General features: G+C 38.6%; 1 protein-coding gene and 1 pseudogene across 7 annotated transcripts; one reads left to right on the top strand and one right to left on the bottom strand.

Annotated features, from left to right (window-relative positions):
• The first annotated feature begins 25,527 nt into the window (after positions 1–25,527).
• On the top strand, positions 25,528–71,509 carry TMEM67 (transmembrane protein 67). 7 transcript variants are annotated; one of them, XM_059893154.1, is made up of 29 exons: positions 25,528–25,774; positions 27,400–27,488; positions 29,657–29,750; positions 30,460–30,559; positions 31,498–31,567; positions 31,662–31,736; positions 36,216–36,278; positions 37,805–37,959; positions 38,074–38,182; positions 39,311–39,397; positions 40,144–40,209; positions 42,023–42,179; positions 43,132–43,255; positions 44,968–45,073; positions 47,787–47,843; positions 49,401–49,499; positions 51,405–51,503; positions 51,736–51,822; positions 53,033–53,132; positions 53,226–53,365; positions 54,939–55,079; positions 57,434–57,487; positions 60,242–60,322; positions 60,810–60,926; positions 65,330–65,446; positions 65,552–65,656; positions 66,237–66,339; positions 69,252–69,394; positions 70,331–71,509. In XM_059893154.1, exons 1-29 carry the CDS (start codon positions 25,549–25,551, stop codon positions 70,409–70,411), a joined length of 3,045 nt encoding a protein of 1,014 aa, XP_059749137.1. In that variant the 5' UTR covers positions 25,528–25,548; the 3' UTR covers positions 70,412–71,509. The 7 variants fall into 7 exon arrangements, 6 of the variants coding, with proteins under 6 accessions (XP_059749137.1, XP_059749136.1, XP_059749138.1 ...); XM_059893153.1 differs by having other exon boundaries at positions 39,308–39,397; XM_059893155.1 differs by lacking the exon at positions 51,736–51,822 and having other exon boundaries at positions 39,308–39,397.
• LOC132342225 (signal peptidase complex subunit 1-like) lies at positions 58,366–59,547 on the bottom strand (annotated as a pseudogene).
• Positions 71,510–72,089: the final 580 nt, after the last annotated feature.

Raw genomic sequence — 72,089 nt, 5'->3', positions numbered from 1 at the left:
AATACAATATTGTAAAGTTTAAAAATAAAATAAAATTTAAAAACTAAATAAATTAATTTAAAAAAAAAACTGTGGAAAATTCTGAAAGAGATGGGAATACCAGACCAACTGATCTGCCTCTTGAGAAACCTGTATGCAGGTCAGGAAGCAACAGTTAGAACTGGACATGGAACAACAGACTGGTTCCAAATAGGAAAAGGAGTACGTCAAGGCTGTAAAACTGTGGAAAATTCTGAAAGAGATGGGAATACCAGACCAACTGATCTGCCTCTTGAGAAACCTGTATGCAGGTCAGGAAGCAACAGTTAGAACTGGACATGGAACAACAGACTGGTTCCAAATAGGAAAAGGAGTACGTCAAGGCTGTATATTGTCACCCTGCTTATTTAACTTGTATGCAGAGTACATCATGAGAAACGCTGGACTGGAGGAAACACAAGCTGGAATCAAGATTGCTGGGAGAAACATCAGTAACCTCAGATATGCAGACGACACCACCCTTATGGCAGAAAGTGAAGAGGAACTAAAAAGCCTCTTGATGAAGGTGAAAGAGGAGAGTAAACAAGTTGGCTTAAAGCTCAACATTCAGAAAATGAAGATCATGGCATCTGGTCCCATCACTTCATGGGAAATAGATGGGGAAACAGTGGAAACAGTGTCAGACTTAATTTTTCTGGCCTCCAAAATCACTACAGATGGTGACTGCAGCCATGAAATCAAAAGACGCTTACTCCTTGGAAGGAAAGTTATGACCAACCTAGATAGCATATTCAAAAGCAGATACATTACTTTGCCAACAAAGGTTTGTCTAGTCAAGGCTATGGTTTTTCCTGTGGTCATGTATGGATGTGAGAGTTGGACTGTGAAGAAGGCTGAGCGCTGAAGAATTGATGCTTTTGAACTGTGGTGTTGGAGAAGACTCTTGAGAGTCCCTTGGACTGCAAGGAGATCCAACCAGTCCATTCTGAAGGAGATCAGCCCTGGGATTTCTTTGGATGGAATGATGCTAAAGCTGAAACTCCAGTACTTTGGCCACCTCATGCGAAGAGTTGACTCATTGGAAAAGACTCTGATGCTGGGAGGGATTGGGGTCAGGAGGAGAAGGGGACGACAGAGGATGAGATGGCTGGATGGCATCACTGACTCAATGGACATGAGTCTGAGTGAACTCTGGGAGTTGGTGATGGACAGGGAGGCCTGGCCTGCGGGGGTTCATGGGGTCACAAAGAGTTGGACACGACTGAGCGACTGATCTGATCTGATCTGAAACTTAGGTACAACAGAATTAAACTTAACATAGATAACTCTAAGGACATGTCTATGTTAATCATACCAACAAGCTTCAGCCACCTTCAATAGCAGATATCAATTTAGTACTGAATATTTCCCAGAATATAGGTCCTAATATTTATCTTGGCCAATTTTCTATATATTTAGATTTAATTTCTCAGTGCTTGCTTTCAAGTATCAAAATTCAGAACTTAGAGATACCAAGGAAATATTTAATGAAAACATGAGCAAAATAAAGACAGAAATGGAAAAGACCTAACAGACTCAGTAGAGATTAAGAATGGTAAGAATACACAGAAGAGCAGTACAAAAAATGTCTTTGTGACCTGGATAGCCAGGATGGTGTAGTCACTCACCTGGAGCCAGACATCTTACGGTGTGAAGTTAAGTGGGCAAAAAAGTTAACAAAGTTAGTGGAGGTGATGAAATTCCAGCTGAACTATTTAAAAAGCTAAAAGATGATGCTGTTAAAGTGCTGCACTCAATATGCCAGCAAACTGGAAAACTTAGCAGTGGCAATGGGACTGGAAAAAGTCATTTTTTATTCCAATCTCAAAGAAGGCAATGCCAAAGAATATTCCAACTACTGCACAATTGCACTTATTTCACATGGTAGCAAGGTCATGCTCAAAATCCTCCAAGCTAGGCTTCAACAGTATGTAAACTAAGAACTTCCAGATGTACAAGCTAGATTTAGAAAAGTCAGAGGAGCCAGAAGAACCAATCCAATTACCAACATCCATTGGATCATAGAAAAAGCTAGAGAATTTCAGAAAAACCTGCTTCATTGACCACGCTAAAGCCTTTGACTCTGTGGATCAAAACAAACCGGAAAATGTTTAAGGAGATGGGTGACCACCTTATCTGCCTCCTGAGAAATCTGTATGAGGGTTAAGAAGCACCAGTTAGAAACACACATGGAACAACTGACTGGTTCAAAACTGGAAAAGGAGTATGACAAGGCTGTATATCATCACCTTGCTTATTTAACTTTGATGCAGAGTGCATTGTGCACAATGCCAGGCTGGATGAAGCACAAGCTGGAATCAAGATTGCTGGGAGAAATATTGACAACCTCAGATATGGAGATGATACCACTGTCAACTAAAAATATATATAACTTGAGATTTGTGAGTTAAGTTTTATTTGGGGTGAAATGAGGACCGCAGCCCAGGAGGCAACACCTCAGATAGCTCTGAGAGATTACTCCAAAGAGGGAGTCAGGGAAGGTCAATATATAAGATTTCAGTGAAGAGGAGCTGAGTGCAATCAAGGGCTTAGTTTACAAAAGTTTTGTCACAAGGAGCTGATCTGGAAGGGATTAAGTGATTTTCTAGATTTGAAGAGGTGCAAACATTGGGATCATGAAATCAGTTCCTAAAAATATCTAAAGACCTGTTCCACCAGATTCCCTGGAGCACAGAGGGCCTCACTCCACCCTGAACTCCTTCAGAGGGTGTTGAAGGTCAACAGCTGCAGCAACACAGGGTTCAGTCTCCACAGAGGCAGATGGCAAATGCCCTTGTTGTTGTCAGTCTTAAAGGAAATCAGCCCTGAATATTCGTTGGAAGGACTGATGCTGAAGTTCCAATACTTTGGCTACCTGAAGCAAAGAGCCAGCTCATTGGAAAAGAACCTGATGCTGGGAAAGATTGAAAGCAGGAGAAGTGGGCAACAGACGATGAGATGGTTAGATGGCATCCCCCAGTCAATGGACATGAGTTTGAGCAAACTTCAGGAGATAGTGAAGGACAGGGAAGTCTGGCATGCTGCAGTCCATGCGGTCGCAAAGAGTTGGACATGACTGAGCAACTGAACAATTTTCAAGTCAATTAGAATAGTTCATTTACAAAGTAAATTTTACATAAAGGCCAAACCAGAAATCTGTTTTTTATGCTTGAGTTCTAAACGCTTTTTCCTGCTTCCCACTTTTTCCCCAAAGGGCCTGGGCACAAGGGGAGAGGAACTTCAGTCCAATTTCACATCCTGTGCCAGTAAAGGTCTAATTGTTAGTTTTAGACCAATTTTTTGACTTTGAGTGAGTGTCTGACTCTTTGCGACCTCATGAATTCTAGCCTGCCAGGCTCCTCTGTCCATGGAATTCTCTAGGCCAGAATATTGGAATGGGTAGCCATTCCATTCTCCAGGGGATCTTCCCAACCCAGAGACCTCACTTCTTCAAGGAATCTTCCCAACCCAGGGATCGGACCCAGGTCTCCCACATTGCTGACAGATTTCTCTACTGTCTGAGCCACCAGGGAAGCCTACAGGTTGACCAGTCATTTAAAACTTTTCCAAAAGAGTTCCCAGGTAAGGGGGTGGGTAGAATCTTAGAGGAAGCGCTTCCTATTTTAGCTCAAGCAGTTTGTACCAGATGCCTGCACACTCAAACCAATCGGCAGGCTCAAACCAAAGCAACCAAACAAAAGTGAAACCTCACCAGCTGGAAGTCATACTCAAAATAAATGGCAAAGAGATACCCAGAAATCAAAAAGCCAAATGGTAAAAATGCCCCAAGAGGACAGCAAAGAGATGCTCAGAAGTCAAAGCCAAATGGCGTGAATGCCCCAAACATGATTTACCATTCCCTCTAGACCTGTGACCTTGTCCAAGGTGTGCCTTACAAAAGGAGTTCCCCTTCACAGGAAGAACTCCCCCAGTTGAAATCAAAGTTCTCCAGATTGCCACCAAAATTCCCCAGAAGAGGCAAGGTCAAAGAGGTCCTGGTGTACACTCCATGAGACTTACCAAATTGCTGGCAGGTGTGTTGCAATGTACCAAAGGCATGCTTTCTAATCCTCCAAAAGTTAATGTCTTCTCAGAGTAGAAGTCTTCAAAGAAAGGCAAAGAAAGCCTGGGCAGCTGCTAGGGCGACCTCTGCCCTGTTCTCTGCAGCAAACTTGGAGTTCTGTAGCCCAAAAGGAAGAGGGGATGTGATCCCAGCACAGCCCTACAGCAGGGGAACCCTGAGGGCCTAACCTCAGAGAAATCTTCCAACTCTCCTAGAGGAGAGAGGCTGGGGTGGGGAGAGATCCAAAAGTGTCCAATCAAGCTGAGTGGCCCTGCGGGGCCACCTGCCCACGATCAGATCCCGGACGAGTCCACAAATTTGTAGTCAGAATCTTAGCTCTCTGTGCACCAATGCCAAGCAGAAATACAGAGATAGAATTATGGAGGAGATAGAGTGGCTTTGTTACTTTGCCAGGCAAAGGAGGAACACAGTAGGTTAGCTAGTGCCTGGAGTCAGGAACTTCTCCATGGTGAGTAAGAGAAGTTTATATACTCAGGCAGGAGTATGGGATAAGGATCAAGGCAGTAACACTCTTATATTCTTTCCAGTTTCAAAAGGGTGGGGCTGTTGACAAGATTAGGGTGTGTGCAAGTTCCTAGGGGACCTCTCCTCTGTTCTCTGCAGCAAACTTGGAGTTCTATAGCCCAGACAGGGTGTGACCCTGGCACAGCCCGACAGCAGGGGAACCCTGAGGGCCTGACCTCACAGAAATCTTCCAACCTTCCAATTCATGTGTTTGAGTAAGCTCCGGGAGTTGGTGATGGACAGGGAGGCCTGGTGTGCTGCAGTCCATGGGGTCGCAAAGAGTCAGACATGACTGAGCGACTGAACTTAAGTGAACTGAGGGTCCTAGGGGGTCCATCTCCTAATCTTTTTGTTTTAGTTTATGTATTTGGCTATGTCAGGTCTTGTAGCATGTGGGATCTTCATTGCTTCATGTGGGATCTTTCATTGTTTGAACTCAAGTGGAAAAAAACTGAGATTTCTGGATTGGTCTTTATGTAAAAGTTAACTTGTAAATGAACTATTTTAACTGACTTGAAAGTAAGTGCTTATAAATTAAATCTATAGAGAACTGGCCAAGATAAGTTTTAGAACCCATGATCTGGGAAATATTCTGTACTGAACTGATATCTGCTATTGAAGGTGGCTTAGGCTTGTTGGTTTGATTAATATAGACATGTCATTAGAGTATTGAGTGTTAAGTATAGTGTTTCTGTTGAATTTAGATTTGCCAGAGGTTAAATAAGACCTTACTCCATCTGTTACATATTTGTTAACAATAAAGGCAACTCAATGTAAGAAACCAAATTTTTAGGAAAATAATATATGTGTTTTCAGTAGAAAATGCAAGGAATAAAAGATTGAATTATGCTTTATCAGAATTTGTAAGATTGGACTGTTTAGTTAGGTAAATGGATTTTACTAGAAATGGTCAAGAACAAGACTGGTTTTGGTTTCTTCCTCTAGTATTCTTGAGATGTTAACTACGTCTGTATGAGATGAGTTTCTTTGCCTTTAAGGAATTTGTATTAATATTTGCTTTTGAGATCCCTGGTTACTTTGGTTAAGGAATGGGTATTGTTACACAATGACTGATCTTGATCAAGTGTTTTAAAACTTTTTGACAAACTTCCCAAATATCAAATTTTAATTAAAGTTCTTTTGAGCTCCCTCTATCTTTGGGATACTTTAGAGGGCCCCCTAGAATTATTATAGAGCTAGCTCTTTGCATCAGATGGCCAAAGTATTGGAGTTTCAGCTTCAGCATCAGTCCTTCCAATAAATATTCAAGACTGATTTCTTTTAGGATTGACTGGTTCGATTTCCTTGCAGTCCAGGCGACTCTCAAGAGCCTTCTCCAACACCACAGTTTGAAAGCGTCTGTTATTCAGTGCTCAGCCTTCTTTATGGTCCAACTCTCACATCCATACTTAACTATTGGAAAAAACCATAGCTTGGACATTGTCAGCAAAGTGATGTACTTTTTAATATGCTGGCAAGGTTCATCATAGCTTTCCTTCCAAGGAGCAATCATCTTTTAATTTCATGACTACAGTTACCATTCTTAGTGATTTGGGAGCCCAAAAAAATAAAATCTGTCACTACTTCTTCTTTTTTCAGTTCAGTCGCTCCATCATGTCCAGCTCTTTGCGACCCCATGGACTGAAGCACACCAGGCTTCCCTGTCCATCACCAACTCCCAGAGCTTGCTCAAACTCATGTCCATCGAGTCGGTGTTGCCATCCAACCATCTCATCCTCTGTCGTCCCCTTCTCCTCTCGCCTTCAATCTTTCCCAGCATCAGGGTCTTCTCCAGGAGTCAGTTCTTTGCATCAGCTTTCTTTATGGTCCAACTCTCACATTCGTACATGACTATTGGAAAAACCATAGCTTTGACTAGACAGACCTTTGTCAGCAAAGTATTGTCTCTGCTTTTTAATATGCTGTCTAGGTTTGTCATTGCTTTTCTTCCAAGGAGCAAGAGTCTGTTAATTCCATGGCTGCAGTCACCATCTGCAGTGATTTTGGAGCCCAAGAATATAAAGTCTCTGTTCCCAGTGCTTCCTCATCTATTTGCTGGGAAGTGATGGGACCGGATGCCATGATCTTCAAGAGCTGTCTTGTGCCTCAGGCTCCTAAATCAGGTATCCAGAGATTTTTATTCCCTGACAGGCAGCATCGATGCCTCTACTCAGCCTTGCAACAGTTACAGAAGGTGGATATCACCCCTCTGCTTCCCATAGGAATATGGGGGTCAAATATCTTCAGAGGGAAATGAAGCAAGAGAGTGGGGGAGGGCACAAACTTTGAAGAAATGACATAGCCTAAGGACATGACATAGACTGATTAGAAGCAAGTAGGTCCAAAATAGTTTACTAGTCCTTGCTCTTTGTAACAGATCAGCAGATCAGCAAGCTAAGTAACCTGCTGCCAGTGAGTGGTGATGTAAAGAAACTTTTAAGGATAAAGTGAGTAATGTGAAGTCACCCAGTTGTGTCCAACTCTTTGTGACCCCATGGACGGTAGCCCACCAGGCTCCTCCGTCCATAGAATTTTCCAGGCAAGAGTACTGGAGTGAGTTGCCATTTCCTTCTCCGAGGGATCTTCCCGACCCAGGGATCAAACCTGGGTCTTCTGTGTTGCAGGCAGACACTTTACCATCTGAGCTACCAGGGAATCCCTAAATGCGATAAGAGCTTATAGATAAACTGTTAAGAATACTTATGTTTTGGAAATGTCTGTCTCTCCAGATATTAGTAACTTGAAATTTTAGAGTTGCAAATCAAGTGAAGGAAATTTATTGAAAAGCCAGGTCATTCTCAAAGAAAATAAGATACTGAAACATAAATGACTGTACATTGGCTTCCTCTTACAGAGAAACTATAGATTATTATTAAATAGAATTATTAATGTTTGGTGCCATTCTGAGATGTTCTCAGTCAGAAAGCAAGTTGTTGTGTTTTTGTTGTTGTTGTTGTTGTTGTTTAGAAATAATCACTGGTGTTTGCCTACCAATCTACAACATACTAATATAGACGATAGTTCATAATTGCTTACTTCTTAGTTTTCACAAGAATTTAAGGTTTTAAGAGATAAAGATTCTAATTTAAGCATATGATTAAAGCTAACAGAAATAGTAAAAAACATTCAGGATAAAGAAGAGAAACCTTTCTAACATGGGAGGTACAATTAAGCAGCGTATTCCAACAAATTGGACAATTGTTAACCACTATGCATGAGTTTGTGTTCCATGGGTCTCTCCTTTTCCTGGATGCTCCCTAACATCCCTTCAAAGCAGGAGACTGGGAACTGCAGAAATTATGGAAAAGAACAATGTGTAAGCAGCAACTTGAAGAAAAAGGGAAAAGATTCTATGCTCCTCAAGACTGAGGAGTATCAAACAGGTAGGTAGAATAGGGAAAAGGAGTCCAAAATGGCGGTGGCTAACTTTATTTTTCTGGGCTCCAAAATCACTACAGATGGTGACTGCAGCCATGAAATTAAAAGACGCTTACTCCTTGGAAGGAAAGTTATGACCAACCTAGATAGCATATTCAAAAGCAGAGACATTACTTTGCCAACAAAGGTTCGTCTAGTCAAGGCTATGGTTTTTCCTGTGGTCGTGTATGGATGTGAGAGTCAGACTGTGAAGAAGGCTGAGGGTCGAAGAATTGATGCCTTTGAACTGTGGTGTTGGAGAAGACTCTTGAGAGTCCCTTGGACTGCAAGGAGATCCAACCAGTCCATTCTGAAGGAGATCAGCCCTGGGATTTCTTTGGAAGGAATGATACTAAAGCTGAAACTCCAGTACTTTGGCCACCTCATGTGAAGAGTTGACTCATTGGAAAAGACTCTGATGCTGGGAGGGATTGGGGGCAGGAGGAGAAGGGGACGACAGAGGATGAGATGGCTGGATGGCTTCACTGACTCGATGGACGTGAGTCTCAGTGAACTCTGGGAGTTGGTGATGAACAGGGAGGCCTGGCGTGCTGCGATTCATGGGGTCGCAAAGAGTCGGATACAACTGAGCGACTGATGTGATCTGATCTGAAAAGACAAGGAAGGTGAAAGGAAGGTCGGAGGACCAGAGTGAAGACTTCAGGCAGAACAAACAGCACTCCTTGCTAAGCCCAATTTGCATAGGGCAGGCCCAGGTGGAGGAAAAAACATATAAAAGGAGGAGCCAAAGCGGGCTCTCTCTCTCTCTCCCTCTCTCCCTCTCTCCCTCTCTCCCTCTCTCCCTCTCTCCCTCTCTCCCTCTCTCCCTCTCCCTCCCCCGCGTGCTCCTCCACTCTCTTCTCTTCCAGTGGTGCACCCTTTCTCTCTCTCTCTCTCTCTCCCTCCCCTGCGCGCTCCTCCACTCTCTTCTCTTCGAGTCTTGGATTCTCCTGCTATCTTCTAAATAAAATAGAGCTGTAACATTGATTTGCTAAGAGCTATAACACGCTTTGTCCAAGACTCGAGAGCTGCAACACGCCAAGGGCTTTAATGTCCGTCGCTCCAAATCTTTGTTGTGACAAGACAAAGAACTGAGGAACATACACTTGCGTGACAAAACAAAAGGTGGGGTTGACGCTGAGCAGGGCCCTGTGGAACTCCTGGACATGGAAGCCTTTTTGTCCTTCATTTCTTATAGGCAGGGTCTTCCCTGGTGTCTCAGCTGGTAAGAATCTGCCTGCAGTTCGGGAGACCTGGGTTCAGTCCCTGGGTTGGGAAGATCCCCTGGAGGAGGTAAAGGCTACCCACTCCAGTACCTGGCCTAGAGAATTCCAAGGACTGTATAGTCCATAGGGGTCGTAGTCATAGTTGCTACTGAGCAACTGAACTGACTGACTGATATGGGACTCTGGTTATTGAACAGTTCCATGAGCCTTTAGTGTATCAACATGAAAACATAATCATTTTTGAGAACAGAGAGGACGGTTCTGGAACAACAAAATGAAAGTAATTATCCCCTGAAACATAGGAAGCACACAGAGGCATGGCCATTCTGGGGCTCTGCCTGGCCAACTAGTCAGCTTTGCTAAGCATGTTGCCACCATGATAGCTCTCCCTACCCTCCTGCATGGTTTTTTTTTTTTTTTTTTTCAGGCAAATCAGTGTTACAGCTCTATTTTATTTATAAGATAGGAGGAGAATCCAAGACTTGAAGAGAAGAGAGTGGAGAAGTGCGTGGGGAGGGAGAAAGAGAGAGAGAGAAAGACAGAGAGAGAGCGCGCATGCACGCGGGAGAGAGAGTCCTCCTGCATGGTTTTAGTATCATACAGTTTTCAGTTGTCCCTCCTAGCTCTCAACATCCACAAGAACAGCCTTGCATCACTTGGTCTCCAGAGTTCCTCCATCTTCTACACTCCACGGACCCTCTTGCAAATCCTGACTTCCATGTAATTCAACCGACATTTATTGAGCATGGACTGTGTGTCAAGAATCCTGCCACAGTTCCTGAAAGACAAAGCTGAATAAATCATAGTCCTCTTTTCTCAAGAAGCTCTTACTGTAGCAGGAGAGGGAAGCCCACATGGGCAGCCTGTCATCAGGAGGACGTGGAGAGCATAAGACTATCAAGGCCATGGCTCTTGGGTGATGCAGATCCAAGTCAAAATCTCAGCTCTGCTGCTTCAAGACTGTGGACAAATTCCTTATTCTTCAGCTTCTCCATTTGTAGAGGAAGCTAATAGTACTGACCATGCAAGGCCATTATGAAATAATGAATGAAATAATCCCTGTACAGCACTTAGAACAGTCCTGCTGCTGCTGCTGCTAAGTTGCATAAGTCATGTCCGACTCTGTGTGACTCCATAGACAGTGGCCCACCAGGCTCCCCCATCCCTGGGATTCTCCAGGCAAGAACACTGGAGTGGGTTGCCATTTCCTTCTCCAATGCATGAAAGTGAAAAGTGAAAGTGAAGTCGCTCAGTCATGTCCAACTCTCAGCGACCCCATGGACCGCAGCCTACCAGGCTCCTCCATCCATGGGATTTTCCAGGCAAGAGTACTGGAGTGGGGTGCCATGGAGTGGGGTACCATTGCCTTCTCCGAGAACAGTCCCTAACACACAGTAAACTCTAGTACAGTTGTCCCTCAGTATCCTCAGGGGATTAGTTCCAGGCCCTAATACAGTGATATTAAGTCAAGTCCCTTATATGAAATGGCATACTATTTGTGTATAACTTATGCACATCCTTCTGTATACTTTAAATCATCTGTTCAATTCAGTCTCTCAGTTGTGTCTAACTCTTTGCAACCCCATGAACTGCAGCATGCCAAGCCTCCCTGTCCATCACCAACTTCCGGAGTTTACTCAAACTCATGTCCATTGAGTTGATGATTCCATCCAACCATCTCATCCTCCGTCTTCCCCTTCTCCTCCTGTCCCCAATCCCTCCCAGCATCAGAGTCTTTTCCAATGAGTCAACTCTTCACATGAGGTGGCCAAAGTACTGGAGTTTCAGCTTTAGCATCAGTCCTTCCAAAGAAATCCCAGGGCTGATCTCCTTCAGAATGGACTGGTTGGATCTCCTTGCAGTCCAAAGGACTCTCAAGAGTCTTCTCCAACACCACAGTTCAAAAGCATCAATTCTTCAGCGCTCAGCCTTCTTCACAGTCCAACTCTCACATCCATACCTGACCACTGGAAAAACTGTAGCCTTGACTAGATGGACCTTTGTTGGCAAAGTAATGTTTCTGCTTTTTAATATGCTGTCTAGGTTTGTAATAGGTTTTCTTCCAAGGAGCAAGTGTCTTTTATTTTCATGGCTGCAGTCACCATCTGCAGTGATTTTGGAGCCCCCAAAAATAAAGTTTCTCACTGTTTCCATTATTTGCCCATCTATTTGCCATGAAGTGGTGGGACCAAATGCCATGACCTTAGTTTTCTGAATATTGAGTTTTAAGCCAACTTTTTCACTCTCCTCTTTCATTTTCATCAAGAGGCTCTTTAGTTCTTCTTCACTTTCTGCCATAAGGGTGGTATCATCTGCATATCTGAGATTATTGATATTTCTTCCAAATACTTAGTATAGTATGAGTGCTATGCAAATAGTTGCCGTGCATGTGTATCAGTAGCTCAGTCATGTCCCACTCTTTGCGGCCCCATGTCACTGTAGCCCACTAGGCTCCTCTGTCCCTGGGATTCTCCAGGCAAGAATATTGGAGTTGCCATTTCCTCCTCCAGGGGATCTTCCCAACCCAGGCATCAAGTCCGAGTCTCCTGCATCTCCTGCCTTGCTGACAGATTCTTTACCGATGAACCACCAGGGAAGCTGAATAGCTGCCAATATGTGGCAAATTAAAGTTTTGCTTTTGGGAACTTTCTGGAATTTCCCCCCAATTAATTCAGTCTGCAGTTGGTTGAATCAATGGATGTGAAACCCATGGATACAAAGGGCCAACTCTATAACTTACATATCAAGAAGGTAGGCTCAGAAATCAGAATACCACAGTTCAAAGCCTAAATCCAACACTTGCTAACTGTATCATTTAAGTTGCTAAACCTCTCTAGTTTCTTCACCCATCAAATGAAGACGGCAATAAAAATGGGTAGAGTAGCTGTCTAAATAAAAGCACCAAGAAAAGCATATAACATGAAATCTTACATGTCACTTTGGTGGCCTGCATGTTCCTTTCCAGTTTGTCCCCTGCTGTAGTTCTCAGAAGCACAACTACACAACCTCTAGGGATCACTGGAGCACTGTTTAGACACTACTGATTCAATGAAGGAAGTGGCTCAGTTGTGTGTGACCGAAGTCAGATCCGAAAGACTTAACAGAATCAATGGATGACATGTGGTCAATCAGAATTGAGGAGAACCCCTGCATTCTAACTTGGATAAGCTCTTGCCTGATGTAAGTGAGAGTCTTGTCTCCACTGTAGAAATATGGAGGTGACTGAGTTCTAAATAGTCCGTAGATGCTATAGCTTAACTCTGCAAGGAGTCTTGCAGAAAGGGTGCTGGATAAAATCTCTGGGTTTTACTGATGAAGCTTCAACCCTGAATCTCACTGTAGAACCTATTTCTAGTAAATAGGCAAAACCATGTGTGAAACAAGATGTCTCCTTCTCCTTAGGCTTCCTTCCCCTGGATTCCATCCAGACCTAAGAATGTGAAACAAAAGGAAGAAACAAGAGGAAGATCTAAGAGTCTATATTGAAATTCCAAAGGGAGGACATAAGGAGAAAACCAAAAAATAAAAGAGAGAGAGAGAATCCAGAAGAACTTTAAATGGAAAAGGCAGTCTCATGGAGCCCCCACTCAGCTGCATAAAATGAATCTTGGGTCTGGAACACTTCCTTATCAACTGCTAAAGAGCTCATACAGACTATGTCTGGTTTATTACCTGTGTGGGAAAATCTTTCTTTGTTTTAATCTCAATGAGTACTCTCATCTCTGCTTAAAACACATGTGTCGCATGATACCTGGCCAATCCTAACTGTTATGACGTCCTCTGAGGTGAGGAAACAGGGTTCCTTTCACTGGAGCATGAATTAGTGCCTGGCTAATTGCCCTGTGTTGGCAGCTGGGAGAGACCCGCTAGCTGTGGGGTACAGATGCCCACTATTAAAGCTGATCTCATTCTGCCTCTTCTCTGTGTAACTAAAATGCTGTCCCATCTAGGGCTTGACTGCATTGTATCTTTTTTTGGAAAGTCCAGTCAATACCGAGATGCAAGGGGCTGAAGTGTTTGGAGATTTCCCCTAGGATTCATCACCAGGGCACCATGCTCTGCTTAACACCATGCCGTGTGGACACCAAAAATTCTATCCCTAAGGACTGTGACCAGAGGCTTGGTGGTCTAGGTCTAACCCACGTCCGTCCTCTGGCCCCTTCCCAGGGATGAAAGGAGAGGAGAGAGCACCGAGCTCCCCTTAGAGTTTGGAAGGTGACAATAAACCAGAGACTGAGGAAAAGAAGCGAGTTTTGATCTATTCTTTTTCAGTTCAACAAACGTGCTTTAAATGCTTATAATGTATGACACGCAATTCCACGAGACATGCATGCATGCATGGTAAGTGCTTCAGTCGTGTCCGACTCTGTGCGACCCTATGGACAGCAGCCCACCAGACTTCTCTGTCCACAGGATTCTCTAGGCAAGAATACTGGAGTGGGTTGCCATTTCCTTCTCCAATTTCATAAGACAATGGTGAACAAAAATGGACATGGTCATTGCTCTTGTGAAGTCTGTAAGTCCAGGAGAAGAGAGACAAACTAATGAAAGAATTACTCAGCTAAATGTAAATTTACAACAGGGATAAGAGTTACGAAAGGGAACTACATGTTCTTCTAAGAGCATTTCATAAGAAGGCCTGGCCTGGTGGTGGAAGGCAGGAAGAGAGGCAGTAGATGAGCTGGAAGAAAAGGATGAGTTAATACGGTAAAGGGAACTCGCTGGGAAGGGGAGAGGAGGAGGGGTGATGCAGGCAGAGAAGTGCACAGGCTCAGTGGCTGCAGAGAACTGAGAGACCAGTGTGCGCAGTGTCCAGGACAATGAGAGGCTGCAGGAAGAAGTCAGGCCCTGCTAGGGGTTGTGGTTCATGGTAAAGACTTTGAGCTTCCCACTGGAAAACCAGTGAACTATTTTCAGTAGAGAGGTGACACCGTTAGAGTTGCATTTCAAAAGATGACTCCCGCTGAGTTCCGGAGAATGGTTTAGACGGTGGCAAGAGTACGTACCTGTAAAGAGAGGTTAACAGGTTATTTTGACTTCCAGTTTAAGGTGACAGTTTGAACTGTATTTACTTTCACTCCTTTCAGAAGTCCTAATAAAACATCAGGAAAGGAAGTTTTACAGGATTTCTGACAAGAATGAAGAAGATAGGGTAGGAGACAGCAGCAATAAAACTTTGCAAGCTGGAAGCAGATGGATAGATTATCATTTCTTTTGTGAATCCAAGAGGAATCTGAATTGACAGTGGAGAAAGCTCAGATATGACCTGATATTCAGCAAATAAGTTCTCAGAGGCTTAAGAGGCTTCAATATCTTCCACTGGGGAAGGAGGTGAAGACAGCTGGTTGAACATAATTTATAAAGCACTGAAGACACACTCTCAAGGCTCTTTGCTACAAGAAACCTGTCTCTCTCTCCAGACTATAGCAGAAGATCGAAGGTTTATTCTCTGGAGAGAGTACGACTAGGGGACAATGAGTATAGATGAGATCAGGGGCTCGATATAGAAAAGAGGATATCGTGTCAATGATGAAATTGAATGATGAAACACTCTATTTCCCCACTAAACCTGGCAGCCAGACATAAATCCTTCAGGGAGGAGATTATTTCTGGAGAATTCGATCAGCACACAGCGGGGAAATTACCAAGTGTGGGGGAAGAGTAAAGATGTTTTCACACATGCAAGTTCTCTAAAATTTACATGCTATGTACCCTCTCAGGAAGCTGCTGAAGTATGTACTTTGCCCAAACAAGGAAGTGGACCAAAAAAGAGAGGATATATATAATCCACTAAATTTGAGATCTCTCTTTTCCTCTTCCAGCCTAATAGATTGTGTATTCTTTTTAGTCTTGGTTTATTCCCTTGAGGAGGAATCACATAACACAGTGGTTAAGAACATGGGATGCCTGAGACACTGAAAGCAAAATAAACTCGTGAGACTAGATAAAACTAAAAAGTCTTCTGCACAACAAAGGGAACCATCAACAAAATAAAATGAAAAGGCAACCTACCAAATGGGAGAAAATATTTGCAAATCATATATCTAATAAGCTTGCTCCTTGAAAGAAAAGCTATGACAAACCTAGGCAGCATATTAAAAAGCAGAGACATTACTTTGCCAACAAAGGTCTGTCTAGTCAAAGCTATGGTTTTTCCAGTAGTCATGTATGGATGTGAGAGTTGGACTATAAAGTAGGCTGAGTGCTGAAGAACTGATGTTTTTGAGCTGTGGTGTTGACTCTTGGGAGTCTTGAGTCTTGAGTCCCTTGGACAGCAAGGAGATCAAACCAGTCAATCCTAAAAGAAATCAGACCTGAATATTCATTGGAAGGACTGATGCTGAAGTAGAAGCTCCAATACTTTGGCCATCTGAAGCAAAGAACTGACTCATTAGAAAAGACCTTGATGCTGGGAAAGACTGAAGGCAGGAGGAGAAGGGGATGACAGAGGATGAGATGGTTGGATAGCATCACCGACTAAATGGGCATGAGTTTGAGCAAGCTCCAGGAGACGGTGAAGGACAGGGAAGCCTGGCATGCTGCAGTCCGTGGGGTCTCAGGGTCAGACACGACTGAGCAACTGAACAACAAATATCTAATAAGAGTATCTAAAATATATAAACTACTCATACGATTCAATAGCAAAACCCCCCAAATAATCTGATTTAAAAATGGGTATAAGATCTGAATAGACATTTTCCCAAAGAAGACATACAGGTGGCCAACAGGCACATGAAATGGAGCTCAGCATCACTAATTATTCAGGAAATCCAAGTCAAAATCACAATGGGATAACATCTAATATCTGTGAGAATGGTTATTATCAAAAAGACAAGAAGGAAGCATTAGCCAGCATATAGAGAAAAGAGAACCCTTGTGCACTGTTGGTGGAAATGTAAATTGGTGAGCCGTTATGGCAAGTGGCATGGAGGTTTCTAAAAAATTAAAAATAGAACTGTCATATGATCCAGCAATTCTACTTCTGGGTATTTACCTGAAGAAAATGAAAATACTAGTTCAAAAAGATGTATGCACCTCTATGTTCATTGTAGAATTTACGATAGCTAAGATATAAAAAATGACCTAAGCATTCATCAAGAGATGAATGGATAAAGAAATTGGGAGATAGATATATATTTATTTATTCATAATGGAATATCACTCAGCCATCAAAAAGACTGAAATGTTGCCATCTGCAATAACATGAATGGATCTTGAAGGCATTATACTAAATGATAAGTCTGACAGAGAATACCATATAATCATATGATTTCACTTATATGTGGAATCTTAAGAAAAAACAGGGATCATAGATACAAAGAACAAATAGGTGGTTGCCAGAGGCAGGAGGTGAGAAAACTGGGTGAAAGGCTTCAAAAGGTACAAACTTTCAGTTGTAAAATAAGTCATGTGGATATAATATATAGCACTGTGTGTGTGTGAGTCACTCAGTTGTGTCCAACTCTTTGTGACCCCATGGACTGTAGCCCACCAAGCTCCTCTGTCCATGGGATTCTCCAGGTAAGAACACTGGAGTGCACTGCCATTCTCTTCTCCAATAGCATTGTGAACAGAATTAATAATACTGTATTGTACATTCGAAAGTTGCTAAAAGAGTAGATCTTAAAAGTTCTCATCACAAGAGAAAAATTGTACCTTTGTGTGGTGACAGATGTTAACCAAACTTATTATGGTGATCATTTTGTAATACATATAAATATTGAATCCTTATGTTGTACACCTGAAACTAATCTATGTGTCAGTTATACCTCAATAAAAATAAATAAATAAAATAAATTTATTTTCCTAAAAAGAGAAAAAGAATATAGATGTCCAGATATTGCCTTGCTCTGTTCCTAAATTTCCTCATTTGTAAATTGGGGATAACAAGACCTGCTTCAAAGGGCTACTAATAAAGATCAAAACCACTGGAGGAGAATGTGGCACAGAGTAACGGTACTGAATATACTTAAAGGAGAATCATAGTCCTGAGGAAGAATTGAGGACTTTTTAATGAAGCAAAAGATCATTAAAGAAGCAAAGAAGACACTTATTCAAATAAGAGAATGATAAACATCATGGTATGGTGGGTGAGATAAAGTCGCTCAGTCGACCCCGTGGACTATATAGCCCGCTAGGCTCCTCTGTCCATGGGATTCTCCAGGCAAGAATACTGGAGTGGGTTGCCATTTCCTTCTCCAAAAGAAGCAAAGAAGACACTTATTCAAATAAGAGGATGATAAACATCACGGTCTGGTGGGTGAGGTGAAGTCGCTCAGTCGTGTCCGACTCTTTGTGACCCTGTGGACTGTAGCCCACCAAGCTCCTCCGTCATGGGATTTTCCAGGCAAGAGTACTGGAGTGAGTTGCCATTTCCTTCTCCAGGGGATCTTCCTGACCCAGGGATCGAACCTGGGTCTCTTGCATTGCAGACAGAGGCTTTCCTGTCTGAGCCACCAGGGAAGCCCTGGTATGGTACATGACTCAAATGTGAATAGCATTTAAGTAGTAACAGTAGTGTAAAAAGTGATTACTACTCCAACTGAAAATGTAAAATAAATAATATATATATATTAGAAAGATGGAGAGGTTCAGAAAACGTGATAAAAAGCAAATCTTCATCTTTCATAGCAGGTAGACAATGGAGAATGCCTACAGCTGAAAAATTAAGTTTAAAATAGGCTGCTGCAGTAATTTAGAGGGGGGGAAGGTTGCACTTAGGGTGGCAGTGATGATAGAGATTAAGAAAAGTAAGATTCCAAAGGATATTTGAACAATACATTCAAGAGATATTTAGAAGATAAAAACCAAGAAGTCTTGCCAGTGTGCCGATATGGTAAGTTGAAGAAAAGAAAAGCATCAAAAGCTACCCCTAGATTTGTGGCCTTTTTTATAGTTTGATGATTGCCATCAACTGAGATGGAGTACACTTAGAAGAGGGAAAGTTTGGGGGCTGGGGAACGGGGTGGAGATCACAAGCTGCTTTTGGACATCTGGGTTTAAAAATGCTTCATTCCAGCCAAATGGAGTTTTTCAAGAAAACAGTGGAAATACTGAATCAGAGCTCAGAAAAGTTATTTGTCCTGAATTTACATACATATGTGAGTCATCTGCAAAAAGTAGTCATTTAAATCTTGGACATAACTTTCCCCAGGAGGGGAAAATCAAAGAATGAGAGGAGTCAAAAGTCTATGGCTGTGATCCCAGGGATTCCATATCTAATGGCTAGGTAACGGAGTCAGAGAGCAGGAATAACCAGAAAGTTTGTTCTAGGAATAACCTGGAGGAAAACCAGAAGAGTGTTCTATCATGGAAGTCAAGTTCCATTTAGAACATACTGAATGCAAAGCAGCAGTTGTTTATATCTATTTGTTTATAAGTAAGAGTCTGGAGATTGGGAAAGAGTGCAGTACTCACCACACAAGATGCCCCAGCTGAAGGATCTTGACCTAATTCCTCTTTGGACCACAACCTCCACTTTTGCACTTTGAATTTGGTCTTCACATTCTTTGCAATATTTTAATTCATTAATCCTCTCATGGGCTCACTTGCTTTTTCCTTTTGTTTATTAATGCCCAGGAAAGCACAGCCAGGGATTCAGAAGCATGAGTAAAGAGTCAGAGTTAAAAGCATGGGCTCTGGTGTCAATTGCCAGGGTTAGAATCATGATGTGAGTGTGACCCTAGAAAATCACAGATCTTTCTATGCCTTGGTTTTCTCACTGTAAAGTAAAGGTGATGATAATGGTTCCAATTTAGTGTTAAATGAGATATTGCAGTGCCTGGCACATTGAAAGCAAGCGATTAATATCAATTATTTCGATTATTATCCATGGTCCTAACTCCCACCAACATACTAGAAAATTCCTGTAAATTGAATTTCTACTGTAATTTTTTTTTCATTTGGTGAAAAGCCTTTATCTGCCCCAAGTATTTTCGATGTTCCTTTAATGTCACCATCCACCCAGCCACCTAAATCAGGAAACCTGGAAATGATCCTTGTTCCTGTTTCTTTACTTCCTCCATCCAAGCCTAAAATTCTCACAATAGTTCCTCCTAAAACAGCTCTTTCATTTATCTTCTCCTGCTTCTTCCTTCTTCCCCTGGCCTTAGACCCTAGATTTCTGCTTTAACCTTCCAAGGCATCTCTACATCTTGGAAGTAGACGTAGAGGTTTCCATATGCTTTTTCTCTAGGATATTTTCTAAAATGCAAAGCTGATCAACAGTAGAAGACAAATAACAAGCATTTAAGAACCTTCATTTTTATTTCTTCTCACCTTTCTAGCTTCATCTCCTGCCATTGACCACACACTCCCCACACCTCAGGCACACTGACATAATTGTCATCTGCCTGTGTGCCTGCTCACTGGTGCCTCTGGTTCTGCTCTGGTGGAGCCGCGACCTGTCCTGTCCTTTGTATCTTCACTGATCTCCCTCCTGCCCAGTAAGGCAGGGGTAATAACATCTGCCAGTTGCACAGTCTCAAAGACAGCATTTGTTTGAAAGTAATTGTTTCTGTGTCTGCTTCTCTACAAGATTATGAAGCTGCTGAGCGAAAGCACCAGGGATAGCTCTTGTCCCCAACAAGTATCTACTCATGTATGTGTACACTCAGTCACTTGGTTGTGTCCAGACTCTATGTGACCCTGTGGACTGTAGCCCACCAGGCTCCTCTGTCCATAGAATTTTTCTAGGCAAATATACTGGAGTTAGTAGCTATTTCCTCCTCCAGGAGATCTTCCTGACTCAGGGATCCGAGAAGTGCTCAACATATGTTTGGAAAATTCTCCACCAAAGAAGAGCTGCCTTCTGACTTCTCACCTCAGGCTCTCTTCCCTCGCGATTCTGCCTCTCTTAACTCTGTTTAAGGATTCAAATACACAATAGTCTTTGGGATACTCAAAATGATTTTCATTTCTGGTTCCAAACTCTTCATCAAGCCCGAGACCATCACACGCATTTTTGTTATACCTCTGTACCTGAGTAGGCAACTTGCTCAACATAATCAAACTACACTCATCTTCTCCGTAAACTATTCATTTTGACCCTAGAACCTTCCTAACCTACCCTCTATCTGCTCCCACTCCTACATGATTCAGCTTTGTAGGTAAGATCTAGAGTTGCTGCCAACTTTCAACTCTAGATGATTTCCCTTCCAATTGTCTACTCTATCTTTTCAAAGAATTTCTTACTTTTACCTATGTTCTTTACTTAGAAAACTGATCTTACTCAACTTCTCTAATCCTTAGTCCCAGATTTCTGGATGGCTTCACTCACCTTTCTCTTTTCTTCTAGTCTGAGAAAGAATGACTCTCTTCCGATTACGTGATCCTTCTCCCAGTCTTACATCTAAGTCTTTGACCACTTCCCAGAAGCTCAAGAGAATCAATTATTCCTTCTTTATTTTGAATCTCTCTTCTACTACTCCTTTACTTTCCTCTCCACTTATAGACATATTCTTATCCTAAGAAAAAATTTAAATTGTTTTAGCTCAGTCCCTTCTTTTGCTTTCCTTTCATTGTCAAAATAATCTACATCTGTTGGTTACTCTTAATACTGCTCTGTGACTTACTTCTACCCTTATCATTGTAATAAAGCTGTGCTGTAAAAGATAACTAATGATCCCCTAATTGCCAAATCCAAAGACTTTTTCTCCATCCTCAGCCCCTTGCCTTTCTGTAGCATTTATATTGTTAGGACACACAGCATTGTGATTAAGGAGCCCTGAGAGTTAAACTGCCATAATTTAAAGTTACCTCTGTAGATTGAAATCTTTGTATTTTGGTAAGTTTGAAAAATCTCCTTGTTGCTCCATTAATCTTCTATAAGAAGAGATGAGAATAACGGTATAGGTTTCATAAGGTTGTTGAGTGGATGATAATCTTGGTAAGGCATGTTGCAGTGCCTATCTCATTATAGATGTTCAGTGAGCAATTGCAAGTGTGTTTGAATTCACCCTTTCACTTTAGGGGGGTAAAGTTCTTCCTAAGCTTATTTAAACCATGTTCTTCTTCTCATCCACTTCTATCTATAACTCTTTAACTTCTTAGCTGGGTGATGTTGGGCATGTCTTTAAGCCTGATAAATGGAGATTATTACTTATTCATAAAAGATTGAAATGATGCATGTAAGAAGTGTAACTTTAGCATAACATCTGGCATTCAGAAAACACTGGCTTTCCTGACTAAAGAGACAGAGAAAACATCTCTGATTCAGTAACTTTCCTTCTTCTTGTCTTAAATCTGAATGTTGATTTCTGGCATAAGGCAATCACATGGCAACTAGGAGAGAAAAACCAAGAGAACGGCAGAGATGACCATCTGATATCATTGAATAAACATCAGCAGCCTCTATGTCAGAATTTTCATGTTTGCTTTTGTTAAGCCATTGTGAACTGGCTTAAACTATGTGATTTGCTATTACTTGCAGTGAAAATATTCCTAATGATACAGTCCCAATTTATGCTTCATGGTTTTAGCTAACAGTCTTTCTGTTATCCTTTTAGGCAGTTCATAAAGATGAACCCAGAGTATCCACAGTTATTTCAAATTTAACTACATCTATTTTGAATACTTCTGCTACAAATAAACTCTCTATTTAGCTCTTTGGGAAAGATGTTTTTTAGGTGAAATGCCCAAAGGTCTTAGACAACCATATTTCCCCTGCCTGTGGTGTAAAATGGCGGTATCATCTTGTTAACTAAAGACAACAGGTTTGTCCTACATATACAATATGCCAGATTTTTTTCTCTAACTATTCCACAAAGAAGCCACTTAGTAGATTGAAAAGATAACAGGTTTTGGAGTTGGACAGATGGAGATAAAGTTTGGTTTCACCACTTCCTAAAATGTAACTTTTTCAATCTTCAGTTTCTTTGATTATAAGGTATCCAAAAAAGGGGGGATAATATTCCTGCAAAAGGTTATTATGAAGAGTTAATGTTAATGCTGCCAAGTGCCTAGCATAGTGCACAGTGTGGAACACAAATAACCTGCTCTTTTATTGCTTCAATTATATAGTAGACAGTGAGTAAATACCACCACCCTGAAGCCTCTCACAGAGCATTAAAAAAGACGAGTTAAAATTCACCCATAAGAAGCTTTTGTAGATTAATCTCAACTATTCTAACCATACCCTTTCTGAGCTCCTTTTAACATTTGTACAGTCATATGTTTTTCAAAAATTATTTCAGATAAGTAACTTCTACTTCAAATTATAGACTCTAACAACATGTTAATTACTCAAAAACATTTTTTATAATGCCTATTTAAGGAAGAGTTTTCAGAACATACACCTCTTTCTGTCGTAAATATTAGTGACAGAATGAATGTTGGTCTTTTGCAGATGGTCACATGACAAATACTAAGCCTAAATATGGTTAATAAATTTATCTAAATTTCTTAGACATATTTTCCCACAGGTACTGAGAATATTATGTGTGTGTGTGTGTATTCTCCTTAATAGTAATAAGTCATCATTTTCATTACAAAGTTTGTGGTTTTTTGGAAAATCTGAAAGTCATTTCAAGGTATACTGATGAATAAGGTGGTTTCAAAATATGTCAGTTTTATTGGGGAGGAAGGACAAAATAAAACAAACAGAATACAACAAAAGCAGAAATGAAATTTAAATATTGAGAAACAGCTTTTTCTTTTTATGACCCAGAAACTGGCTTTGAAGTTAATTCTAAAATTTTGGGGCCCAACAGCCTCTAAGAGTGCCCATTTTGAAAGACATCAATCATGTATGTGTATATTTGACTTAAAAAATAGATTCCTTCTTTATTTACAACTGGACTAAAGATCTCATTTTATGAACATGATTTCTATGCTCAAAACAAAGAACATAGAAACACAAAAAAAGGTCTGTCAGGAAAGATCTTTTTTCAGTGAAGTGAAAGTCACTCAGTTGTGTCCCACTCTGCGATCCCATGGACTGTAGCCCACCAGACTCCTCTGTTCATGGGATTTTCCCGGCAAGAGTACTGGAGTGGGTTTCATTTCCTTCTATAGGGGATCTTCCTGATCCAGGGATTGAACCCCGGTCTCCTACATTGCACGCAGATTCTTTACCATCTAAGCCACCAGGGAAGCCCTCTTTTTCAGTGCTTGAGCCAATTGTCCAACATTCAGTTCAGTTCAGTTCAGTTCAGTCACTCAGTCATGTCTGACTCTTTGCAACCCCATGAATCACAGCACGCCAGGCCTCCCTGTCCATCACCAGCTCCCAGAGTTCACCCAGACCCATGTCCATCGAGTCAGTGATGCCATCCAGCCATCTCATCCTCTGTCATCCCCTTCTCCTCCTGCCCCCAATCCCTCCCAGCATCAGAGTCTTTTCCAATGAGTCAACTCTTCACATGAGGTGGCCAAAGTACTGGAGTTTCAGCTTTAGCATCATTCCTTCCAAAGAAATCCCAGGGCTGATCTCCTTCAGAATGGACTAGTTGGATCTCCTTGCAGTCCAAGGGACTCTCAAGAGTCTTCTCCAACACCACAGTTCAAAAGCATCAATTCTTCGGCCCTCAGCCTTCTTCACAGTCCAACTCTCACATCCATACATGACCACAGGAAAAACCATAGCCTTGACTAGACAGACCTTTGTTGGCAAAGTAATGTCTCTGCTTTTCAATATGCTATCTAGGTTGGTCATAACTTTCCTTCCAAGGAGTAAGCATCTTCTAATTTCATGGCTGCAATCACCATCTGCAGTGACTTTGGAGCGCAGAAAAATAAAGTCTGACACTGTTTCCACTGTTTCCCCATCTATTTCCCATGAAGTGATGGGACTGGATGCCATGATCTTCATTTTCTGAATGTTGAGCTTTAAGCGCTTCAACTTTTTCAGTTTCCTCTTTCACTTTCATCAAGAGGCTTTTTAGTTCCTCTTCACTTTTTGCCATAAGGGTGGTGTCATCTGCATATCTGAGATGATTGATATTTCTCCCAGCAATCTTGATTCCAGCTTGTGTTTCTTCCAGTCCAGCGTTTCTCATGATGTACTCTGCATAGAAGTTAAATAAACAGGGTGACAATATATAGCCTTGACGTACTCCTTTTCCTATTTGGAACCAGTCTGTTGTTCCATGTCCAGTTCTAACTGTTGCTTCCTGACATGCATACAAATTTCTCAAGAGGCAGATCAGGTGGTCTGGTATTCCCATCTCTTTCAGAATTTTCCACAATTTATTGTGATCCACACAGTCAAAGGCTTTGGCATAGTCAATAAAGCAGAAATAGATGTTTTTCTGGAACTCTCTTGCTTTTTCCATGATCCAGTGGATGTTGGCAATTTGATCTCTGGTTCCTCTGCCTTTTCTAAAACCAGCTTGAACATCAGGAAGTTCACGGTTCACATATTGCTGAAGCCTGGCTTGGAGAATTTTGAGCATTACTTTACTAGCGTGTGAGATGAGTGCAATTGTGCGGTAGTTTGAGCATTCTTTGGCATTGCCTTTACATATTTCAAATCTGTGTTTTTTTCCCCTACTTTTTGGACAAGTTTATCTTGACAAATACATTATTGGGCTGTGTCCTTTAACATGAAAATGACCATAAGTTTTGTTGTAAATATCATTTAACGACTTAATGAAAAAAAACTTTTAATTTGTGTGATAAAATCAGATATTTTCTTGGCTGCGGTTACCGATTTCCCGACTTCTGAAATTGATTTCACATCCCGCAAACGGGTCAATTCATAGTCTGAAGTCTGGTCGTGTCTGCCAGGCTACAGGGTTAGCTTGCCTCTAATTGATGCTTTTGAATTTGGGTGTTGGAGAAGACTCTTGCGAGTCCCTTGGACTGCAAGGAGATCCAACCAGTCCATCCTAAAGGAAATCAGTCCTGAATATTCAATGGAAGGGCTGGTGCTGAAGCAGAAGCTCCAATACTTTGGCCACCTGATGTGAAGAACTGACTCATTGGAAAAGACCCTGATGCTGGGAATGATTGAAGGCGGGAGAAGGGGACGACAAAGGATGAGATTGGTTGGATGGCATCACCAACTCAATTGACATGAGTTTAGGTAAACTCCGGGAGTTGGTGATGGACAGGGAGGCCTGGTGTGATGCAGTCCATGGGATGGCAAAGAGTCGGACACGACCGAGCGACAGAACTGAAGTGAACCGATCCCATCCTTTCCCAGATCGCCAGATTCCCGCGGCTTTTCGTAACCTAGCAACCAGGCGAAGCAGGCCGACATTTCCGGAACACCGGGGCGCCGCGATCCAATCAGCTCTGCAGAGTCGCCGCTGAGGCTGACGGGCCGCGGGAGACGGCCTGGCCGCTGGCGTCTGCACCATGGCGACGGGAGGCCGCGGGGCTGTGGTTGCGATGGCCGCTGGGTCCACCCTGTCGTCTGCGAGTGTGACTCTGTTCCTCTCGCTGGTCCTCCCTCGCGTCTCACAAGCTCAGACCTTCTTTTTCCCTTTCCGGCAGCCGGAGACGTGCGGCCACAACCAGTACTTCGATATCTCGGCGCTCTCCTGTGTGGCGTGTGGTTCCAATCAGAGGCAGGATGCCGGAGGTGAGACGTCTCGGGACGGGCCCTGGCCAAAGGAGCAGTCCCGCCTTGATCCCGGCGTCGCTGAAACATCCCCCGCCCCGGCGGAAAGAATGTTTCAGAAAGGTTAACTGCCAACGCCTGAGAGGAGGGTCTCCTTGGAGGATTGAGGCTTAAACACACAACGAAGGAGGTTGGGGAAACCTTGAGTCAGCCACCCGCGAGGCCTCGTAATGAATTTCTTGGCTCCAGTCCCCTCCTCCTCATCAGGAGGGCTTTAGGGAGGCCCGTGGAAAGCTGACTAAGAAAGCGAAAAGAAGTAATCTTTGGGGTCGCAGAGAGTCGGACACGACTGAGCGACTGAACAACAACCACGACGGTCTGAGATGCTAAGAGCAGGTGACAGGACCTGTTTGGGAAGGAATGCAAATTAGCGCTTGTAAACTTCGGTAGTTTTTTTAAAAAATCTTCTCAAATCTAGAAATATAGAGCTGGAAGGGACCTTAACCATTTATGGTCCAGCCTTCTCAATTTATGGATTAAAAAATGAAAGTCCAGATGAGGTCAAGTCTTCTTTGTCCTGTAAATTGGAGACAGGAAGAACTCCTATATCTCTTTGCCCTCTTTCTCGATCTCTGTATTTCCACTATACAAAATGTCCATAATAGTATAGATTTCCTTAGGACTTAGCCCTTTCATTGCTGAATATTACTAATTCCCTCCAAAGTCTCTTTATATTAAACTTTTTTTTTTTCTTGAGATGTTCATCATTGGTCCTAGTTGTCCTTTGAAACTGCTCAGGATAAGACTTTGCCCATATTCTAAAGTCTAGGATGTTTTTAATCTCAATTTGGTCACCCATGGTATTAACTTTCTTCCATCTTGAAATTTGATTTGTCTTTAAGTCATTGTGTAGGACAAGTCAGGCTTCTCAGGTGAGGAAGTAAGAAGAAAGCATTTCCCAGACTCATTCTATAAAATGTAAGGTTCATAGTCATGCACCCTGTTATCATAAGCATTCTACTACATGGATTCCTATTAAGTATCCACTTAATGCCTTCTTAGAGAATGCTGTCCTTACCTAGCCAGCAAGTTGAATATTCACTATCTTATACAGTTTGTTTTAATCTTTCCAGAGGAAAACAGTGATTTATTTGAATCAAGATAACTTTCCTAATAAGATTTTGTGTTGACAGAATTTGAATTCAGTAAGTATATGTGTATGGTTGGGTGAAATAGACATGTAAAATCTCCCATAGCGGTTAGTCAGTAGTTTGGTTATTAGTTTAATATTTATAATTTAATAATTTATTTATGCTTGCACTTAAAATTACAGCAAACACAATACCTACTGTATGCCAGACACATTGTAAGATGTAAATATAACACTTTTTATACGCTAATAATGACTAATTTAGTACTCATATTAACCCCACAAGGTACGTACTGTTCCTAATTGGAAGCCAAGGCAAAGAACAGTTCCTTGTTCAGGGTCACAAAACTAAGCAGCAGAATCAAGATTAGAACCCAGGCAGTACTGACTGCACTGTCTTGCTCTTAGCTGCTGCTTCTCAAGATCTTAAGAGTTATTAAAATTTTCCTATCTTGGAATTTCATTTATCAAGGTAAAAATTGGCTCTTCTTTTTAGGAACTTCATGTGTGTGTCTACCAGGATTTCAGATGATTTCTAATAATGGAGGACCTGATATTACTTGTAAAAAGTGCCCAGAACACATGGTATGGAGTATTTATTTTTTTAGAAAATCTTACTGTAAAAAATAGCAAATATCATTATTTTTTAAACTGTAATTTAATGCTGTACTCATATATTTTCCCACAGATTTTAAAATTACTAAGCCAGCTTTGTTTTTACTAGAGTAAATCTTGGGAAATCAGTGAAATTTTCTATACTTGGAGAAAATAGAAAGGTATTTTTAAAATCTGAAATTAAAAAAAAAAGCCATGATAATTTGTTTATTTCTATTTCATAGAGAAACTACTTTATAAAGGGAAATAGATGAATGAATGATATATAGAGTAAGTTCAGTGTCTTAGACTTACTATGTCAACAGTTTTACGTAATGATTCAAGTTCATAATGATAGCTGAGTGATAAGTTCATCAAATGCCAATTTCATCACTAAATTAAATATCTGATGCTGTTTTATTAATCATTTCATTATATCATAATTTTTGGAAAATTAATGTATCAATAGTTACTATATATGATTCTTGATTAACAGAAATGTATCTTCCAATCATTTTGAATAATTAAGAGTCTTAGTGTGGCAGTTCTAACTTTCATAGTAATATTTCTTCTCTTTTTTTCAAAATGCAGTATTACCTCTTCTCATTATTGTATTTAAAAAAATTTAATTTGGGAATTTAGTATTTACCCATTTGTCCTGGTTTATGACTAGTACTTATAGGTTTGATGATCATTTTCATACTTGATGTTTTTAGAAATATTAACCCTAGCTGAATTATGATGAGCAAAACTACTAATATGAAATGGTGCCAAAGCAGACTAATTTTTCAGTGATGTCACTAAGCTTGTGGGGCTTCCCTGATGGCTCAAGTGGTAAAGAATCCACCTACAATACAGGAGACACAGGAGATGCAGTTTCTGTCCCTGGGTTGGGAGGATCCCCTGGAGTAAGAAATGGAAACCCTCTCCAGTATTGTTGCCTGGAAAATCCCATGGATGGAGGAGCCTGGCGGACTACAGTCCATTGAATCATAAAGAATCAGATATGACGAAGCACGCACACACACGCAACTGCTGCTGCTGCTGCTAAGTCACTTCAGTCGTGTCCGACTCTGTGCGACCCCATAGACGGCAGCCCACCAGGCTCCCCTGTCCCTGGGATTCTCCAGGCAATACTGGAGTGGGTTGCCATTTCCTTCTCCAATGCATGAAAGTGAAAAAGTGAAAGTGAAGTTGCTCAGTTGTGTCCGACTCTTCACGACCCCATGGACTGCAGCCCACCAGGCTTCTCCGTCCATGGGCTTTTCCAGGCAACAGTACTGGAGTGGGGTGCCATTGCCTTCTCCGACACACACAGCTAAGCTATCATAATTTTTAAATAGTCCTATATGTATAAATGTATTAACAAATACAGGGGCATTTCTTGATATATCCATTCTTTTCAACCAAAACTTAGCATAATTTGTGTCATTGTTTTGTTATTACCATTGTTTTCTATTTATTTTGTTTATATCCATGTTTGTAATAAAATTACTATATTTTTACCCCAGGTTTTTTTCTAAATCATGTAAGTCCAGTTTTGGATGATGTCATATTTTATCAAATCTTTACTAGTACAAATTATTAGTGGATTAAAAAAGATCTCAATTTAAACAACTTTAAGTATGTTTATCTACCATAAGATTCATCTATTTTGGGTCATAACTTAATTGCTAAAAGCTAATTATTTGAATTTTTAAAAATTAGAATAATTATTTTAGAACAGGTAAGGCTAAACTATTAATTACCTATTTGTTGATTCAATACTGTTGAATTTTGTTGCATTTTATCTTGGTAAATTGAAAATAATTTATTAATTATTAAATAAAATAATAAATTAATAAAATAATTAATAAAATAATTTATTACCATTAATCATGGTAATAAAAGCTCATTTGAATTGAAAATCACAAAGAACTATTGCCTTTAGTTCTTAGTAGTTAATAGTAGTCTGTACATAGTTATAATATATAGCTTAATGTTTGAATATAAACACAAATTGTCTTTCCAGGAAATTTTTATGTAGCTCATATGTATATAATTTATTTACATATTGCCTACAAATTTTACCCTATTATGACTTTTTAAACCCACGTGATCAATTAAGGAGAACATTAATTAAGAAAAGGGAAATAATTTTTTTTTTTTTTTAAATTTAGAAAGGTGTTACTGAAGATGGCTGGAACTGTATTTCTTGCCCTGGTGGTTTAACTGCAGAAGGAAAATGCCACTGTCCCACTGGCCATATTTTAGGTGAGAAGTAGATTCTAGAATGTGTCCTTCTAGACTCTTTTTTTTTTTTCTGTTTTTAATGTATACATTGTAACCGCAGGAAATATAACTGGTATTTTTTATGTAGCTATTTCATAGGCAAAGACTGTTCTCTAGCATACTCTTTTCAGTTAATGGTATGATTAAGATCATACCATTTAGATCTACCTCATTCTTTTTAATCCACTCTGTGGTATTTTATAACTTTTTGCTATTTTAAATATTTAGATTGTTTTCTAATTAGTAATGTTTTGATGAATATTCTTATGTACATAGTCAAGTGTCTCTGTAGGTTAGGTATCTAAAAATGAAGTTATAGTATTATAGAGTGTGTGAATTTATAATACATACCACCAAAAGTCCTCTTAAGTTGAGAAACTTACCAGAAGTCTGTGAAAATACTTGTTTCCCCAAAGCCAGTGTAACAGGAGTATGCAGGTAAGAGGAAAGAAATTTTTTAAGGAAACTATATTAATTTATTATGATGATTTAGAAATTTCTGTATTATTATTTTTTTTAATGTGGGAATGGGGAAGCCTTCACTTTTCAATACTTTATGTAAGGAGTTGACATATGTTTTGTTCTAACAAGGTGTTTTGAGAATTGGAATAATTACAAGTGGGTTTTACTAAGTGTATAGAAGCTTATATATTGATTATGAATTACATCTTATTGTTTCTAAATTGTTTAGTGGAAAGAAATGTTAATGGAACATTGTTGTCTCAAGCAACTTGTGAGCTCTGTGATGAAAGTGAAAACTCTTTTACAGTAGCAAATGCTTTAGGAAACAGGTAAGCAGTATGCTGGGTGCTGTCTTCATTAATATTTATGTAGAATTTGTGTCTTTTGTATCATATTCCTTAGGCTAGAAGTAGGCATTAACAGGTAAAGAAGCTGAGGTCCAAGAATGAGACAGAACAGGATTTAAATGGGCTTCCTTGGTGGCTTAGCTGGTTGAGAATCTGCCTGCATTGTGGGGACCTGGGTTCAATCCCTGGGTTGGAATGATCCCCTGGTGAAGGGAAAGGCCACCCACTCCAGTATTCTGGCCTGGAGAATTCCATGGATTATACAGTCTGTGGGGTCGCAAAGAAGATTTAAATCTTGTTTCTGTCTCTTGCTGGTTGTTTGACCTTTGTTTGTTAAGCCAGTGTTCTTATCTTCAGAAACAGGACATACCATCCACTTCATAGGCTGTTACCACAGCTCAGAAACATACTTTACATACCTAAAGTTTTTAGCTAAGTAGTATAGAGTAAGTGCTCAGTAAAAGGTAGCTATTTTTAGCTATTTTTGTTTTATTATTGATGTTATATAATTTGTACATAATCTATAATATATTGTGAAGTGAAGTCGCTCAGTCGTGTCCGACTGTTTGTGACCCCATGAACTGTAGCCTACCAGGCTCCTCAGTTCATGGTATTTTCCAGGCAAGAGTACTGGAGTGGGTTGCCATTTCCTTCTCCAATAATATATGGTATATAATAATAAATTTTATTTGCAATCTACTTAGTATTTTCTAGGTACTATATTTATATATATTATTGATTTTATTTATACCTTGCCTTATAATACAGAGTAGTGTATACTTTTGATAAGTTTACTTTATTGCAAGTAATTGCTTAGTTGAATGAATCTATTCTAATCTATTAAGTTAGAAAGACAAGCTCTCAATTAAATTAGAGCTAATTCATTAACATTTTAAAAATAATTTTTGTTGTATTGACAGGTGTGTCCGATGTGAACCAGCGTTCATTAATACCAGCAAGTCCTGTGCATGTTCAGAACCTAACATTTTAGTAAGGCTAATTACATTGATAATGTATATATTTTAAAATTGAATTGCTGATATTCTTACATAAACTCTTTTTTTTTTCTTATTTATTTATGAAGACAGGGGGATTGTGTTTGAGCAGCACAGGGAATTTTCCTCTACGTATGATTTCAACTGCACGTTATGGAGAGCTTGTGAGTATGCTTCAGTTTTTTTGTTCTACTAGTTAAGGATATTGCTGCTTTTCTTCCTTTGGTAATTCATTTGGGACTAAAATGAGCTTCAGTTCATTGTTTCCCAAATTGTCATAGGTTTGGCCATTAGAAGCCCTTCGAATTTGTTCCTATGTCTTTTGGACATAACTGTATCTTTATTGGAGCATTTCCTGTCTGGCACCACAAGATTTCCAGGCTCATCTTATACTTTTCCTGCTTCGGTCCTGGAAACAGCTATTTCTCTAAAAAGCTCTTAAGGATAATATTTAGAAACAAAGATTACCATGCTTAGTATGCCCTAATTAGCAGACGTAGCTAGAAGATATCTACACACATTATGTATAAACGTGTGTGTGAGTGTGTGCTCAGTTGCTCAGTCGTGTCTGACTCTTTGAGACCCCATGGGCTTAAGCCCACCAGGTTCCTCTGTTCGTGGAATTTTCCAAGCAAGAATACTGGATTGGGTTGCCATTTCTTACTCCAGGGGATCTTCCTGACCCAGGAATTGAACCCACTGCTCTTGTGTCTGCCACATTGGCAGGCGGATTCTTTACCACTGTACCACCTGGGAAGGGCATGCGTATGCATACTCAGATCTATAACTATTTCTGTGTTTATCTTATTGTTTTATGTAATTTCTAAGAGAAATAGCCAATCCTCTATAGTAATATATCAGACAGTCAATAAAGAATTTCCAAATATTTGAGTCAGTGTCTTCACATTCCCTTTCCCCAAAGACAATGAGCTTACATCTTGGTTTGCCTTCCCAGCTTTAATTTTGAAAAATTTTTATTGTAGAAAAGTTAAAAAAAAAAAACAATGACTGTGCATGTATCTTTTACTAGTTTAACCAATTATTAATGTTTTGCCATATTTGCTTTCTGTGTATGTAAACATGCATACAAACACATACATTCATATTTTTTTCTGAACCACTTGAAAATAAGTTGTAGCTGTGTAACATTTTACTCCTAAATATTTTGTAGCTCCTAAGGAAAATGGCATTTTTCTGGTATCACACCTAAAAAGATTAATAGAATTATTTGATATACTGTTCATATCCAAATATGCCTACTTGTTTCAATCAAGTCTTTTATCCCTGCCCACTTTTTTTTGGCAAAGGGACCCAGGATCAGCAAAAGATCCCACATTGAAATTAAATCTCTTTGGTCTCCTTTAATTTAGAACAGAGATCTTTATCCTCTTTTGCTTTTTGGATTCTTTTTTTTTTTTCTTTTTTTCTTCTTTTACGGTCATTGACTCTTGCAGAGTCAAGGCCAGCTTTCTTGTAGAGCATCCCAGAGTCTGCATTTTTCTCATTTTTTTCTTATGATTAGACTCTGTGAAACATCTTTTTGGGAAAATCTGACATCGGTGCTGTGTATAGCCCATTGTATCATAACATGGAGCACATAATGTCAGGATATCCAGTTATTGGTGATGCTAAATTTGACTGGCTGGGCATGGTGCTGTCTTCCATTCCTCCCCCTTGTAAAGGTGCTGTGACTAATAAGTTAGTCTGAGATTTTACTGTGAGACTATATACATATCCTTTTTAGCAGTCATTGATGAACCTTATCTGAATCAGTTATTAAATTGGTTATATCAAGATGGTTTCACAATTTTATTGTTCCTTTTTATATTTTTAAGTTAGCAATCCTCTATAGAGTGCTTTCTTTTCTCTCTGTGCTTTTTTCTCTCTTTAGCTTTACTGCAAACCCCTGGTATCATGAGTATGTTATGAACTGTCACTGTTATTCTTCTTTTTAAAGCTCAGTTCGGTTCAGTTCAGTTGCTCAGTCGTGGCCGACTCTTTGCGACCCCATGGACTGCAGCACGCCAGCCTTCCCTGTCCATCACCAACTCCCAGAGCTTGTTCAAATTCATGTCCATTGAGTCGGTGATGCCATCCAACCATCTCATCCTCTGTCGTCCCCTTCTCCTGCCTTCAATCTTTCTCAGCATCAGGGTCTTTTCCAATGAGTCAGTTCTTTGCATCAGGTGGCCAAAGTATTGGAGCTTGCACTTCAGCATCAGCCCTTCCAATGAATATTTGGGACTGATTTCCTTTAGGATTGATTGGTTTGATGTCCTTGCGGTCCAAGGGACTATCAAAAGTCTTCTCCAACACCACAGCTCAAAAGCATCAATTCTTCGGCACTCAGCTTTCCTTATAGTCCAACTCTCACATTCATACATGACTACTGGAAAAACCATAGCTTTGAGTAGATGTCCTTTGTCGGCAAAGTAATGTGCTGTCTAGGTTGGTCATAGCATTTCTTCCAAGGAGCAAGTGTCTTAATTTCATGGCTGTAGTCATCATCCACAGTGATTTTGGAGCCCACAAATTAAAGTCTGTCACTTCATTTTTATTTCCTTTTATTTCCAACAATTCCATTGTTTCCCCATCTATTTGCCATGAAGAGATAGGACCGGATACCATGATCTTCGTTTTCTGAATGTTGAATTTTAAGCCAACTTCTTCACTGTCTTTGACTTTCATCAAGAGGCTCTTTAGTTCTTTGCTTTATTACATAAGGGTGGTGTCATCTGCATATTTGAGGTTATTAATATTTCTCCTGGCAATATTGATTCCAGCTTGTGCTTCCTCCAGCCCAGCGTTTCTCGTGATGTACTCCACATAGAAGTTAAATAAGCAGGGTGACAATATACAGCCTTGACGTACTCCTTTTCCTATTTGGAACCAGTCTGTTGTTCCATGTCTGGTTCTAACTGTTGCTTCTTGACCTGCATACCGATTTCTCAGGAGGCAGGTCAGGTGGTCTGGTAGTCCCATCTCTTCAAAAATTTTTCACAGTTTGTTGTTATCTACACAGTCAAAGTTTCTTGCTTTTTCAGTGATCCAGTGGATATTGGCAATTTGATCTCTAGTTCGTCTGCCTTTTCTAAATCCACTTTGAACATCTGGAAGTTCATGGCTCATGTACTGTTGAACCCTGGCTTGGAGAATTTTTGAGTATTACTTTGCTAGCCTGTGAGATGAGTGCATTTGTGTGGTAGTTTGAGCATTCTTTGGCATTGCCTTTCCTTGGGATTGGAATGAAAACTGACCTTTTCCAGTCCTGTGGCCACTGCTGAGCTTTCCAGATTTGCTCAGCAGTGGCCAAATTTTCAAAGCTCAAATTGTCCCAAATTTGGACTTCCCTTTGGTATAGCTTCTGTGTTATTTTAACATGTCTCCTTCAATCTTCAGGCACTACCTTGGTTTCTCTATACCATGTTCCAGGCCCAACCAATAATTATAATTTTAAATTGTCACATAATACTCTAGTTTATGCATTGAAATTCATGTAATTGTATGTCTATTGAATATTTAGGTTTTTTGTTAATAATATTGCTGTCAACCATTTTATGCACATAGATGTGTTTTTCCTTTTGGAGAGATTATTGACTTAAGGCACATGTCCTAAGTGTTTTTAAATTCCTGGGTTAAAGTATGTGGATATTGTTTCATAAAGAATCACGCAGCTTTGTCCCTGGCATTTGTCTGTGGCTTCATTTTGCATTGGCCAGTACTGTTGTCGATACTTTCCATTTTTACTAGGTTTCTTGTGTGTGTTAGCCAACGTTCTACACATATGTTTTTTTCTTACAAAATGAGAATTTTTGCTTATTGAAGAGATGAAAATAGTGACTCATAATAATTTTATTTTAGATTTCTTGGACAGTTATGGTGCCATATTTCATATAATTTGGTTTTATCACCTTTGTCCATGTTCAGAGAATTTACTACGGATGGTGTTTCTCTGTGTCTCGTTTTTTAGCAGGATATGCAGATGAGCTTTACAGCAGTGGTTCTTAACTAGAGGGAGACCTGTATCTGCAGTTTTCAGAGGACATGCGTGCCTTGGTCTCATTCTAGAGATTCTGATTCATTTGCTTTAGAATGAAGCCAGGCATTTTCTGTTTTCAGGAAATTACACAGTTGATTCTGATATTCATCATTGTTTGAGAATCACCACTGTGGAGATTTTAAATGTTAATTTCTCTGTGTATCCCCAATCTCCTGTTGCTTAGAAATCATTCACAAATATTTCTATTACTTGCAATTTAATACAGTGTAATATAATCCTAAATCACCAAATATTAACCAAATCTAAGTCAAGATCTAATTTTTCTTTTATTCTTTTGTACTTTGATTTTCATTTTAGTGAAATGGGCATAATAGTTGTTATTATTATTATTATAAACATACTTTATTTCCTTGTATCTTTTGTCTGAGCGATGTGATTTTGTAATTCAGTCCTACTTGTAATTACTGATATTGGTTGGAATTAATTCTTTTATTCTTATTAGAGTCTATTTTTCTGATAACGCTGGGAAAGTAATATTAGTTACTTCCCACTCAGCAGTGTGCACAGTAATGTCTTCCTAAGTGTGTAGGGTTAAGGAATTTCTATTTAAACGTAAAACTAAAATTCATCTTTTTGTTTATAGGGCATATCTTTCACTTCAGAATGGTTTGCAAAGTATTTGCAGTCATCAGCAGCTGCTTGTTGGGTATGTTTGAATTTCTAGAAAGTAGTTTTTATTTCATTTCAAAGAAACTGTGGTACCATTTTTTTTCCCCCCAGTTAGTAAAACTTTTCTAAGTAGATATATCTCCTTGGTCATATTCTATTAAAACCCTTTCTAAGTGGACTGAAAGAGACTAATAAAGAATATGTTATTCATTTCACACTTATTACTCATAAATTAAATATGTCCAAACTTACTAAGCTGAAATTGAATGTTAGGGGAAACTGATTCGTACTATCATTTAGTAAATGTTTGTTGATGACTTACTGTATGCCATGCCCTGTTCTGAAACCTTTTAAGTTATCTATTTTAGGAAAAGACAGAGAAAAATCCTGTGTGGAATTGTAAGTAATTGTCAGGTGATGCCAAGTGCTATAAAGACAAACAAATCGGGATAAAGAACATAGAGAGTAGAAGGTGGTCCTAACTTATGGAGGGTGGTCAGGACAGGCATCTCTGAGAGTATGATATTTGAGCAAAGACTTGGAAGTGGAAGTGAGCCATGAAAATACCTAGGGGAAGAGAATTCTAAGCAGAGACCACAGCAAGTGCAGAGGTCCCAAAGCAGGGGCTCTCTGGCATGTTCATGCTAAAGAAACAGGAGGGAGACCTAAGTGGCCAGAGCAGTGAGCAGGGAAGGTGGAGAAATGAGTTGAAGGATGAAGGGAGTGACTATGAGACCTAGAGTTTCCTGGAAGGGATGTAGAGGATTTTGTGCAAAGGTAGACAGTGGTTGGCCTCAGGTTTTGAAAAAGATCATTCTAACATGGAAAGTAGGCTTTGTTAGGGCAAAGACAAGCAGGGGGACCAATTAGGAGGTTATTAGAGTAATCCAAGTGAGAGAAAATGGACCTTTGGACAAGGGTGGTTCCATGGAAATGAAAGAAGTGTTAAGCTTCTGGATATATACGTTTAAAATTGAGCCAACAAGATTTAGTCATGAGTTGAATATGAGAAGGGAGAGAAAGATTACTGTGATGATGTTTTATTTGAATAACTGTAAAAATGAAGTGGTCTTTTCCTTAAAGAGAAAATTGAGAAAGAAGTTTGAGGGTCAAACTCAACAGATTTTGTTGTTCATAAAACAAATTACTTAAAATAGATTAGATTTATATGCAATAGATATAAAATAGATAAAATAAAAATAGCTTAGATTTCTATTCTAATATTAGGATCCGATTATTCTTTCAAATATAATTATTTCATGTATTAGTTTTTTTAAATGTCACGCTGTAAGTTTTTAGTTGGTTCTTCTTCGTTCAGTTGCTTGTCTTTATATTTTCACCTAAAATTTCAGGTAAAACTTATAAATTATTAACCTGCCATATGGAAAGTTCTTTTCTACTTTAATTAAAGGAAAAGTATTAAAAGCAAAAGAATATCCAAAAAAAGAATTTGCAGAATTCAAATTCTAAGCATAATTAAATTAAAACTAAGCATAATTTTTGTATCAACTTTTGTTTAGGATATTAAAGCCCATATATTTCTTTGTCATTGTTTTCCTGTAGGTGTATGGCAATCTAACATCTTGCCAAGCTCTCGGAAATATGTGTGTAATGAACATGAACTATTATGACTCCTCTACTTTTGATGCATGTGGATTGTTTCAGTTTATCTTTGAAAATACTGCTGCACTGGGCACTGTTCATTCTGTCTCCTTTTGGTAAGGTTATTCTAACTGATGAACTGTCACTGTGACCGAATTCAGTGCAGTTACTTTCACAAATATGTACTAAGACCATTCCCCCATTATTAAAACAATTGTGATTGTTTATAGGAGACAGAATCTTCCATGGCTGTTCTATGGAGACCAGCTAGGATTAGCACCTCAAATACTTAGTACTACACCTCTTCCTACAAATTTCAGTTTTAAAGGGGAAAACCAGGTACAAATCTCTATATTATTGAAGGTTAACTACATTTTGATTTATAATTTTGAAAGATAACAAGAATATTACTAGACATAATTCTTGATAGATTTAAAAAATTTTAGTGACTAAACTAAATCTAACAATATAGAGTTTAGTTTTCTTACTTGAGTTGTGTGGATACCTCTGGATTTTGTGTTACGGCAGCAAGAAGTACTTGTGGGTTGGGAAGGGTTTCATCACCAAACACAAAGCCTCCTCTGTCCTATATCTCCACATTTTTCATAACGGCTGCCAAAGATTGAGTGGGATTCTATGTGTTTCCTCAGCATGTCACAGGTCCAAATTCTTACCTTCATTTTTTTGACCTTCTAGAATGAAAGAATGGGAGAAGGCAATGGCACCCCACTCCAGTACTGTTGCCCAGAAAATCCCATGGATGGAGAAGCCTGGTAGGCTGCAGTCCATGGGGTCGCTAAGAGTCAGGCACGACTGAGCGACTTCACTTTCACTTTCCACTTTCATGCTTTGGAGAAGGAAATGGCGGCCCACTCCAGTGTTCTTGCCTGGAGAGTCCCATGGACGGAGAAGCCTGGTAGGCTGCAGTCCATGGGATCGCACAGAGTCGGACACGACTGAAGTGACTTAGCTGGAGCAGAATGAAAGAATAGATTATTTCCTCCTCTATTCATCCTCCATTCACACACACACACACTCATTTAACAGGTTTGAAAAGAAGTTATCTGTCACTACCTCTCAATTCTGAAGTAATAGTTTTTGTGCAAAAACCCAGTCCATTTATATTAAGTGTGTTTAATCAGAGAGATACACTGATTAATTTTTCCTCAAAGTAATGATTGATGAATTCAATATTTGGTCTCTAGAAAAAGAAAAGATCATTTGGCAATGAAAAAATTTGTATAGACTATTTTTTTTTTTATCTGTACCAGCAGAGCTTTTATTTTATTTTATTTTTTTTATTCTTTTTTTTTTCTTTTAATTTTTATTTTTAAACTTTACATAATTGTATAGACTATTATATATACTCTGAAAGTCTGAACTCTCTAAGTTTTTATAGACCATTATATATATTCATAGACTTTCAGAGTATGTGACATTATTTTATTCTTGTTTTTCTTTAAGCAGAGTACAAAACTGAAGTTTGTTGCTGCTTCCTATGATGTGAGAGGAAATTTTCTCAAGTGGCAAACTTTAGAAGGAGGGATTTTACAGGTGAGTATGATTCTAGAGAGAATTTACTATACTCTAGAATACTATGCTATGCTAAGTCACTTCAGTCGTGTCCGATTCTGTGTGACACCATAGACGGCAGCCCACCAGGCTCCCCCATCCCTGGGATTCTCCAGGCAAGAACACTGAAGTGGGTTGCCATTTCTTTCTCCAATGCATGAAAGTGAAAAGTGAAAGTGAAGTCGCTCAGTCGTGTCCGACTCTTAGTGACCTCATGGACTGTAGCCTACCAGGCTCCTCCGTCCATGGGATTTTCCAGGCAAGAGTACTGGAGTGGGTGCCATTGCCTTCTCCATATATAGTATATAGTATACAATATATATACTATATATAATATATACACAATATATATACAATGTATTTACTATATACAATATGTATACTATAGAGTATATAGTAGACAATACTCTAGAGAGTATGAATCTAGAGAGAATCCCTAACATGTCTTATTTTTGACTGTGGCAAAGATGAGGAAAAAACTAGATTATTGCTTGAATAGAGCATCAGTTTGCTTGCTAGAGTTGATTTTTCTTGTTTTGTTTTAAATTGGAATTTCTTAAAAGTACTTTAAGTTATAACAGAGATGCTCTCTTAACTTTTCACTCCCTTGATAACATTAAATAAGTATTATATAAAGTATATATCCATGTTAAGTCTTGAGAACCCTTGACTATAAGCAAAGAAAAGATTCGTGAGAGCTATTTATCAGTTGTGTTCTTTTGCTGTAGCTTTGTCCAGACACAGAGACGAGACTAAATGCTGCTTATTCCTTTGGAACAACTTATCAACAAAGTGTAAGTTGGAACTATTTTAGGCAGTCTACATTTTGGCTTCATTTTTCACATCAGCAATAATTGAAATAATTATTAAATTTTTGAAATTAGTAATTTTTTGCAAAAAGAAAGCGAAAGTGAAGTCGATCAGTCATTTCTGACTCTTTGCAACCCCATGGACTGTAGCCCACCAGGCTCCTCCATGCATGGAATTTTCTAGGCAAGAGTACTAGAGTGGGTTGCCATTTCCTTCTCCAGGGGATCTTCCTGACCCAAGGATCGAACCTGGGACTCCTGCATTGTGGGCTAATGAATAATTTATGAATGATTTTTATTAATAAAATCAGCATGAAAACAGTACCTTGTCGTCCATAGAGTCTTAAACATCATAATTGTGTATTTGCTTCTGGCATATAGGTCTTAAAAATAATCTCTACTTTTGAGCATTTTAGAATGAAGTAGAAGTACTTCATTTTTAATAAACAATAAAGTGTTATCACTGCCTCCTCCCTCCTCCCTCCAGTAGCAAAATGCTTCCTTTTCTCTCCATGCTTGTCTCCCTCCCTCCCTGACCTTCCTTCCTTTGGTAATGCATTTTAAAACTACAGTATGGGACAAAGCAATATTATGAGCTGTTAAACATTTGAAAGACCTTCAATAGTCTACAAAAATACTTCTTGATAAAATGCATGTACACACACCACAGAACAAAACTGTGATTCCAGCTTTGTTAAAACAACAAAAAGCACCATTGGGGAAAACAGATGAGAAAAAGAAACATTTTTAACAGTGGTTATCTCTGGATGGTGGGATTACAGATTATTTTCTTTCTTTTCTACATTTTCCAGATTTTCTATCATGAACTTAAATTTGCTTTTGTTATCAGAAATGACTTGTGTTACTTTAAAAAACTGTTGTGTATCTACTTTGGGCCAGATAAATCCCACTGCTCTGTCCTCAGCATTTTATCATTTTTATCTCATCTGATCCATGAAATAGCTTTGTAAAATACACACTCGTGTTTTGTGGATGAGGAAATGTTGCTCAGTAATATTAGGTAATTTGTTCAAATTCTTTCATCAAGTAAATGTTCTGTTAGGCTTGAAAACCGTGGTTTTTCCATCAAACCCAGTTGCCTCTCAGGGAGTTCACAGCCTAGTAGAGAAAACAGCTATATAGACAAAGAATTGAAAAGAATGTGATGTGTTGGTCTAAAGATATGAACAAGGAACCGTGTTGGTTCAAAGAAGGGTCCTTAACAGTTCCTAGGGAAGTTCAGAAAGGCTTTACACGGTGCGTGACACTTGAGCCTGCAGAATGAATATGAGTTTACAGGGAGCACAGGGGGGAAGGGAATACCAGGCAGGAACACCATTTGCAGTGTCAGAGAGATGTAGAATAGCATAGCATATTTAGAGACTATAAGTAGCTTAGTGTGACTGAACCAGAGACAAAGAGGAAGCAGTGGGAGATAAACCTGGCACTATTAAGGGGAGTCAAATCATAAACAGTGTTTACCAGGAGAAAGAATTGGGACCTCACCCCACAGGATAGGAGTTTTTAAACCTTTTTATTGCTGTACAGTTACAGTTGAGAATGAATGTATAGCCTCTCCAGCTGGGTTGTTGGACAAGATTCAGGTGGTTCTTTACTGTTATTTTGGCCCTTATAAAAGAATCATACATAGTATTCATGTTTTAAAAGACGTATGAAAATATGTATAAACACCATAATTGGAAGATACTTTGTTTTACAATTACAAGTCTTTTAAAGATAATAAATATGCTTTCTAACTTTCAATTTGGGTACTTTTATTTTTAATTTTATTTTTCAGTGTGAGATTCCTGTCCCTAAGATCTTAACTGACTTTCCCACTCCTACGTTTTATGATGTGTACCTTGAATATACTGATGAGAATCAGCACCAATATATTTGGGCTGTGCCTGTGTTAAACTTAAATCTTCAGCACAAGAAAATGTTTGTGAACAAAGGTAAGGCATCCATACACACCACTCTTTCTCTGAGCTGAAATCAATAAATAAGTCAACCAACATAGCTTAATAAGCCACAGATTATAAGAAAAGTCATGGATTCACTATGATGGTAAGCTTGTTTGTTTTTTAAAATATTTATCTATTTAGCTGCGCCAGGCCTTAGTTGCAGCATGTGGGGTCTAAGTTCCGTGACCTCGGATCGAACCTGGGCCCCCTGTCTTGCCTTAGCCACTGGACCACCAGGGAAGTCCCTGATTGTAAGGTTTTATATAGCACGCCCCACGGTAAACTGTAAGGGTGTTGGTGTATTTACTCAGTGTGCTTAGTCACTCAGTCGTATCCAACTGTTGGCGATGCCACGGACTGTAGCCCGCCAGGCTCCTCTCACCATGGGATTCTCCAAGCAAGAATACTGGAGTGGGTTGCCCTTCCCTTCTGCAGGGGATCTTCCTGACCCAGGGATCAAATTTGTGTCTCCTGCATTGCAGGCAGAGTCTTGACTGTCTAAACCACCAAGGAAGCCTTATTTACTAAACATATCAGGCTTTTTATTAAGAAATTTTATCATTCCTGAAAGTTTATCCTAGAAAAACAGTAGAACTATAAAATAAGGGCTTCTTCAAACCATCCTTGAGCTGCTCTTTGGACAAATTAGTTTCTTTTGTTGTTTCTCATTTTATGAAATCCTGTTTATTCAGGTAATTTGCAGGGAAAATCCTTCCAAACTGATGAAAAGTCCAGACAGTCAGAAAACATCAAGTGCAGCTGGGGAAGGCTATTACTAGGAATTTCTCACAGCAGGAGTTGTTTTTGCAACCATCTTATTAAAACAAAGTGTACTAATTTTATGTTTTAAATTTGTCCAGTAATCTTCACTTTGAGTGCCATCTTGAACAAATGAAAGTATTTTTTAAACCCATCTTTTTTTTTTTTTTTTTATTGATAAAAGACAGTAGTTCTGGCAAGTGGCTTCTGACTCGGCGCATTTTCTTAGTGGATACACTAAGTGGACGGGAAAATGACTTAGGAAGCCAGCCAAGATTAATTAGAGTCGCCACCCAAATATCACTGAGGTAAACAAATGTCTAATTTACTGAATGAGGCTTGGAGTATATGGAAAAATGTCATAGTGAAAGTGTTGACCTGTAATTGTCAGATGAAAACAGTAAGAACACCTGAACTGGAATGATACATAATGTATTCTTAGATGTCTGTGTAGATTGGGATAGACCAGCCCTGGGATTTCTTTGGAAGGAATGATGCTAAAGCTGAAACTCCAGTACTTTGGCCACCTCATGTGAAGAGTTGACTCATTGGAAAAGACTGATGCTGGGAGGGATTGGGGGCGGGAGGAGAAGGGGACGACAGAGGATGAGATGGCTGGATGGCATCACTGACTCGATGGACGTGAGTCTGAGTGAACTCCAGGAGTTGGTGATGGACAGGGAGGCCTGGCGTGCTGCGATTCATGGGGTCGCAAAGAGTCAGACACGACTGAGCGACTGATCTGATCTGATCTGAATAGAGGAGATAATTACTTCAGAAGGGCTTCAAGAGTTTGCCAAAATCCATATCCTAAGCCCCACTCTAGACTTGCCAAGTTAGAATGAGTTGAGAGGTGGGGAGCAGTGAAGATCCACGGGCCGACGCGGGTGTGTTAGAGCGCGTCAGATCTTTGCAGCAGGTGGGCCTCCTATGGCTCCATCTCCTTTAGCACCCACTGCTCTAGGTTGGCCCTCGTTAGTTATCAACACCTCGCTCTTCCTCGGATACTTGGATGATGGCCCTGCCTTAGGGTAGTGCCATGCAGCCCTTCTCCGCTGTGAGGTTCCTATCTCTAACCTTATGTGGCTTTTCCACTTCAGTGTCTTATGATGTGCACCTTGAATACACTGATGAAACCCACACCATCATCTTTATGGTGTTTCAACATACATTACTTTTTCATTGTTTTTTCATTTTGATTTTCACAACAATCTTTCACGAAGTAGGCAGTACAGAAGCTTTGTCCTATCTATACCCTTCTGAAATCTACCTGTGCTGTTTTTAGCATTTCCTCAATCTTCCAGTGTAGATTCCTCAGTGAAAATGAAGTTGAAACTAGTCAGGTCTGACTTCATACTGATGAAACCATGTTGGCCGCTGGTACTGGCATTTTCATTTCCGAGTTTACAGACGGTATGTTACTAATGCATTGAATTCAGCAAAATGTACCCTATTATGTGCCATAAATAGTACCAGATATGACGTGTTATCTTTAAGAATTCATCTTTTTTTAATATTTATTTTTATTTTATTTATTTATTTGGCTGTGCCGGATCTTAGTTGTGGCACGTGGAATCATTAGTTGCGGCATGTGGGATCTAGTTCGGTGATGGGATTGAACCTGGCCCCTGCGTCGGGTGTGTGGAATCTTAGCCACTGGACCACCAGGGAAGTCACCAAGAATTCATCTTTTTTTCAAAATCAGGATATTATCTGCCTTTCTCTAGGCAGTACTTTAAGTCCTCAAAAGTGGTACACAGTACTTCATTGATTTTATTTGTAAGCTTTGTAGGACCTAGATCAAGAAGCGTTTTTTGAGGGTGTATTTTAATATAAAGTTTTGACCACTTCAGATATCCTGTGTTAGTACCATTAGTTTATGTTTAACCTTCTCTAGTTTTTAATAACTGCTGGTTCTGAGATCATCAAGACTATTCACATCACATTCAGAAGAAACAGTAAGTTTATGTTTAAGGGCCTCAGTGTATTTTTAACTAAAAATGAATTTTCTTTTAAACAGCATCCACCTTGTACCCAACACAAAAAATGGAAACATTTACCCTCCCTTAATTACCATTGCCTACCATGACATTGATATCAAAGATCCCAGCAGCCAGTCTGTGAAGGTGAGTTCCTTCTTGGTCATTGCCTGTCTATGTGTTAGTGCAAAACTGAGAGAGTTTGCATTATGATCAAAAGACTATTAGTCCTTTTCAGAGTTTTAAATAAACATAGCACTTTATATAGTCAAGACAGTTATTTTTTACTAATGCTGGTAAGAGGTGAGTTCTTATGGATTCTGCATATAAAAAGGCAAGAATTAAGTTTGTCAGCGGATAGTGTCACCAGCCGCTGGGCCTCCCTGTTCTGGATGCCAGGACATGCTGAGCCATATGGCATCTCCTCTCGTTCTCTTTGGCCACCTTGCTTCTGTTAAGACTTTGTCTCCTTGCCTAACTAAACCAGGAACTCAAACCTTAAGAGGGCATGTGTGTTTCTCTTCTCACCAGTCTTGCCCACTTGATAGAGACATACTTAAACAGGCAGAAAGAGAATCTAATTTTTAGCTCTGTAACTAGTAGCACTAAAGTGAAATAGAGAATGCAGTTCGGACCTGCAACCAGTCTTCTGACTGTTTCCCAACTCAGTTAAACTTAACCCCAGAACCCGAGTCCTCCCCTGCCTGGAAGGGCCTGTGTGTGGAAGTGAGACCATGTACACACTGAAAGCAGGCTGTACCAAAGAAGGAGCCTGGCAAAGGCCATGCTCTGCCTCGCCAGGCGATTGAAGCGCCCCTGCCTGAGGAGGGGTAGAGAAGAGAGGATGGAGGTCGGGACCAGAGCTAACCGTTCTAGACTTCTTCCTCATCCCCTGTCTCCCCAGAAGCATGACAGTTGGAAGGTGAACACTCCTTACCTCCAAGACTCACTAAAGCTTTTAATTTCTACTGTTTTACTTTTCTGAATTTTAATATTCTAGTTCTTCAGCCAGTGTTTTTGGCCTCTCTGTTGAGCTTGTACTTCTACTCTGCTACTGTTGGATTCAGGCTTTCATAAAGCGAAAAGTAGGCACATGGTATGACTTTTCTCTGAAAGGTTTCCCATCCTCAGTTTTATTACCTGATTTGATATTGAAATTCGTTTCTATTGCCTGAATTTATATACAGTGTAATGAGAAGAGAAAATCCAGGAGCATGCTTAGTAACAACAAAAGACTGCCTTGTTTAAATTTTCCTGGAATGTCATTTTTGGGTAGTTAAGAGTGTATTTATCTTAATATAAAACACTTCTGGGTGTTTTCTTTAAATATTTTTCTTGTCAAAAATATATCTAAACTGTTTTGACAAATTGGAAAATAAGCAATAGGAAAAAAGTTGAGAGAATCATAACTCTCTTGTTATGAGGAAGCCCACCTCAATTGTTCTAATTATAGAATGCAGTTTTCATCATTTCTTAATTTCTCATGACAGCTATTGTAAAAGTTCTACATTCATTTTGAGCATCCAGCTGTATCTCTGCTCTCTTACCATCTCTGCAAATAACCTGTCTTCCTGTTTTTCTGAGCAGATCAAAACCATCCAATATGAATTGCCTCAGACTTCCTCTTTAATACTTCAGTATCTCTGTTTCATTATCTTTCTTGACTCCGGTTCCTATTTCTAAGAATGAAGAACCCTTCCCACTTTCTTAAGCAAATTTTCAACCCTTACTTGTTTAGGATATTTTCTTCTATTTAATTTTATATATTTTATTATAATATATTAATGTGTATTTTCTCCTGTTTCGCCCCCAACCTTTTATTCGGCCAGCTTCTCTGCTGGTTCCTTTCCCTTGCCTTTCAGATTGCCCTGTCTTAAAAACAAAGTAGCACAACCAAACCATAAAATCTTCTGTCAACTCTGCCAGCAATTCAGCTTGCTATCATGTGTCTTTCCTTGATTTCCCAACCATTTATTCTTTGATCATTTGCAGTTTGGGTCCTGCCATTTTGCTTCTTTGAAAACCTCTTTCATGAAGTCAGCAAGGTATTCCACATACACTGGCTTTATTTCTTTAACTTTACACTTATACAGTTGACCCTTGAACAACACAGATTTGAACTGCATGGTTCTGCTTATATGTGGACTTTTTTTTTTTTTTAATAACTAAATATGTACTGCAGCACTCCGCAAAGTTGGTCCAATTCATGGATGTGGAGGACCAACTCTAAAGTTCTATCTGAATTTTTGACTGCATCGTAATTGATGCCCCTAACCCCTATATTGTTCAAGGGTCAGTTGTACAACAGTTGACTCTACTCGTGACCTCCTCCTCCTTGCCCCTGTTCTGTGACCCTGGTAAGACTTAGGTGTCTTCCCTCTCCTATTCCTCATGCTACTGTTTCTCTTAATCCTTTATGATTCTTCTCTCTCCTGTCTCTGTATAATTGTGTCCCTAAGATTCTTGTTTACACCTTTGATTAATCTGCCTTCTTCCTATGTGATTGTTTAACCAGTTGCTGAACTCTTGATACACAAGATAGGTCACATGCCTCAGTTACAGAAACCTATCAGAAAATGAAATATGATTAATTTGACTTGAGTGCTGTTAATGAACCTAATCTACCTTCTAATGAAACCCTCTTTCTTTAATATATGTTCTAAATGGATATTTAAAGTAGTGTGGGTAATTCCCCAAAGTGTATTTATTTATGTATAAGTAAAGGTCAACTCTAGTAATACTGATAGTTTAAAAGTATGATATTTTTAGTAAAATGCAGCTGTGAATGTATTTTTATAGTAAAAATAGGTTTGTATCATATAACTTCAGTATGGCTAATTTGCTTTCTTTTAAACATCAGGTTTCTTTCTCAGTCACATACGAAATGGATCAAGGAGAAGCACATGTCCAGACAGATGTGAGTTTCTTTTAACCTGTCAAAATACTTACATTATATTTTTTAATTAAAACAAATTTTTTTTACATGTTCAGGAAAGTTGTTAAAATAAAGAGATTTGGCATATATCCCTCACCAAGTCTCCCTTACCATTAACATCTTACATAACTGTAGTTGTTGTTCCGTCAGTAGTCGTATCTCTTTGTGACCCCGTGGACGGCAGCACGCCAGGCTGCATACTGTAGTACAGTGGTCATAATCAGGAAATTAATGTTGATGTAGTCCTGTTAACTAATCTAGGCTTTCCTGGCGGCTCAGTGGTAAAGAACCCACCTGCCAATGCAGGTTCGATTCCTGGGTTGGGAAGATCCTTTGGAAAAGGTAATGACAACCCACTCTAGTATTCTTACCTGGGAAATCCCACGGACAGAGGAGCCTGGCGGGCTTCAGTCCATGGGGTCGCGAAGAGTTGGACGCTATTTAGTGACTAAACAATAGCAAATTAACTAATGTAAATGCTGTTTGGATTTTACAGATTTTTTTCACTATCCTTTTCTGTTTCAGAACCCAACCATCGTGTGTCTCCTTAGTCTCCTTAGGTCTGTGACAGGTCGTCAGTCATTCTTTGTCTCATGACTGACCCTAACACTGGTATTTTGTCCTTCAGTTGGTTTTATCTGGTATTTTCCCATGATTAAATGTAGTTTTAGCATACATACCGTGAAAGTGATGTTATACCCTTCTCAGTGAGTCATATCAGAAGATACTTGGTGTCAGTATATCTTATTAACGGACTTTCCAGGTGGCGCTAGTGGTAAAGACCCTCCTGCCAATGCAGGAGAGATAAGAGACCTGGGTTTGATCCCTGGGTCAGGAAGATCCCCTGGAAGAGGACAGGGCAACTCACTCCAGTATTCTTGCCTAGAGAATCCCATGGACAGAGAAGTCTGGTATGTTACGGTCCATAGGATTGCCAAGAGTCAGACACGACCGAAGCTACTTAGCACACACGTATCTTATTAACATTGATGTCAACTTTGATCGTTTGGCTAAGATGGTATCTGCAGAGTTCTCCATTGTATTTTTCCACTTATAATTAATAAGTATCTTGTGGGGAGATACTTGAGATTATGCAAATCTCTTGCTCCTTATTATTCCTTTGCCCTCTAATTTTAGCATCCATTGATAATTCTTGGCCAATAAACAATATTACTGTGATATTTGGTGGTGGTTGTGTTTTTCCATCATTTCTTCTATATTTATTAGAATTCTGTAAAAAGGAATTCTCCCTTTGTCCATGTGGATTTATTTATTCATTTATGATTAAATCAGTATGGGCTCATGAATATTTATTTATTCTAGTAATTTTAATTCATTACCTTCTATTTTCTTGCTCAAATTGTCCCAGATTTGTCCATTGGGAGTTTCTTCAGTTTGGCGCCCATGTCCTTTTAGTGTACCTTCTAATTTTTGAGCCTGTTTTTGAGTACTTTGTTACTTTTTATTTACAGTATCTTTGAACACTGATGAAATTGCATTATGAAATTACATAAATCCCCATTTTTTTTTTTACTTTAGATTGCTTTAGGTGTATTGGGTGGACTAGCTGTTTTATCATCTCTTTTGAAGACAGCAGGTTGGAAGAGACGTATTGGGAGTCCCATGATTGATTTACAGGTATAATCACAGGGCTTTTTAAAGTCTATTTTTCTCTTTTGACTATTTTATATCCTTCTAATAAGACACAGCTAGCGGATGAGTAAAAAGTTGCCTGAGCTGCTCTGGGTATATGACCAGGAGATACACATGAGTGGGAAATGTGCCCTTGTTTTCCCTCCAGTGCGCACCACGGCTGGGGCCAGTCTGCACCCTCCAGCAGTGGTCTTGTTTCCTCACATCCTCACCAGCACTTGCTGTTTTCCCACCCTTTCCCATTTTTTGCCAATCTGGTGGGATATGTCATTCTTGATTTAATTTCCATTTCTTTGATTACTCTTCATATACTTTATTAATCATTTGGGCTTCCCCTTCTGCGAACTTCTTATTTATACCACTTGCTCATTTTTCTACTGTTTCCAATTTTTCTTGTTTATTTAAACAAGTTTTTTATATTTTATTTTATTTTATTTTTTTTTGTATTTTCTAAATGTAAATCTTCTTTTGGTTTTTGACATTGAAGTTTCTTCTCCAAGGGTAAATCCATCTGTTATTTTATCTATATGTTACTTTGTTTAGTAGAAACTCTTGATTTTAATACTGTCAAATCTGAATAGGTTTTCATATTATGGTGTGTGCTTTTAGGATCTTGTTTAAGATATCCTCCCCTATGTCAAGATCAAAAAGATATTCTCCCATATTTTATTCTATTAACTTTATGGTTTCACTTCTCATTTAATTGTTTTTACATTTGTTCTTGTTTTTATTTTCATCTGTCTTTTATTGAGTGTTACTATAAGCCAGATACTTTTTTAACCTTGACACGTGTAATTCATTTAGTCCTCACAATAGCTCTATGAAGTTAGGTATCATGATCATTCCCATTTTATACTTGCTGAAATTGTAGAGATTAAATACATTTCCTATTCATTTAATTTTTACCATATCAAAGTAATAGGTGGTATTTCCATTTAGCTGATTAAGAACACGAGAAAGGCAACACAGTAAACTGGTTTGTCTCCAGAGCTAGTGTGCCTGGAAATCAGAGGAGGGGGCTTGATTTCCTGTTCGGGGAGTCAAGAAAGGCATCCAAAAGAAGTGAAGTTAATCTGGGTTATCTGTGCTGTATCTGAGTCTGAACAAACTCTTGGAGATAGTGAAGGACAGGGAAGCCTGGCATGCTGCAGTTCACGGGGTTGCAAAAAGTCAGACACAACGTAGCAGCTGAACAGCAGCAGCAGTCTTTGCATTCCACAAATAGTCACTGATGGCCTGCTGTCTGAGTGCCAGAGGCTCTATGAGGCGCTGGGGGATGTGATACTGGGCAAAGGGAGACATGGTCTCTGCCCTCAGAGCTCCAGAGAGTTTGCCAGAGAGAAGAAGAGAAGAATATCTGTTGAAATAATACTCATTTCATTCCCAAAACATTTGGGATTAATGTATGGAGTGGTTAATTATTGAACAAGTTGTTGGAACTGACAGATGAGGCTAAAATTTAATTTTGGCCTAGGTTGTAAAGGACCTTGTGGATCAGGAATTTACATTTTAATGAGGCATCACTGTACATTTTTAAGAAAGAGAGTGACACGGTCCAATTTACATTTTAGAAAGCCAATTCTGATGGTAGTATGGAGGGTACGTTGGGGAGAAGGACTCCAAACTTGAAGAAAATTAGAAAGCGGTTCTAAAGTTCTTAGTTGGTGAAAGATGAGAAGGGTTGAATAAGATAGAAGTTATTGGAAATGGATCAAAAGGTATCTAGGAAGTGGCTGCAGTCAGTCCTTCTGACTGATCCATGGATACATGAAATAAGACTTCAAGCTTGAGAAACCGGGTTGATAATAATGTTATTAATAATAATATGTTATTAAAGTAGTATAAATGGATTGAGTCTATAACAGCTCTGATTCTCTTTTTAAATTGCAGACAGTTGCGAAATTCTTGGTTTACTATGCTGGTGATCTGGCCAATGTTTTCTTTATCATCACTGTAGGAACAGGTCTTTACTGGCTTATTTTCTTTAAAGTAAGTGATTTTCTGCATTTTACCTTAGTGCCACAACCTGAATAACTTGTAAGCTCTCTTTATGAAGCAACTGTTTTTACTTGAGGGGGTTTCTAATCAAGAGTATTTGGGCAAGTGCTAAACTCCCCATTCCCTGAGCGTGTGGTGTTTATTCTATGCTTTCTTTGGGTTATAACTTGGGCCTCGTAAAAACTGTGTGCGGTCACACTCAGCAGTGTCATTTTCATCCCAGGCACAGAAGTCTGTCTCTGTTTTGCTGCCAGTGCCAGCTCAAGAAAAACGTTTTGTTACTTATGTGGGATGTGGTTTTGCTCTGAAGGTAAGTTTCAGAGCACAGGTTACTGAATTTTAAATGTCTGCTTAAAAAAAAAAAGTCTGCTAATAAGCATGTAAGTCTTCAGAGTTAAAATGCTTTCAAAATCTTTGGTGTAAAATTTAGTTTAATTTTAGAAGAAAGTATGAATTGTTCTATTTTACTAGGAAGTCTGCATTTATTTATAATAGGTATCTCATTCTGAAGATCTGCCTTAAGTAATTGTTTATTATTTAATGTAGACTGTTAATCAAGAGTGAATGGTACCACGCTGGCTAAGCGCTGAACTCTTAGCATTGGTTCTCTGCCTCCACGTTCCTTTCCTCCTCTTCCCATGGGAGCCCCCCTCCCTGCTTCACTGTTCTTTCAGGGGATGTGATGTTCTTCACGTGCCTCTGCCGTACATCTCATCCAGTTGTGTTGTGATTATTAAGTGACTATTTTCCCACTGACCTGTGAGCCTCAGGAAGAGAGGAATCATCCCATACTTAGATTTTTAACTTTGTTTGATCGATAATGCACCTTCTCGGAAGAAGCCTCAGTTTAAACATACTCTGTAAATGAAAAGGATATTTTTTCCATCAGAAATCTTAGTAGAAATAGAGAAAAAGGCAGTAAGAGCATCCTAAAACTTTCATTAGGACAAACAAATTACAGTTGGAGATACCTTTCCTTATAAAGAAGTTAAAGGCTTTTGGAAACCTTGGGAAAGAGAGTCATTTATGCAAGATCCCTGCATGAGGAGGGAGGTAGTATGTCTACTTTCATATTCCTATTTCTAAGAAAGACAGAAGAAGGAAAGGTGAAATTAATATGTCTGTAAAAAGTCTGTGAATTTGGTGACTGTTATGTGATGAGTTTCTGGTGAGCCCCTGATGGTATGACGACTTTGTCACTTGTGAAACTTAGAGTGAAAATGTTAGTCGCTCTGACTCTTTGTGACCCCATGAACCGTAGCCTGCCAGGCTCCTCTGTCCATGGGATTCTCTGCAGGAATACTGGAGTGGGTTGCCATTCCCTTCTCCAGGGGATCTTCCTGACCCAGGGGTTGACCCTGAGTCTCCCCCATTGCAGGCAGATTGTTTACCATTTGAGCCATCAGGGAAGCCCCATATATCTTCTTGTGATTGCAGATGTTTGGTTCTTAAAGAATCAGTGTTGGTTTCATGAGCAGACTTCATGCCAGTACTTTAAGGTGTTTTTTTGTCATTCTCAGGCTCTACAATTTTTGCATAAGCTCATCTCCCAGATTACCATAGACATATTCTTTATCGATTGGGAGCGGCCTAAAGGAAAGGTTCTTAAAGCTGTTGAAGGTAATGAAAGTAACCATTTGTACCAAGTTTCTTTTGCCACCATTGTAAAGCAGAGAAGGTGAAACGTTTTACTCGTTTTATCTTCCCAACCAGGTGAGGGTGGTGTTCGGAGTGCTACTGTTCCTGTAAGCATATGGAGAACTTATTTTGTGGCAAATGAATGGAACGAAATTCAGACTGTGAGAAAAATTAACCCACTCTTTCAAGTACTTACTGTCCTCTTCCTTTTGGAGGTATAAACTATTTGATATAATTATATGCAACTTATGGGTACCTCATAAATGTTAATTTAATGTAATTCCAGCTAAGTTTTCCTATCAGTGAGTTTTCTAAAGTTTAAAATATTATTATCGAGCCTTTAAAACATACACATAACATGAAATTTATCATTTTAAGTATACAGTTCAGTACTGTTAAGTACACTCGTATTGTCGTACAGTCCATCTCTAGAACTCTTCATCTTGCAAAACTAAAACTCTGTACTTGTCTTTTCCCCTCTCCCCAGACCTGGAACCACCATTCTTTCTGTCCTTGAACACCTACTAAGGACCATGTCCTGTGTTAGGATTTGGGGCTACAGCCTAACAACACACACTGAATGGGTACATGCTTATGATCCCTTTACAGTTACTTGATGGACCTGGGTAGAATTATCAAAGGAAGTATTCAGAACTGAATATGAGACTGAAATATGGAAACTGTATAAGTAACAGGTTTTCTCTAGAACTAACTGCTTAAGTAAGGTTTGATATAAATTTTGTTGGACTTTTTTGTTTGTCTGCCTTCCTTTTTCCTTCTTTCTTGCTTTTCTCCTTCCTTCCATTTTCTGAACCTAGAAGAACGTGTGTGTCTCTGGGACATAAGAACACTATCTCAAAAACTTACTTATAGTCCAGTTTCTTAAAGCTTAAAAGGGATTGTGTGAGAAAGTCATTTTATAATCAACTAAGTTTGGAAAATACTGGATTCCATAAAATCATGTAACTTCCTTTACCATAAAACTTTCCAGAGCCTTTAATCTATGAGAGTAGAAGGCATAGAGGTGAGTATAACATGATATCTTCCTCAAAAGGCATTTTGGAAAATAGTGTTTTAAAGTATAAAAAGTATTTTGCGTAGTGCCTGGCATGGATTGCTGGTTGTTCATTGGTAGTTTACTGAAAGTGAAAGTTGCTCAGTTGTGTGCGACTCTTTGCTACCCTATGGACTATAGTCTATGAAATTTTCTAGGCCAGAATACTGGAGTGGGTAGCCCTTCCCTTCTCTAGGGGATCTTCCCAACCCTGGGATCGAACCCAAGTCTGCCACACTGCAGGCAGATTCTTAACCAGCTGAGCCACAGCTTTATTTTTTTGACAGAAATTTTTAAGCTTTGTCAGTGTATATGATAATAAAGTTATATTTGGCCTTGAGTCGGAGGGGATGACAGAGGATGAGATGGTTGGATGGCACCACCAACTCGATGGACATGAGTTTGAGCAAGCTCCAGGAGTTGGTGATGAACAGGGAGGCCTGGTGTGCTGCAGTCCTTGGGGTCTTAAAGAGTCGGACATGACTGAGCAACTGAACTGAACTGGCCTTGAGTCATATTGAAGAGACTACCTAATGGACTAACTAAAATTTTGTATTAAATACTTTATAATTAAAATACTGGATAATTATTTTTATCTAGATTTTCTACTGTTTGTACAAACTTGAATACTTTAGTTTTTCAAGGGAAGGAGTAGAGAGAAGTGTCTCATTTTCAGACTACAGGGGTTTTCTTTATCCATATCTTTTAAAATTATTTTGTTCTTTTTATTTAAGGTTGTGGGATTTAAGAACTTAGCATTAATGGACTCATCCTCTAGTCTTTCCAGAAGCCCACCTAGCTACATAGCTCCTTACAGCCGCATTTTGAGATACGCGGTATCTTCTGCTCTTTGGCTGGTCATTGGACTTATACAGGTAACAGGAGATTATACTTTTAAGTAACATTACCTGTCTATATTTTTAACTCTGTTTACATACTGATCGTCAGCTCTTGACCACAACAGGATTTCTGTAGTATAAAGAAGGTGACAGGAACAATAATAAAGATTCCCTGGTGGCTCAGACGGCAAAGAGTCTGCCTGCAATGCAGGAGACCCAGGTTCAATCCCTGGATTGGGAAGATGCCCTGGAGAAGGAAATGGCAACCCACTCCAGTATTCTTGCCTGGGAAATCCCATGGACGGAGGAACCTGGCAGGCTACAGTCCATTGGGTCAGTGTATTAATAATAAAGATAGCAAATAGCTAATTTCTTACATAGTATGCTAACCTAGCACTGTGTTAATTGCATTACACAGATGAACTTACTTAGTAGCCCTCAGAGATAGATTCTTTTAAATATCCTCATTTTATAGATGAGGATGTGGTGGCACAGAAAAGTTAAATATTTGCCCAAATATTATATTAGAAATCAATTAGAAATGAGCAGAACTGGAATTTGAACCCAGAACAATTAGAAATCAGCAAAACAAAAAAAGAAAAAGAAACCAGCAGAACAGAAATTTGAACTCAGACAATCTGATTTCAGATTTCATTTCTTATCAGTAGTGGGGCTCTGAAGGGTCCTTCAGAGTCTGCAGGATTTAGTTTATATATAATGATAGGAAATTCTAAGGTACCCTCAATCTTTGCTTTTGAAACTAACATTTTGTTTACATCCATTTATATATCATTAAATCTCACTCAAATTACCAGTACCCCTGCTGAAATTTTCTTTGAAATATTAATTGAAATAGCTGAAACTAAAAATAAATCTGAGGACCCACGGCTCTAGCAGAGGATCTTTGCTATGCTTATTTCCTTTATCTTCTTATAGCTAAAAAAAAAATGAATGAAAGGAAAAAGAGAGAAGCAGGAGCTACAGCACTTAACTAACTCTAGTCTCTGCATTTCTTTCTCTTGCTTACAGACTCTCCAATGAGTGGGAAAAGCCTTTCAGTTTGATTAAGATTTCTTTAACTTCTTTATAAGCAAAGGAAGGTGGGACTTCCTATAAACTGGAGAGCTTATATTTGCCTTAAAAACTGAATTTTAAAAGATTTTGGAATTGAAGTCCCCAAATTCCTACAGAATTGGATCTAGGTGTCATTGTTAAGAGTTGTTCAAACTTAAAGTTGCAGAATAGAGCTAGTGAGGGATAGTTTGACAGTCACAGAAGAAAGACAAACAGAAATTAGGATTTGAAATAAAATTAGATTAAAATAATATGGGGTTTGATTTTTTTTTTCCCCTTTCAGTTTTATTGAGATATAACTTACGTGAAAGTTGCTCAGTAATGTCTGACTTTTTGTGACTTCATGGACTGTACAGTCCATGAAATTCTCTAGGCCAGAACACTGGAGTGGGTAGCTATTCCCCTCCAGGGGATCTTCCCAACCCAGGGATCGAACCCAGGGCTCCCACACTACAGGCAGATTCTTTACCAGCTGAGCCACCAGGGAATCCCTGGTGACATACAGCAGTGACAGTGACTGTTGTTTGTCACTGTATGTCACTAATACAGTTTTTGTGAACAGATCAGATTTATCTGGATGTGGAGAAGGCAATGGCACCCCACTCCAATACTCTTGCCTGGAAAATCCCATGGACGGAGGAGCCTGGTGGGCTGAAGTCCATGGGGTCTCTAAGAGTCGGACACGACTGAGTGACTTCACTCTCACTCTTCACTTTCATGCATTGGAGAAGGAAATGGCAGCCCACTCCAGTGTTCTTGCCTGGAGAATCCCAGGGACTGGGGAACCTGGGGGGCTGCCGTCTATGGGATCACACAGAGTCAGACGCGACTGAAGTGACTTAGCAGCAGCAAGCAGCAGAAAATTTAAAGGAATACCATCTGAAGCTTTTCATATTGGTTGAGTACAACAACTAAAAAAAAAAATCCAGACTGACAGGGCCTGTAATGAAAATAGCTTTTCTCTGTCTCATGAGAAAGAAGAGTAGGGGTCAGCAGTGCAGGCCCAACAGGGTGGCTGCTGTCAGACCTGGAGGCCTGTTGTTCTGCTTTGCCTTCAGGACTTTACCTCTAAGGTCACCTCATGGTCCATAATGTCTGATGAGGTTGCAGGTGTGAACCAGGGGAGAAGACCTCACCCTTTGCTCTTTTTTTTTTTTTCCACTATGAATTTTAATTGAAAACATTACAACAGCTTAACTACCCATAATGAATTATGAATCTTTAGTAGTTAAATGATTATCATTTATGAGGCATTTATTCTTCCTTATTTTATAGACCTGCAGAAACTTTGCATACTTGTGTTTTCTCCATTTCAGAGGAAGATTGTGAAAACAAAGTCTTATCGTGCCCCATTACAACTTCATGGCTCAGTAAATATATAATTTTTTAATAAATGTACATCTTTCAACATTTGTAACGTTGTGGCAAAAGTTACAGATCTGTTAATACACTTGATGTGTATGGATTATTTATGTTATCAAAATAAATGACTTAAATGGTCTTTTAGCACCTCAAGTTCCAGCTGAAATAATTTTAGCATTACCTTTTTCTTCCCAACGCAGTGTCTCATTTCTTGGCTGTGCAGCAGGTGATGCCATGACATATCTAATAACCAGAAAAATCACTGCTGAACTCTGATTCATGTTTAGCTTCCAAATATTTTTCTAATGTTTTGCTTTTTAAATGGTATCACAGTTAAATGCCACTTCTGTTTTGAGATTATGGCCCCTTATTATTGGCTGCTGGACCCTGGTATATCTATGTTCTTTCTTAAGTACCGAAAAGGGAAGAATGAGGTGGGGTGGGTAGAAAAAAAAGAAGGAAACTTTTCTAAGTGTGTGGCTTAAATTATGTGTATTATTTTAAAAGAAAAGGGAACATGACCCAGGAGTCTAAATTAATCTAATATTGTTAATACTGAACATGCAGGTGCAGGTTGGTATGCATTCCACCCTCCAGAAATATTTTCCTACAGTAGATAAGCTGCTCACATTTTGCTCACGTTTTTTGTTTTGAACGAGCATCTCCTAAGGAAATTTAGCATGACATTGGTACTAACTGCATGTGTAAATACATCATATCGGCAAACTATAAAATATAAATTATGTATCATCATTCATGTAGTATCTACAAATTTGTAACAGTGGAAAAAAGATGGTATTTAATAATACAATAAAAATATTCTTATCCAAAAAAAAAGAAAGTCTAAAAGTTTTATAAATCAAAACCTAATTGAGAAGTAAAACACAAGGAGAACAGAATCTGTATATAGCTGAGCGTAGGTGGTTTTTAGCTCGTATTTTAGGTAAGAAAACTGTTTAGCTCATTCACATGAAACAAGCAGGTGAAGTAGTAAAGCTGAACCGTGAAAACCCCTATCAATTATTTTTAGCATGCCTCTTAATTTTCTTTTTCCCCTGGTTTCTTGTCTTGTGTGCCGGAGTCTTGAACAGGTAACCCCTTGACGGGGTGTCGGCGATAAATGGGCCGTGAAGGAAACATCAGCAAATGCAATAAGGCAAATCCTGCCATAATTATGTAGCCCACCCAGACTGTTGAGCCACATACCCGTAGATAAATCCAAGTGCCATAGAAAAGAGTCAGATCCTGAAACGTGTGTTCAGTTAGTGTCTGGCCCTTGTAGTCCTTGAGTGTGAGCAGTGAGTCCAGATGTTCTGGCATGATGGGGTGAGCGGGCAGGAATGGGGCAAGGGCCCCAGCTTGGGGGCTGTGCGGGGCGGGGGCTGGTCCTCCTTGCAGACTGGAGGGCAGCTGAGCCGGGGAGTGTGATGACCGCTCACCCCCTCCTCCTTGAGAGCCTTTTCAGAAGTGTCTTCAACCTCTCCTTGGCCAGAACTTGGTCACGTGGCCATTACTCCCCCCACTGTCCGCTGGGCAGCAGCTCACCCACACAAGGGGGCTGTCCCAGGGAGAGAGGGGAAAGGCTCATTGGAGCAGCAGCTAGCCGTCCTGGGCACTGCTGTCTAACCTCATTTTTTGTTTTCCACTCTGCTGTCATTTGATAGAGACATATGTCTCTCCATGGTCACATCCTCAGATTATCAGTGTTTATGCATCCTTAAGAGTTCCTTTAACCATAAAGGTTAAAGGAGTTAACTTTTAGCAGTTCCATAAATTTGTCTGTACAAACACTTCTTGATTCTCATAAGGTTAGGTTTTATTATTCACTCTGCAGCCCAGCTTCTTCAATTTTTAAGTGGTATCTCTTAGTTTTTAAACTGTGTTACTGTTTTTCATGTCATTTAAAGGAGCTTTAAAATATGTGCGTAGTGTATTTAGGAAAGGGTTTTCAGTATTCAGCTGCTGTACATTCATTTATGTATTAATTCCCATATCTGAGTATATTTTATGTGGGAGGCACTGGCGAGCCAAAAGATACGCTATAACAGGAACAAGTTACAAGTTGTGACAAGTGCTGTGAAGAGCGTCAGCAGGCAGATGAGATAGCAAGTAGAGGGAGGTAAGGGGGAGGAAAGTTAGGAGTGGGGACAGCTTTGAATAGGGTGGTTAGGAAGTGCTGTCTTTCTCTGAAGGATATCTAAGCTCTACAGTGTAAACTCTTCTCTTTTGATTTATATAACTTCCCTTTGCAGTATTATTAAATCTAAGAAAACACCTGAAACCATTCCATCTGAATGTTTAACACACTATCTGTAGTTGAAACACAATACTTGACATATGCTTTCTATATGCTGCTCTATCAGAGATTAATTTGAAAAGCAAAAGCAATTTCTCTAGTAGACTTTGGAATTTAGGAGATGAGCAGAATTGCAGAACTAGACCTAAACTGGCCATAATGCATTGGTTTATCCTAAGGTTTTCAAAGCTCCTTACTTCCTCTCCCTGTGTTTGTCCTATCTTATTTAATGACACAGAAAAGTTTTTAAATTCAAAATAAGCCCCCTCAGTGAATCTTAACAGAATTCCAAAACACTCTTCCTTTGACAGAAGAATAGGAAATGCTAAGTAGGATTTTATCCCACAGGAATCATTATTGGCCCCTATGTTCTTGTTTGGAATTTAGTTATTCTTACTATACTGTGGCTATAAAAGAAAATTAAATCCTAAAATCTAATAAGCATGAACTTGGCTTAATGTTTCAGATTGTGTTCTTTGCCGTCTTCTATGAGAGATTTATAGAAGATAAAATTCGACAGTTTGTTGATTTGTGCTGTATGAGTAATGTAAGTACTTTCTGACTTTATCTTGCAACTGTTATTTCTCTCTTTTTAAAGGTCATGAGTACATTAAAAGAGGCTTTAAAAGTGATTTGGTATGATTGGATTTTTAGTCTGATTTCCACTGGTGGTTAATTCCAGAGATGGTTATAATGAGCTACAAGTTTAATATTTGCTGTCTTAAAATTTCCTTCTCTATTTGCAAGTTCTTAATTATAAATCCCTTATGCTACCAAATTGTTGACTTAGCCTGAAATCCCTGAAAGATTTTCATGTATCAATCCTGTTTCTTCTTTTCTTGGAAGTGTCTTCAGTCTCTTTTCCATCTACTTTTTAAAATAACCTCATTATCCTTTATTACCTTATTATTCCCTTTTTATGTTGTCTAAGAATTCAACTCTCATTATTTTGAGAGAAAGGAAGCAATTTCAAGAAGAACTTAATTTTTATTGTTTTGCAGATGAATTGCTAACTGGTCCTTCTCTTTTTATAGATATCAGTGTTTCTGTTATCCCACAGATGTTTTGGCTACTACATCCATGGTAGATCAGTACATGGGCATGCTGATACTAATATGGAAGAAATGAATATGAATCTTAAAAGAGAAGCGGTATATTTTACATCATTTTGTTTTTTTAAGCTGAGAGGTTTTCATAATCTGGGATTTGTAGTAGTATTTTTAAAAAATCCTCATTGATTACTTTTAAAAGTTGCTAGAATATCGACTCATTACCCTGAACATTAAAAGAGAACAAATCACATATCATCCTGCAGTTCCTTTATGGAGTGTATTTCAAGGTAAACTGAATAGTTCACGAGGGAAAGATCTTCCTGATGGAAGCAAGTAAAAGAATTCTAAGTTAGAAAATTACCATTTTGTATTGACTAATGAATTAATGTATATAGGCTACAATCATCAATGGATGCTAAAACAATTGAATGAAGGATAACAGGGAACTTTATAGTCAGGTTGACATTTTCTGAACACACTGGCTCAATCTTACAACATGAAAAAATTAGGAAGACTGACATGATGTACTTCCTGTTATGATGCAGTGAGGAAATACCTAATATCACCCATGAAATACTCTTGCCTAAGAAAATTGAGCCTGAATGTAATCAAGACTCTAGCTCTAACAGGAAATCAAGTCCCTAGTTTACAGTAAATAGAGGGGATAGAGAGACAAAATAAGTAATACCACAGAAGTGTTTAGCCAGATGCAGAATGTTAGGATGTCTCATAAGACAAATGACCCAGTGTCCCCAACAAATTAGAGGCATGAAAAGAAAAGGAGTGATGGTGGTGGTAGAAGAAAGTTGTTAGATGTTAATTTTAAGGGGAAAAAAAAAAAATAAAATACAACGTGTAGACTTTGGATCCTGATTCAAAGAGCCAACTATCAAATTAAAAAAAAAAAAAACCTTTGGAAAAAATCTTGGCGATTTAATGGGCTAAATATTAAATTATATTAAGGAAAGATCAATTTTATTAGGTGTGAAAATGGCATATTTTTCAAGGTCTTAATGGTTAGAGATACTAATTTGCAAATGAAATGACATGGTATCTGGAGTCTGCTTTAAAAGAAAAAAGTTAGGAAGATAGATGAAACAAAATTGGTAAAACTGTAATTGTTGAAGTTGAGTGATGGATGGTTCACTGTTCTCTCTACTATATATTTTAGAAAACTTCCATAAGAAAATTTCAAAAAGAAAAATATGTACCTAAGAGGAAAAACCAAGAGGATTTATTGATTAACAGACTATGCCTGTGACTTGCAAGAATTTAAAACATGGTCATAACATCTCAGTTCAGTTCACTCGCTCAGTCATGTCCGACTCTATGCGATCCCATGAACCGCAGCACGCCAGGCTTCCTTGTCCATAAACAACTGCCAGAGTCTACCCAAACCCACGTCCATTGCAACAGGGATGCCATCCAACCATCTCATCCTCTGTCGTCCCCTTCTCCTCCTGCCCTCAATCTTCCTCAGCATCAGGGTCTTTTCAAATGAGTCAGTTCTTCACATCAGGTGGCCAAAGTATTGGAGTTTCAGCTTCAACATCAGTCCTTCCAATGAACACCCAGGACTGGTTTCCTTTCAGATGGACTGGTTGGATCTCCTTGCAGTCCAAGGGACTCTTAAGAGTCTTCTCCAACACCACAGTTCAAAAGCATCAATTCTTCGGTGCTCAGCTTTCTGTATAGTCCAACTCTCATATCCATACATGACCACTGGAAAAACCATAGCCTTGACTAGACAGACCTTTGTTGGCAAAGTAATGTCTCTGCTTTTGAATATGCTATCTAGGTTGGTCATAACTTTCCTTCCAAGGAGTAAGCGTCTTTTAGAGGAACAATTTATTTAATACATTGAACTGAATCAGTTGGTTAACTGTGAGAAATTATACCTGGATTGAAGAGTTAAATTTTAAAAATGAAACTATGAAAACCTAGAAAAGAATATTTCAGTTTGGGAGATGACAAAGTGTAAAATAGAGAAAGTATCAAAGTATTATTTATTGTATAGAATATTTATTATTTATTAATATTTATTAATGTATAGAACACTTATATAGCCACAATTATATAGATAAAAGACATAGGGTAAAATTTCCATAGTAAATATGATAAAGATATTGATCACAATACTGAAAATCATATAAATCAATAAGCAAACTAAGTTAAAAGCTTAATAGAGGGAATTCCCTGGCAATCCAGTGGTTAAGACTCCATGCTTCCTTTGTAGGGGGACTGGTTTGATCCTGATTGGGAAACTAAGATTCTGCCTATCACATGAGCACAGCCAAGAAAAAGAAAAAACAAGCAAGCAAAAAAAAAAAAAACAAAAAACTCTTCAATGACAAAAAGATTTTTTAAAATAAGTAAATAACAGAATAGACTAAAAACCTCTAAAAATATTAAACTCACAAATCATGGAGGAAATGAATGTGAAAAGAACATTTATTTTCTTCAAATTACCAAATTTATTTTAAAAAGCTAATACTTAGTAGCATCAAGGACAGGGTGTAATGGGCACTGATCTTAGGATACATTTTCATACACCTGCTGGAAAGCATTTGACAGTATATACCAAGAGCTTTCTGAGAGTTCATTATCTTCAACTTACTGATTCTATGAATCTAACTAAAGGAAATAATTAACAATGTGAATAAGTGATTATGTTCAGGATCTTTATCATGGGTTATTTATAAGGACAAAGAATACATAAAAATGAAAGAATATTAAGTAAATTGGCTTATCTATACAGTGAAACCTTCAGTTCAGTTCAGTTCAGTCGCTCAGTCATGTCTGACTCTTTGCGACCCCATGAATTGCAGAACGCCAGGCCTCCCTGTCCATCACCAACTCCCGGAGTTCACTCAGACTCATGTCCATTGAGTCAGTGCTGCCATCCAGCCATCTCATCCTCTGTCTTCCCCTTCTCCTCCTGCCCCCAGTCCCTCCCAGCATCAGAGTCTTTTCCAATGAGTCAACTCTTCGCATGTGGTGGCCAAAGTACTGGAGTTTCAGCTTCAGCATCATTCCTTCCAAAGAAATCCCAGGGCTGATCTCCTTCAGAATGGACTGGTTGGATCTCCTTGCAGTCCAAGGGACTCTCAAGAGTCTTCTCCAGCACCACAGTTCAAAAGCATCAATTCTTTAGCGCTCAGCCTTCTTCACAGTCCAACTCTCACATCCATACATGACCACTGGAAAAACCATAGCCTTGACTAGACGAACCTTTGTTGGCAAAGTAATGTCTCTGCTTTTGAATATGCTATCTAGGTTGGTCATAACTTTTCCTTCCAAGGAGTAAGCGTCTTTAATTTCATGGCTGCAGTCACCATCTGCAGTGATTTTGGAGCCCAAAAAAATAAAGTCTGACACTGTTTCCACTGTTTTCCCATGTATTTCCCATGAAGTGATGGGGACCAGATGCCATGATCTTCGTTTTCTGAATGTTGAGCTTTAAGCCAACTTCACTTTTCACTCTCCACTTTCACTTTCATCAAGAGGCTTTTTAGTTCCTCTTCACTTTCTGCCATAAGAGTGAAACCTTAGGTAAACATTAAAACTCATGTTTTATAGAACATTTAATGATCCCAAGAGTTGCTCAGAATATAATGTTACATGAAAAAGAAATCAGTATGATCCAGATTTTATACCATCTCTATGCATATGCCTAGACAACAACTAATGAAATACCTTAAAATACTGGTATCTCTTGGTGTTGCAATTATAGACGAATTTTTTTCTTTTTGTATTTCTCTGTGTTTTATAAATTCTCTATAATCAGGATTTTTTTTAATAAAGAAATTCACTACGCATAGACTGCCTTTAAGTCAGTAGAAAACCAAGTGTCATGTTTGCAGCTTAGGTTTAGACAAAGGAGGAGAATGTTAAGCTCCAGAGTAGCCAAATAAAGTTAAGAATGGAGGCAAGAATACTTAAACTGAACCATGAAGCATCTATGAGAATTGGCTAGGTCAGGGGTAGGATAAAATGTTACAGACTTATGGTTCTCGGGAATCAAATTGTGTCAAAGAGACTTGCAGTAGATACCTGATCTGTAACATTAACCATTGGGTCATGTATCACTACCTTTTTAGTGAAATTAATTGAGGAAGTGTATTCATTGTTTAGAGAACAAAAAAAGACCATTTATAAAAGTTGCTAATTCTAAGACTAGACTTTTTATCATTTATTAAAGAGCAATAAATTGATTATAAAGAAAGCTAAGACTATCAATATATGGTGAACTTAGTAGGATTTTTTTTTTTTAAGTAGGGAGGAGTAAAGCCACCTGCACAGGGGTATAATGAAGTAGAAATGAGTAAGACCTGGAGCGTAGTGAACCTTGGGTGCTGTTACAATTGCTTTGTCTCAAATAGAGTTTCCGTACAACTTCAGTTGGCTTCCAAGTCTTATAATATTAAATATTGCATCTTCTTTTTTAGATAGGCAGAATTTTTATTATCTTGATCTTAACATAAATTTTTTTAACTTTTCAGGAAAATTTATGTAGCCAAAGAGGTTTGGTACCTAATACAGATGGTCAGACTTTTCAGATTGCAATTTCTAGCCAGATGAGGCAACACTATGACAGAATTCATGAGACACTAACAAGGGTTTGTATAACTATAATTCAGATATATTTTCTCAATATTTCGTATTATTTAGATACTGAGAACGTAAGGCATGTTTCATTTACCCTTGTCTCTTTTTCACATTAGAAAAATGGCCCTGCTAGACTATTGAGTTCCTCAGGAAGTACTTTCGAGCAGAGTGTAAAAGCATATCATACTATGAATAAATTTCTTGGCTCTTTCATCGATCATGTATGTATCGTCATTTATTTTTAAGCTAGAGTCAAAATGCAGTATTTAAAAAGGGTAACCAGGAATGTCAGTTATTTCTTCTGTCAACCAAGTCAGTGAACTTAGAACCCTTGTGGGGTTGGTTGGTTGGTTGTTTTGCTGTAAAAACTAATACTGTTTTGGCTGAAAAAATTAATACTTTGTGGATGGAGTTAGGTTATGTAAAAGTAAAACGAGATTTTTACATGTCTGTTAGCATGATGATTACCTTAAAATATGTCTATACTGGAATTTTGTTAGTTACCAAATATTATCAATTATTTATTGTAGAAATATGCTATGGTGTATTCATGAAAAGTTCATTATAAACTGATTTTCAGTACATCTAGCCCTAAGTACTACTATCAGCATTTAAAATTTAAAACATTCTTAAAGAGAATTTTGTTATAAAGTCCAGTGTAATAAATTGTCTTGGAAGAACCAAACCCAAAGATTTTCTTTGGGTACTTTCATTTTTATTTTTCTTTCCTTCTGATTTTGTAAAAATTGGGAAGCATTTATTTCACTGCTATTTTCAAATGATTCTTATTTTTTCTATTAGGTTCATAAGGAAATGGACTACTTTATAAAAGATAAATTGCTTCTTGAAAGAATTCTTGGCATGGAATTCATGGAACCAATGGAAAAAAGCATCTTTTACAATGGTATCCTTCAAATGCCTTTGCTGAACTTTATTTTTATTTCCCAAGCTTGAAAGAACATAATTGTAGTTATTTCCTTTTGATTTTATACCTTTATCTAGGAAACTTAGTAAACTTTAAGGAATTATAGGAGTTTTCTATGTCCCATTTTATTATAGGTCATGTAGGAAGAAATATATATATACAAGATAATTATTCTACAAAAAAGTAAAAAATGAAGCTGAATTTTAAAATCAGTTGTACACATGGAAGAGATAGTAAAACAAATACATAGAAGTTTATGTATTGAAATATTCATTCAGTGGCACACTTATGAAACATTTAAAGAAGAAGAATGTTTATGATTTATCTTAAGTTTTCATTTTATCCAGCTTCTTAAGAATGGCACATATGTATGACAGGAATAGTGACTAAAATGGTTATTTTATCATTAAAAAGAAAGTATATATGTCACTTTTAATATATATGTTAATAACCGCTTGTGTGGCTTGGAAGAATGGAAATGGTATGCTATACCCAGTGTCCTGGCCTGGATATCACTCACCCTGGTGTTATTGAGAAGTACATGTTGTGCCAGTCCTGGGATACACAGACCAATGGTCCCTCCCTTGGGCATCTTGATAGCAGATTGTGGAAGGCAGGCATGTGATGGATGAGTGGAGTGATGCTGGGATAGAAGTGTGTGCAGACACGAGTTATACTGGGTGTGGAAAGGAAACTTAGCTAGACGCAGAGTGAAGCCAGATGACAACATGGTGAAGTTTGAACTGGGTCTTAAAAATAAGTTAGTTGTCAAACAGGAGGGTCCAGGGAAGAGAGGTGAAGATATTTGTGCAGAAGGGGGAAAGGGCATTATGTACTTAATGAACTTTATGATTGAAGCCTGGAATGGAGTGAGAGAGTTGCATGAATGATAAAGAAGGCAGAGACTGAATCCCAAAGGCCTTGTCTCACACCTTAAGGAGTTTTGCTTTATCTGTAGAGCACTTGTTTTCAAAAACATTTTTAAAAAATGTTTTGTCCTACAGGACATGCACTGGTTGCTCCATGAAGGTATGAGAAGAAAATATTAAAATGTCTATTTGTATATTTGCAATTCCATCATTCTTAATTTATATATTTTTAAAATTATATGCAGTAGTAATTCATAAACTATGCCTATTCTGAGATGCATGCTCAACATCTTATTCTGATAGGGATACATGATCAAAATAATTTGGAAACCACTTCTAATGAACATGGATGTCATCAGAAAGCCTTCATATCTGATTGATAAATTGGAAGAATTATTTTGACGGGAGTTAAACAGATGCAAGACTATAATAATATAACTTAGTCATTAAGAATATAGCTTTCAGAGTCTTCTGGTCTTGGGTTTGAAATCTGCTCCTAGTTTTGTGAACTTGAGAAAGTTGTTTTCCTTTCTGAACTTTAATTATTAAACTTCTGTAAAGTATAACCTTCTAAAGGTTGTTGTGTTTACATATGTGTAATCATTGGGTAAAGAACCTGGTGTGGGTGGGCACTCAGTAAAGTGATGTTGTTAGCATTTCTAATAATAATAATAATACAGTCATCATCACCATCTTCATCTCTTTTGGGAAATGAGAATATGAGCAAAGGCAGTAGCGATGGGGATAAAGAGGAAGAGATGGCCAGAAATGTTAAGGGAAAGAAGGGGTAGGAGAGAAAGAGCAGTCAAAAATGATGAGTTCTAGCTTGACGAGGTGGCTGGCGGTGGTGCCACCCTTCACCGAGACACAGAGTGCAGGTGGAGGATCAGGTTGTGAGGGGAAGAGGATGAGTTTGGTTTTGAGTATGTGGTGTCTATGGTACCTTTGGGACATCTCGGAAGAGATGTCCAGTCAGCCATTAAATGTAAGGGACTGGGGGACTGGATCTGAGGGGAAAGTGAAAGTGCACAGTAAGTTGGGAAATCTCATCAGAGGAGGTCATTGCTGGAGCAACAGCAGTGAAAGATTGCTCAGGAAGAGTCTACAGAGCTGGCTTGTTTGTTAGAATATGTATACAAGTATATGTACAGAAGTGCACGTCTTGTAAGGATATAGCTTAATGCTCAGTGAATTTTCACAAACTGAATATATTCCTGTAACTAGCATCCTGATCAAAAAAGAGTGTTATAAACAAGCCAGATGCCCTCTTGTATAAAAACAAGGGTCCTAACTGAGTGTTCGTGGGCTGCTGCATCGCTGAAGAGGCTCTGGCCCTCCCTGAAATTGTGTGCGAGAATCATATGTGTGTGCTTTCCCCACTGCCTCTTGTGAAAGGGCCTGTACCTTTCATTAGAATCTTAAAAGGGTGTTCACATCCCCAAAAGGATGAAGCCACCCCAGCTTGGAGAATGAAAAGAGGTCTCAGAGCAGAACCTAAATTGTAACACTCTTCTAGTCCTTGCTGGTTTTGTTTTGCCTTAAAAAAAAATTGAAATATAGTTGATTTACAATGCTGTGTTTTTATTTACAATGCTGTGCTATACAAGAGAGTGTGTTTTGCTTTTTAAATTTCATCCATCTTCAAGAATTTTTCTAAGATTCTTTAACCTTTAGTTATATAAACAAATAGAGAAAGGACCATTACCTGGTCATTGAAAATATAGACTGTATACTTAAATTAGTAACAGTTACCAAGCTTTTGCTGCAAATGTTAAAACTACTTTCCTTGGTTAACCTTTTATATTAGCAAATTTAATACCCCTTGTTTATTTTTTATAAGTCATGAAGTATTTTTTCTTTTTTTTAAATTCAAGTATAATTGACATATAATACCATGGAGTATTATAGTAACTAGTTGTTTTTAAATATCCAAGTTTTATCACCAGAAATTTACCACATGTTTATTATTCTATTTTTAAATTTCTAATTTACATCTTCTAAATTGCCTTTTTTTTTTAATAGATGAAGGATATTCTTTCAGCAGTGTTCTGTATTATGGAAATGAAGCTACTCTTCTTATTTATGATCTGATGTTCTTCTGTGTTGTGGATTTGGCTTGCCAAAATTTTATTTTAGCAGCCTTCCTTACATACCTACAACAAGAGGTAAATTTAAGAATTTTTTGTGGATTTCTTTGAAGAGAAATATGTGAGAAGTAGATATTTATTTTTATTGCAGAGAGTAACAATGTCTACTTTCACTCAGAATTTATAAAGATTTAGAATTTGATTAGCCCTGCCAAAGAAAGGAAAAACATTTCAACCAAGTTCATTCTACACTCTCCTTCAGAGTCAGTGAAATACCAAGGACTCGTGGAGGGCATAAGTTGCTTGAGCAAATGTGAAAGAAATCCAGTAGGAAGACATTTAAGTTACCTTTCTCTCTTAGATGCCAGCATTGAGCAGAATTAGAATTGCGTTTACCATCTGCACCAGATGTTACCATTACAGAAAGGCAAACTCTGAGATCTAGCTCAGGGCTCAGCCAGTGTAACTTTCAATTCACACATCACCTGCCTGCTTGGATGAAAAAACAGCTGCGTGGATCAGTGTGGAACCTGAAACGGAGACTTCAAGAAAAGCCAAGTTTGTTCTAGAAATGTTAGCATTCGTATCACCCACATGTTCCCCACTTAGGTCAAAGTAGTGTATGAGTTAGTGGTGTGATGGGTTAGTTCTTGATAGAGACCTAGAATTATGAACAAATTTTGTTCATAACAGTTCTTTTGGTATTTCCATAGATTTTAGAGCTAGGGGAAACTTGTCTTGCCAAGTATTTAAAAGTATATTCTTATGAACATAAGGGAATTTGTATTAATTTATTAAAACATATTCTGAATAGGGACATATGCTGCTTCAGTATTATGAAAGATGATAGTCTTGAAATAGTTTTGTGTATCACCATAGAATTCAGGTGTCTGATACATGAAAATAAATAGTTGCAAGAATTGGCTAGTTTAATTTAGATATTTTAACTGACATACACATTTAATTTCCTTTATATATATTTTCCCTCTGAATTGTTTTTACTTTTTTTTTCAGATTTTTAGATTTATTCGTAATGCAGTAGGACAGAAGAATTTGGCATCCAAAACACTGGTGGATCAAAGATTCCTGATTTAATTTACTGAATAGATAAAGGCAATTATGATCATGGCAAAAAAAGCTCATGATTATCAAGTTAGTTTGCCATATTTTTTAAAACTTGTAGTACAAATTATTCTATTTTTATTTGTTTTCTAATCTATAGGAAGATTTATTTTTATAACTCATAGAAACATAAACTTGCTTTGTGAATATGTAATACGATACAATGAAAAATACTGTTTTCCTGTTATGCATGGTATTTAATTTACCAGCTCGTAAACTAGATAGCTCTGACAATGGGACCAAAAAAAAAGTCTAAATTGCTTTCAGCATAACATTTTTAAAATGATAATCAAAACAGTCCCTATCATTTGTGTCTGTAAGATTATTTTATAACTAGATTTGTGTATATTTTCTCACATTGAAAAAAAAAATTGATTCCAGTTCAAGCCTAGTTTTCAGTGCATTTTGTTTTACATATTTTATGGTTAAATAAATGTTGAAAGTATTTTCACGTTTGCTTAGATATTTGAAATTGTATGTGGGCTGACTCAGTTGCTCACCCTGGCAGCGAACTGATTCACTGTTGGATTAATAGGCAGTTTGTGAAATGGTACATTCTCATTCCTTTGTTTCTCTGCATTATTAGGTCAATATGCTGTTTCCATGAAGTATATTTATATCTATAATATATAAATATCATTTATATTATTGAGCTGTAATATGTGACATTTCCCCCAAGATAGTTTTTTATATATTTTAATTACTCAACATTCTAAAAGCACTTCCAAACTTTTGCTCTTTAATTGTGTTTAAAGATTATAAGTAACAGGTGAACTGTAAGTTATCATGTTATGTGAAAGTGGTTTATTGAAAGCAAACTTAGGCCTGAGCCATGTAGCCAATAATTCTCTGATATCATTTTTTTTCAAAATACTCTTTAATAATCCTTTTCATTGGATACTATGAACTTAAAAGTCACCTTATTCAAGTATAATGGTCATTAATGCCCAAAGCAACATTTCTTTCTGCCTTCTGGTTAATGCTGTGTAAATACCTAAATGTATTGCTATGTAAATATTGTTTATATTACTAAATTGAAAATATAGAATAAAGCATTTAGTGTTTCTCTTTCCTGTTTGATTTAGTATATATTTTGTGAAATAGCATTTAGGAATACACTGCTGGATCTGGTGTCCCCAGCCACTGCTAAAGTTGAATCCTTTAAAAGCGTTACTGGAACTTTGAGGATGACTGAGGAGAAAGAGGGGAGGCTAATAAGTTGAGGATCTGAAACTCCGCTTTCTTAAGGGTCAGCGTACAGAGATGCCTTTCTAAAAGGCTCAGAGATAAATAAACATAACAGTCTGGATTTGTAAAGCCACCTACTCAGAAGCTTATGAAAAAAATGACAACTCTCATTCCACATATGAGAAGTTAATATTCATGTGAATGTTTGTAAGTGGAAATTTCAAAAAACAGGTCAGTTGGCTCATCTGCTGATAAATTAAGGCAGAGAAAAGACATTTGAAGTAGTTTTGTACAGTATTATTTTTACTTTGGTTAGGTACATAAGAGTGCGTTCGGGTTTTCCTGTATTGTTGACTACTGTGTTCATATTGCATGATTTAAACTTTGGGATCACGTGCTTAATTCTCTGCTAGACCTGTAGTCTTTTGTCCATTTCTGTAACACCAACCCACTGTGCGTGTGT

The sequence above is a fragment of the Bos taurus genome, chromosome 14, assembly GCF_002263795.3.
Source record: "Bos taurus isolate L1 Dominette 01449 registration number 42190680 breed Hereford chromosome 14, ARS-UCD2.0, whole genome shotgun sequence".
Classification (NCBI taxonomy): domain Eukaryota; kingdom Metazoa; phylum Chordata; class Mammalia; order Artiodactyla; family Bovidae; genus Bos; species Bos taurus.
The sequence above is the reverse complement of the archived record's forward strand: the minus strand, read 5'-3'. Positions and strand labels throughout refer to the sequence as shown.

Bases quoted from the DNA above. Each gene is read 5' to 3' on its own strand.
- TMEM67 (XM_059893153.1), top strand. From the start codon at position 25,549: ATGGCGACGGGAGGCCGCGGGGCTGTGGTTGCGATGGCCGCTGGGTCC. The intron at 39,398-40,143 runs GTGAGTATGATT...CTTTTGCTGTAG, and splicing joins TAGAAGGAGGGATTTTACAG to CTTTGTCCAGACACAGAGAC. The intron at 51,823-53,032 runs GTAAGTTTCAGA...TGTCATTCTCAG, and splicing joins GATGTGGTTTTGCTCTGAAG to GCTCTACAATTTTTGCATAA.